At 47.1% G+C, this 71,845-nt stretch overlaps 1 long non-coding RNA gene and 1 pseudogene across 2 annotated transcripts; both read right to left on the reverse strand.

Annotated features, from left to right (window-relative positions):
- Positions 1–1,423: 1,423 nt before the first annotated feature.
- LOC146334092 (3',5'-cyclic-AMP phosphodiesterase 4C-like) lies at positions 1,424–44,294 on the reverse strand (annotated as a pseudogene). The gene is made up of 12 exons (XR_014786397.1): positions 44,241–44,294; positions 43,260–43,386; positions 42,789–42,945; positions 42,373–42,457; positions 37,208–37,504; positions 34,954–35,057; positions 32,736–32,900; positions 31,170–31,269; positions 22,762–22,916; positions 15,321–15,443; positions 9,319–9,501; positions 1,424–7,258 (listed from the first exon to the last, which is right to left on the reverse strand). The product of XR_014786397.1 is annotated as a 3',5'-cyclic-AMP phosphodiesterase 4C-like (transcript).
- A 1,179-nt stretch (positions 44,295–45,473) lies between these two features.
- LOC146334093 (uncharacterized) lies at positions 45,474–52,024 on the reverse strand. Its single transcript, XR_014786408.1, has 2 exons — positions 51,424–52,024; positions 45,474–47,644 (listed from the first exon to the last, which is right to left on the reverse strand). It is a non-coding gene; the product is annotated as an uncharacterized LOC146334093 (long non-coding RNA).
- Positions 52,025–71,845: the final 19,821 nt, after the last annotated feature.

Below are 71,845 nucleotides of genomic sequence, written 5' to 3' on the forward strand. Positions count from 1 at the left end.
TAGACGGTGTTGCACCTTCATCCCTAACAACACTGCCCCAGATGGCACGGTAACAAGGGCTTTGCAGGGCCTCACCGCCTTGTCTGAAGAATTAGCCAAGAATTCAAGGATTAACAACCCCGTGACTGCCTGGTTAGAGAAATGGTTTGAAAAATGGAAACACCTAGCAGCCTCAATCCTTATTTCTCTTGTAGTGATGATAAGAGTTATAGTGTTATTTGGTTGTTGCATTATCCCCTGTGTTAAAAGCTTATCCCAGCGATTGATAAAAACCGCTGTCAAAACAGATGCTCTTGCTTTATTGTACCAATAAAGAGGCTCCGTTTTAAACGCTTTAAGACATGAATAAAGACTTAAAGGAGGGAATTGTTAGAAAAAGAGACTCCGTAACTGTTGGCGTCTCAAGTTACATAAAAGCCCGAGTGGCGAAAAATGTAGGCAGAGCAAAAAGAAAATCATACTGACGTGCTCATGACTAACAGTTTGGTAAGCTGATACTGTTTATTGGCTATTGACTTAGTGAGCCGATGTACTAACTGTTTCATTGGTTACTAGTAAGAACAATAGAAGCAATATGGTATAAAAGGCTTTTGCACACGTGTCTCGAGGTCCAGACTGCTCTGCACCCGTTTTGCAAAACGTTCAATAAAATAGTGTTGGATCCACTGCTGCCTGCCTGGCATCCTTTCCTTCTAAACCGAAAGCAAGGACTATTTTTATCTAACAAGGGTGACAAGTGGCCTACCCCTGCAAGTGTTAGAAAAGGGGAAGTCATAAGTGGCTGGCGAGACAGTCACATAAGCATAATCAAAAATAAACATGTTGACACAGTCGTGCTCTAATGAGTCAGCTAACGGCTCAGTCAGTTGACATGTCTTGTGGCTAACGGAAAATTGTAAACGGGGGGGGGATAAAAGACTTGTGCATGCTTAGCTCGGGGTCCAGACTGCTCTGCACCCGTTTTGCAAAACGACTAATAAAATACTGTTGGATCCACTGCTGCCTGCCTGGCATCCTTTCTTTCAACCGAAAGCAAGAACTTTTATCTAACACAAGTAACAGCACTGACTGGGGTAGAAGATAGCAGGACGTGCCCAGAGAAAATGAACCATACCTCCCACAATAGCGTGGAAAGTCCATTGCAATTCTGCTTGTAGCTTAGCTTACATCAGAAGAGCAAATGATTTATTAGCACTAGGAGCGGCCATCTGGAAGCCCCTTTAGGCTGTTTTTGGCCACTTGATGGCAAGCGAACATCAGTATTAAGCGTCTGAGGGACTAACTAAAAATGTGTAATGGGATTTCCAAAACTAAAGTTTGACTGGATATTAAAAAGGAGAGGGGAAAGGAAAGGACGGGGGCAAGTCAAAACCCCCTAAGCCCAGTTGTGAGGCAGGCAGGTTGTGGTGCTGGTGAGGGGTGAGGAGCCAGAAATGGATCCATTGCAACTACCATAAGGGCAAAGGCACTTTGCATATTCTCAGATGCACTTCAGAGACGAGTTCTAGCACTAAACCACCCCAACTCTCAGCTGATGTGCAAATCCATTTGCTGGTTGACTCTCCCAGTCTTCACCTCTCACGTCCTGTCCTCTTCCTCCAACGATATATTCTCTGCTTAACGGAAAACAGAGCAGAAAACGGTGTTCATTTTAATTTCCGTACAGGGCTGTGAAGGCCACTAGGCCTAAATAGAGGTCCAGTAGCGATTCCCATCCAACCCGACTCTGTGCATAGATGCGGTATAGACTTTGTTAAATCTTATTTACTTTAGCCTTTTTTCTGTCCAGAAAACAAATCTGTTAAGGAGGAAAAGGAGGAATAGCTGCCTGATATCCCTTTCCATTGGTAGCACTAAGAGTGTTCCCTCTGTCTGGCCGATAACCACACATCAGCCCAATGCATGGTCCTTGAAGGCTGATGGTGTGGCCATCTTTAGGATAACGGTACGGCTGTGTTTACAGGCTTTTCCTGCACAATGACCAATGAGAACTAGGAACTTGAGAGTTGAGCATCCCACTCTATCGGTCGGACATGTTAAAATTCCCAGTGCCCCAATGGAACTCCACAACGTCTCTTGTGCAAGGAACAAATGGGCCCTGTTGTGGAAGAGGAGATGTTGCAGGCGGATCACGCCCAGCCATGGTAATAGGAGACCCCTACGCAGGCTTTGTGAAACGAGGCAAACGTGTAGGTATAATCGAGGGTGTTGCAGGACAAGCAAGAGACAGCAGTGAACAGACATGAGAAATAGGCTGTACACATTGGAATTAAATATACATTATTTGGTAGCTGGGCTTGTCAGTGATGGATCAGCTGGGAGGAAAGGAAGGATAGGTTTGCGGGAAATGCATTGCTGTTGTTGTGTTCCTGAGCCCCAGTCAGTCCCCCAGGAATCATCCAGAAAATTTCCTATGCTGGAGTCTTGCGAGTTCATCCTTGCTCCATGCATAAAATAATATTTATCTGGTGATCCGAGGGTATTCTTTCAGCATGGGTGGGCGTTGAGCCCCCAAATCACTTCGCAATGAAACGCTGCTGGAAGCTTGTGATTTTTCTCTTCGCACAGATGCAGTGTTGTGCATCGCTGTTTGTCGCAGCACAATTCCCAGGTCCTGCAAGCAGCAATTCTATGACTTTGACCCATCCTATGTTTTCCTAACCCTGTTTCCCAGTACAAATTGGCCCATGACCCATCTCCCTTGCTGACCCTTCGGCCTGCCACTCTCTCTGAGCATGTCCAAAAATGTCTTCCCCAAATCTACCTTTCCTGTATTCCTGTCTGAAGCCATCTCCACCCCATTCAATCACGTCCAGCTGGGTCTCCTTGCCTCTTTCCCCCTGTTTTCGTCCTCCCACCCTCTCAGTTGCTCTGTAATTGTAAGCTCCTCAGGGCAGGGCATCGATTTCAAGTCCTAGAGCTTTATAACATGATTTATAAATTTAAAAAAACAACATTTTTTTTTAAACATTGAATGACATTGCACAGAAGAAAATGTGTGGATGGGGAAATGATTAATATTGCAAGGAAAACACGAACACCAGAACAACGAACAACAGTTCCTTCCCTGTAATTATGATGGCACTTATGCCACAAAGAAGTGGGAACTCAACCCCACCTGTACCTCTGCCAACTCAAAGTGCAGTGTAATAAATGCAGCATTTCTGAGCGCTGTTCACAGTAATACCAGTTTCTACCAGAAAACATGGGTGAGCAGAGCAGTTGTGAGGGTTATTACACTTCAAACTCTAATAATTAATAATAACAATAACAATAATAATAATGCTGCCACAAAGGTTCCTTTAGAAAAGATAATCCCAAATACCATAAAGGTGGCAGCCTTGCCGACAGTGCCATGGGACACCCCCTTTCTTCAGCGGTACATGCAACAGGGCACCTCTGTTCGATTTCAACAAATGGAGTCCTCTCGCTTGCACAGTTCTCCAATCCAACCAGCAATCCTTGGTACCCCATTCACTACTATAGTGTCTTCTACTTGCAGCGGCTGGGGGTTCCCCAGTTGCAGGCAACTTGATCTCTTTCTGATGCTCTGCAGAACTGGGTTATTAAGAGTCGTCCCAAGTGCAGATGCACAAAATTCACCCCGCCCCCTTCCAGTCAGCAGCTCAAGTCTTCTAGGAAGAACCGTACAGGGACAGGGCCCCTCCCTGGTTACAGGTCTCCTCTGGGGTAGCAGGATCCTGTAAAGCAGAAGGATGTACAACATAAAAGGGACTGAGTCAGCTTCTGGCTCGACTGGAGCCAGGAGTATCATAGATGCCATCTTTTAGCAGCAAAATCTCCATTTGTTTGCAGGAACGATGGGATAGGAAGAGTGGAACGATGGGATAGGCAGAGTGGAAATCCAGGAGCAGAAAGCACTGAGAGAACAGAATAAAGGAGTGAGATACCAAAAAGGAAAGGAGGAAGTGGAGAACCTGAAAAATAGCACAGCCTAGCCCTGACCCACACTAATCACCCCTCTACCTGCCCCATATATACCAGCTCAGATCCTAAGATCATCCTCCGAGGCCGTTCTCTGGGTGCCCCCACCGAACAAGGGAAGGTGGCTGGCTACTAAGGAGAGGGCCTTTTCGGTGGTGGCACTCCGGTTGTGGAATGAGCTTCCCAGAGGGGCTCGTGGCACCTACATTGTGGTCTTTCTGGCACCAAGTATCCTCCCAAACTTTTTAGTCCTTCATTTTTGTTTTTAACTGTATTACTGTGTTTTTAGATCTTTTCCCTGCTGTTGGCTTTGACTATGGGTTTTACGTTGGTTTTCCTCCATTTAAAACTTGGAAAGGTTTTATAATTTATTTTGTTGCATTTGGGTTTTTACTGTTTGTGAACCACCTAGAAAGGCTGGCTGTTGGGCAGTATAGAAATGTGGTCAATAAATAAACAAATGCTCCATATTTGAAAGCCAGCTTGCTAATAGCAAAACATTTCCGTTTAGAAAACTAAGACTAAAACACCATTTAAAAACATAACAAAAAACGGGCCATTTGAAGAGGAAAACATTCACCTTTTCAAAATATATATATCCCCAAATTAAAAATACACATCAGTCCAGAGTCTTATGTGTAGCTGATATGCACACAGTTACTATGTGAATAGCTTTCCCCATTCCCTTCAGTGGAAAGGAGCAATTTGGGAACCCCAAAGAGACCCCCCCCCCCCAAGAGACACTGAAACAGGACAATTCTTTCATGGACTCGAAGAAAGATCACAAGACAAATCTGTCAAAGTTTCAGAAGGGCCAAATTAGCTCATTGAGGTTTTTCTCCCCAGATAACAATTATATTGCTTGAGAAGTATCAAAACTCTCCAATGGAAACAATCTTGTCAGCACAGTTACGTGTCAGTTACTAAAACTAATTTACATTAGAGGTGTGTGGGGGGGAGTTAGATAAATATTACAAAAATATTAATCCATCATTTTGGCATCAAGAACGTTTTTCCTCCCAGATCTTTTAAAAGAATAACTAGCATCATCTCTCCCAAAGCCTGAAAATATTTATATCTTTACAGCCTTTTGAAAAAAAGAAAGCAAAGAAACCCACTGCTTGGGGGGTGGGGGCTGAAAAAAAAATGAAACACATATCACAAAAACAAACCGGATTTTTTCCTTACTGGAAAATGTAAAAAAAAATAATGTGTGTTTTCATTTCTAAATGAGAAAGATGAATGAGCCTTTAAGGGAAAAAATGGGAAAGATGGCAGATTTTTTTATTATTATTATTATTATTATTATTATTATTATTATTATTATTATTGCTTTCTATAAATATTTCCATGGGGAGAGAAAAGATAGGAAAGCGATTAGCCTGAAGAGGGTTATTTTCAGTGCAGCTATGGCCACCAGACATCTGGTAGCAAATCAAGACAAAGCCCTACGAGGAGAGACTGAAAGAACTGGGCATGTTTAGCCTTGAGAAGAGAAGACTGAGGGGAGATAGGATAGCGCTCTTCAAGTGCTTGAAAGGTTGTCACAGAGAGGAAGGCCAGGATCTCTTCTCCATCATCCCAGAGTGCAGGACACGGAAGAACGGGCTCAAGTGACAGGAAGCCAGATTCCGGCTGAACATCAGGAGAAACTTCCTGCCTGTCAGAGCAATACGACAATGGAACCAATTACCAAGGGAGACGGTGGGCTCTCCCACACTGGAGGCCTTCAAGATGAGGCTGGACAGCCATCTGTCAGGGATGCTTTAACTCAAATTCCTGCACTGAGCAGGGGGTTGGACTCGAAAGTCTTATAGGCCCCTTCCAACCCTACTATTCTATGATGCTAAGGTGGGGTGAAATTCATATCCCAAAACAATGTCTGGAGAGACAGTAATGGGAGCTGCTGGCGATGTACAACCAGAGGCAGTCTCCTAGGGTGAACTTCTTCTCTGTAGGGGAGCCAATGGGATGCTAGGGTTACTCTTCCTCTGCACAGGTCCCTGTCTTGCAGAAGAGTGTTGTTTGAAGCTTCCGTCTCCTACCGAGTCAAAGAATTGGTCTATCAAGCCCAGAATGGTCTATTTTGACCAGCAAACACTATTCAAGAGCTCACTGAGCCCTTCCCCCAAACTGAGCCAGTGTATTCAGAGAAAGTTCAGACCACTTGAGTCAGTCTAGTAGTCCATAGTCCATCCAGCCCTGTATTCTTCTTCTCTGACTTCCAGTGGCTCCCTAGGTTCTTGAGTGGAAAAAGACCCTCTCCCAACCCTGATGAGTTAAGATCCTTATCGAAAGGGAAAATGTCAGGGATCAAACCTGGGACCTTCCGCATGCAGAACGTGCTCTCTACCGCTGAGCTACTGGCCTTCTCTTCCCATGGGCTGTTGGAAATCAAGAAGCAGGCCCCATGTCCAAACTGAAGCCAAACTAGAAGATGGGGACGTTGACAGGTCCAGTGCAGAGGGGAGTGGGTGTGGGGAAGCAGGACACATTTCTCTTCTTGACCAATCTCAGTACTGCCTAAATACCTTGAGTCCTGGAAAGAAGGTGTGAGGGGTCCAGCACCTAGGCAAATGTCGCCGTTCAAACTTGGTGTCCCTTGCAGATTTCCTGGTGGGGGGAGGAAAAATCCACAGTTGTGCTCCCTTGCAACGGTGCGTAGAATCAGAGGCTACCCTTGGCGACAAGACATTTGGGGGGGGCTACCAGACATCTCCCCCTCTCCCACCCTGCCAGAATGGAGCGACAACAGTGTCTCACCCTTACTACGTCCCAAGGGGCAGAAAGGTGATGTTCCCTTCTTTGTCGAGACACAGCTCTGCCTCAGCCCTGCTCCCCCTCCTCACTAGTTCGGTGGGAGACAACACTGACTGCTGTGGCTCCTCAAGAGCGTCCTTTGGTTATCGAAGTTCAACACCTCCTTCTGCTTGACCAGGGCATTCCTGGGGGGACTGCCTGGTTTGTCCATGGGGGAGGCCAAGGGTTCATTTGCCAATTCAGAGTCATCAGTGGTCCCCAAAGTTTTGGATTCGCTATTCTCCTCCTCCAGGGGACTCTCCATCTCCTGCTCGGTCTCCGATTCTTCTCCATCTTCCTCCTCCAGGGTGAGCTGGAACTGGAACTTATCAGGGACTGTACCCTGCATCTCAGATCCTGGCTCATCCGGGGGTGGCAAGGGGCTGTGGGGAATCATGCTCTGGTACCATTCCCAGTTGTCTTCAAGAGTATCCAGGATTTCCTCAGTGTCTGGATGGACTAAATCATCCCAGGTTTCCCAGAGTGGATGGGTGATGTAGTCAATGAATCCCACCTGCCGGAAGACAGAAAATGGGGGGGGGGGTAATACACAGTACTGCAAGCATACTGCAATCTGTGCTGTAAGTCTGTGCTGAGTGCCCCCTGCCCAACCAGTCCAAATACACCTCGAAAAACACACCTTTTCTACAGGAAAAATGGCATTTCTACAAGCAGGCCAAATCGTTCAAGCTTGAATAAACATGGTGGTTCTCTTGCATAATGATTCTGCCATTAGGTCTTGTAGCATTTTGTGAACTCCCTGCCACCACAGTGGTATTGCAAAGCAAACACACAATGTGTAATGCCCTTAGTGGCTGTGTGTTCTCCCAACATGCAACTCCAGCACCTGAGTGCTTAAAAATAAAATAAAATGGGGGGGAAAAGAACCTCCCCATACCATTTTGGGAATCTTCATGTCATGCTCCCTCTTCAGGTCTCCTCTTTGGATGAAGAACCAGAGCCCCCCAAGCCAAATGTAGTGGAGGGGCTGCCTACGTTGAAGGACATTGACATGGATCAGGGGGATCTGGGCTCTCGGGGGAGACAGCCATCAACCCTATCACTCAATACATAGTCCTCTCTCAGACGCAAAGAGGCAGAAACCAAGTGGCTACCCAGACCTAGGGAGTGTAAGCACCTAAAGTTCCATGCTTGGCCAGCTGCCAGATGCAGAAGTGCCCGCCTGAGGAATAAAGACTCCCCGTGAGTAAAGGTTTACTTGTGAGTAAATTTTCTTGGCACAGAGTCCAGGCATCTGCCTTGTAGTTCCCTGAAATCCTAGTTCATAGGCAGGTCACTTGTGGCCATCCAGACAGTTTGCATTACAACTCCCATCATCCCTCATCATTAGCTATGGCTGATAGGCATTATAGGCCAAAACCTCTGGAGGGCCACAAGTTGCCCACCCCTGACCTCACTGTTACCTGGAATTCCTTATGTTTGGACTTTGGACTGGCCTCGTTTTTGGTACTGATCCTGACTAATTCCCTGGAGCTCTGGCCCCATGCCACTGGAAGCAGGACACTTTCCGGAAAAAAATAATAAATCCTTGCCTGTAGTGCTTATCCTTGTAACGTTTGACTTCGTTTCTCTTGGTTTAAAAACGCTAAGCACCGTTGATTCATGGTGCACCCTGAACAGAATCCAATGGGGCACTTACACCCTCACCAATTCTCTTATACCCCTCCAATTCCGTGGTGCAAGCCACCGCAACACTTGCACAACGGCGATTTAGCCTTGCCAGTGCAACCCGAAACAAGTGGAAATGCTTGTTCCTGGAAGGAGGCAGGTTGGTGGAGCTCCACAAGGGAGCTCCTTGTATTGGCCCCAGGAGCCTAGCCAAGTCATTTGCAGTGCTAGAGGGGCCTAGAGATCCATAATGCTTGCTTAAGTTCATTATTGGTGCAATTCCCATGCTAGTAAGCCTCTGAGCATGTGCAGATGAGTCAAAAGGCCGATAACAGCCTTCTTGAAGCATTCCTTGCTAATGAGGAGAAGTCTTATCACTGATTAGCCTGAGAAGCAGAGTTTGTTTACCTTAAAGCTACAGGCAGCTGTGCTGAGAACCAAGCGCTGTTAGTTTATGTGGGGAATGAACGCTAGGGGTGCTTGCTAGTGTTGCGCTGCCTCGTTGCCAACATGTAGAGTATAAGACCCATTGTACCCAACGGCTCTGGGTTCAGAGAAGCTGTCTGATCTACCCACTGGGTACGCCGGTGGCTGGAAGTTACCCAATAAAGTACTTCTTGTAAGTAAACCTTTGAGTCTGATTTATCTCTATCTTGGCACCTCTAAATTAAGAGTTTGAAGCCTATGGCCGGGGCAATACAGTCCGCCAACCTGCATCCTTCCAGATATGAGTGGAAATGCTTGTTTGGGGCTTTCTCCTAGGAAGCGCTAAATCTCCCTCGCATAAGCGGTGGGTCCCGCTTGCGTGATGGAATTGGCAGGACCACTGCTTGCGGAAAGGGATCGGCAGAAGTGGAAGCGCCCTGTTGGATTCTGCCTGCTGTCATTTAAAGGGCTGTCATCCCCACCCTGTCAACCAAGCCCAGAGTCGACGGGCATACTCACCTGGGACTTCTCTATGGAGGCATTGTGCTTGTCACACATGGGGCTGATCTCCATGCCTTTCTCCCACTCCCAGTCTCCCTAGTGGAAGAATTCCACCATGATTCGGTCAGTCCACTGGCGGTACAACTCCAGCGGCTTGGTTGGGTTGCTCAGGTTGGCACAGTGCACGATGTTTTGTAAGACCTGTGAGGGGCAAGAACAACAGCAACATCACTACCAGGTGGTCCAAACCGTTGCAGATCCCCCGTCTCAGTACCCCATGGAATGCAGGCACCTACTGGACAGTACCCAGGACATGGAACAAACTCCACCCCCTTCCGCCCACACCGGGCACCATCTCTGGACTACGTTCAAATGCTTCTCAACATTGATTTATAAGGATATTTTGCCATTTAATGAGTGATGTAATTTCACCAGCGATGTCACGTAATTTGTATACTGGATGCTTTATATTAAGAACTTTGTGGTACTACTGCAATGTTGATACTTCTATAATAGTAACAGAAGATGTAGGCCTGTCAGTCTGTGCCATAGTTCCACAATCATGAAACCTAGACACCTGAAACTTGGCATACATGCTAAGGGGACCCTAGGACTGTGCATCTTCAGGGTTATGTGGTTTTTTAAATGTGTGCATTAGGTTTCATTAATTTAAACATGTTTGGGTACTTGAAGCCTGCAGTATCATCTTCAGTCACTAGGTGGAAGACTTCCCGAACTGTACAGTCAATACACTTTGAAGCCAGGGTCGATTAGCAGGCTGAGGGAAAGAGTTATATACCTGCCCTCTCACCCCTACTGTGGGGCAGCTCCCTTCAGGAGAATGGAGTGGGCAACCCCCTCCCTCAGGGGGCTATAAGGGTACACCATGGCAGCAGCGATGGCTAGGGGTGCCAATGGGCCTGGCAAATGGAGCAGGGCAAGCACAATATGTCCGCCTCTGACAACTGCATAAGTTTGCGTGGAGGCTTCACTGTATCAAACAATGGGCTATTCCAAATGAACAAAAGTTTATTTATGCATCTCAGCAATGTCCAGCTATCTTCTTTCTTTTGTTCTTTTGTTCTTTCACTTCACTGTGAAATTGATTAGACCAGAAATTGGGCCAGAAATTGGGCCAGAAATTGACTAGACCATAGAATCATAGAATAGTAGGGGCCTATAAGACCATCGCCCCTTCATGGATCACTGCCTTGTTGTGGCGAAGGGGCTTGCGTAACTCAGTGAAGCCATAAGCTATGTCGTGCAGGGCCACCCAAGACGGACAGGTCATGGCGGAGAGTTCTGACAAAACGTGGTCCACTGGAGAAGAAAATGGCAACCCACTCCAGTATTCTTGCCAAGAAAACCCCATGGAACGTATCACAAGGCTAAAAGAGATGACGCCGGAAGATGAGCCCCTCAGGTCGGAAGGTGTCCAATATACTACTGGGGAAGAGCAGGGGGTATTTCCAAGTAGCGCCAGAAAGAGTGAAGTGGCTGGGCCAAAGCCGAAAGGACACTCAGTTGTGGAAGTGTCTGGTGGTGTCAGAAAGTCCGATGCTGTAAAGAACAATATTGTTTAGGAACCTGGAATGTCAGATCAATGAATCAAGGTAAGCTGGAGGTGGTCAAACATGAGATGGCAAGACTGAACATCGACATCTTGGGAATCAGCGAACTAAAAGCATGGGCGACTTTAATTCAGTGACCATTATATCTACTACTGTGGGCAAGAATCCCTTAGAGGAAATGGAGTAGCACTCATAGTCAACAAAAGGGTGGGAAAAGCAGTACTGGGGTACAATCTCAAAAATGATAGAATGATCTCAGTACGAATCCAAGGCAAACCATTCAACATCACAGTAATTCAAGTCTATGCCCCAACCACTGAGGCCGAAGAAGCTGAGGTTGATGGGTTCTATGAAGACCTACAACACCTTCTAGAACTAACACCAAAAAAAGATGTCCTCTTCATCAAAGGGGATTGGAATGCTAAAGTGGGAAGTCAAGAAATCACCGGGATAACAGGCAAGCATGGCCTTGGTGTACAAAATGAAGCAGGACAAAGGCTAATAGAGTTTTGCCAAGAGAACACGCTGATCATAGCAAACACTCTTTTCCAACAGCACAAGAGGCGACTCTACACATGGACATCACCAGATGGTCAATATCGAAATCAGATTGATTATGTCCTTTGCAGCCAAAGATGGAGAAGCTCCATACAGTCAGTCAAAACAAGACCTGGAGCTGACTGTGGCTCAGATCATGAGCTTCTTATCGCAAAATTTTGGCTGAAATTGAAGAACGTTGGGAAAACCACTAAACCATTCACCTATGACCTAAATCATATCCCTGATGAATATACAGTGGAGGTGAGGAATAGATTTCAGGGATTAGACCTGATAGACAGAGTGCCTGAGGAACTATGGACGGAGGTCCGTAACATTGTTCAGGAGGCAGCAACGAAATCCATCCCAAAGAAAAAGAAATGCAAGAAAGCCAAGTGGCTGTCTGATGAGGCTTTACAAGTAGCTGAGGAAAGAAGGGAAGCGAAAAGCAAGGGAGAAAAGGGAAGATATACCCAACTGAATGCAGAGTTCCAGAGAATAGCAAGGAGAGACAAGAAGGCCTTCTTAAATTAACAATGCAAAGAAATCGAGGAAAACAACAGAATGGGAAAGACTAGAGATCTCTTCAAGAAAAGCGGAGATCTCAAGGGAACGTTTTGTGCAAAGACGGGCATGATAAAGGACAAAGAAGGCAGGGACCAAACAGAAGCAGATGAGATTAAGAAGAGGTGGAAAGAATACACAGAAGAACTATACAGGAAAGATCTGAATGTCCCTGATAGCCATGATAGTGCGGTCACTCAACTTGAGCCGGACATCCTAGAGAGTGAAGTCAAGTGGGCCTTAGGAAGCATTACTAACAACAAAGCTAGCGGAGATGACAGTATTCCAGCTGAGCTCTTTAAGATCCTAAAAGATGATGCTGTTGAAGTGCTGCACTCAATATGCCAACAAATTTGGAACACTCAACAGTGGCCACAAGACTGGAAAAGGTCAGTTTACATTCCAATTCCAAAGAAGGGCAATGCCAAAGAGTGTTCAAACTACGGTACAATTGTGCTCATTTCACATGCCAGCAAGGTGATGCTCAAAATCCTACAAGCTAGGCTTCAGCAGTATGCGAACCAAGAACTACCAGAAGTACAAGCTGGGTTTCAAAGAGGCAGAGGAACTAGAGATCAAATTGCCAACTTTCGCTGGATCATGGAGAAAGCAAGAGAATTCCAGAAAAGCGTCTATTTCTGCTTCATTGACTACACTAAAGCCTTTGATTGTGTGGATCACAACAAACTCTGGCCAATTCTGAAAGAGATGGGAGTACCAGACCACCTTACCTGTCTCCTGAGAAACCTGTACGAGGGCCAAGAAGCAACAGTAAGAACCAGACACGGAACAACTGATTGGTTCCAAATTGGGAAAGGAGTACGACAAGGCTGCATATTGTCGCCCTGCTTATTTAACTTATATGCAGAGTACATCATGAGAAACGCCGGGTTGGATGAATCACAGGTCGGAATTAAGATTGCCGGGAGAATTATCAACAACCTCAGATACGCAGACGATACCACCCTAATGGCAGAAAGCGAAGAGGATCTCAAGAGCCTCTTGTTGAGGGTGAAAGTGGAGAGTGCAAAAGCTGGTTTGAAACTCAACATTAAAAAAACTAAGATCATGGCATCTGGCCCCATCACTTCCTGGCATAGAGAAGGGGAAGAAATGGAAGCAGTGACAGATTTTATTTTCTTGGGCTTCAAGATCACCACAGACGGTGACTGTAGCCATGAAATTAAAAGACGCTTGCTCCTCGGGAGGAAAGCTATGGCAAACCTAGACAGCATAGTGAGAAGCAGAGACATCACCTTGCCGACAAAGGTCCGTATAATCAAAGCTATGGTTTTCCCAGTAGCGACATATGGCTGTGAGAGCTGGAGTATAAGGAAGGCTGAGCGCCGAAGAATCGATGCTTTCAAACTGTGGTGCTGGAGAAGACTCTTACGAGTCCCCTGGACAGCAAAGAGGTCAAATCAGTCCATCCTAAAGGAAATCAACCCTGAGTGCTCATTGGAAGGACAGATACTGAAGCTGAAGCTCAAATATTTTGGCCACCTAATGCGAAGAGAAAACTCCCTGGAAAAGACCCTGATGCTGGGAAAGATTGAAGGCAAAAGGAGAAGGGGACGGCAGAGGATGAGATGGCGAGATAGCATCACCGATGCAATGAATATGGACTTGAGCACGCTCCGGGAGAGAGCGCAGGACAGGAAGGCCTGGTGTGCTATGGTCCATGGGGTCATGAAGAGTTGGACACAACTGAACGACTGAACAACAACAATAAGACCATCGAGTCCAACCCCCTGCTCAATGCAGGAATCCAAGTCAGAGCATCCCTGACAGATGGCTGTCCAGCAGCCTCATCTTGAATGCCTCCAGTGTGGGAGAGACAAAAATTGTCTGAAAGAATCAGCCTACAGACTCTCCCCAGTCTGACACAACTGTATATCAACCAGCTGTACAAAGCATCAAACTGGGAAACATTCATTTTTCCCGGAGACGGAATATTTGGATGCCCAAAGAGTTATCGGCTTTTATATTCAACCTGTTCTGCATAATGCTGTGTGCAAAGGGCCTCTTGAAATTCTCCACCTTACTTGCGGGCAGAGAAATTTAGGAGACAATTTTACCAAATTTCTCCCGGGGGAGGAGAAACTCTCCACAGCTTCTCCCAGTTAGGGCTCCCCATTGGCAGGGCTTGTAGCACAGCTTCTTTCTTTTTTCCTAAGGGTTTTGGGGGTCTTCGTGCCGCAACAGCATCAACTGTCTTGGCAGGCCAGCCCTCAGTTTGCCTCCACTGCAATGCAGGTGGGGACAGTGTGGTGTCCAGCTCCAGGGATGAGGCGGAGTTGGTGCTCTGCCAAAATCTGTCCTCCAATTTCCTGTAAGTTAGTTTTCTCTCCCCATGAAAGAGGTGTCACAGAATCATAGAATAGTAGGGTTGGAAGGGGCCTATAAGGCCATCGAGTCCAACCCCCTGCTCAATGCAGGAATCCAGGTCAGAGCATCCCTGACAGGTGGCTGTCCAGCCTCGTCTTGAAGGCCTCCAGTGTGGGAGAGCCCACCGCCTTCCCAGGGAATTGGTTCCATTGTCGTATTGCTCTGACAGTCAGGAAGCTTTTCCTGATCTTCAGCCGGAATCCAGCTTCCTGTCACTTGAGCCCATTATTCCATGTCCTGCACTCTGGGATGATTGAGAAGAGATCCTGGTCTTCTTCTCTGTGACAACCTTTCAAGTACTTGAAGAGCGCTATCCTGTCTCCCCTCAGTCTTCTCTTCTCAAGGCTAAACAGGCCCAGTTCTTTCAGTCTCTCCCCATAGGGCTTTGTTTTCAGTCCCCTGATCATCTTTGTTGCCTTCCTCTGAACCCTCTCCAGTTTGTCTGCATCCTTCTTAAAATGTGGTGCCCAGAACTGGACACAGTACTCCAGATGAGGCCTAACCAGTGCTGAGTACATGGGAACTAGTACTTCCCAGGATTTGGAAGCTATGCTTCTGTGAATGCAGCCCAAAATAGCATTTGCCTTTTTTGCAGTCACATCACATTGTTGGCTCATATTCAGCTCATGATCTACCAGAAATTGACCAGGCCAGAAATTGACTAGGTCTAGCACTGGGCCCTGGAGAAACCTATGCAGGGATGATCTCTTACACTGTGTCTTGCATCTCCTCTGTTAACCCATCTAGGAGTGTCCCTCAAAGCTCACAGTGATAAGCAACCAACCACGAGGCCCCACTGCAAACAGAACGGAATGTCGTCCATTCCGTTTGGACCACATCACTTTGCTCCCAGTGCTAGATTTTGTCCAACAGTGAATATTTTCCCCCTTCTGAGCCTGGATTTCAGCTCTGCTACAGGAGGCCCCCTTCTCAATTCATCCCCTCCCTCCAAAGTCTCACCTGGATGTGGTCAGAGTAGTTATCTAGAAGCAAGACCCCCAGGCTTGTCACCTTCTTGGTCTCTACCATCATCTTCAGATCTGCCAGGAGTTTCATGTGTTTGGACGTGTCTGTAGCTAGGACCTGTTGGATCCCACAAAAAAGATGGGTTTTTTACTTGTTTTCAACAGTATAAAACAACAACAACAGGAAGAGAGAAGAGACAAGAGGCAGATTGGGGAAGTAAGTTATCAGTTTCCTAACAGACAGAGCTAGAAAAATGGATGAATAATGTATTCCGATAACCTTATTGATTAATCATTAGATTACTTGGTGATCGCCTTGAGCACAGAAATGGTCACTGGATCATCAGAGTCTTGTCTGAAATCCAGATGTGGGTTAGAATGGTGTTGCACAAAATGCTAGTGTCGCCCCCTGGAGGCTAGTCCAATTTGCCCCAAAGAGGAGAGTCAACTGCAGGCTGGGTCCAACTCGATTTTATTGTTTGCAAACAGTTCGACAAAGGAGCTCACGCTCAAAGCAGAGTCGACCCTGGGCGACCCTCGCGCTACAGTTTTATCACTTAGCTTGCATTCCTCAGCCAGCGTGTTACTTTTGATTGGTTGCCAGCGGTTTGCTTGGCAACCTTATCTTAGGGTTACTGTCTGCTCATTCCAGGCATGCGCAGCTCTTACAGTACTATGTGCTGCTTAAGACACATACAATGGCTTTTAGGTTACATTTTTACTACAATTCCCCCCTCAAAAGGCTTTTCTCAAATTTATACTCTCTTTGGTCCCGCGGTGGACTATGCACTTAAAGGCGCAAACTATTATCGCTGTGGCATTGACGGTTTTCTCTAAACAGCAAGTGAGGCCTGGGACGCCCTTGTTCTAGCTACTAGAATGTTGACAACAAAAACACTTTTTTTTGAACTTTTGGAACTCAGTTTTGTTCCGTTCATCAGGAACCCTTGAAACGAGAGCACCCTCTTTCTGTAGAGCTACTTGAGTCCTTTCAGGGGTTCATTATTCCAACGGTGACCTTCAGGTGGGTCAGCTTCCGGTGTGACCCTCTCTGGTACAGGTGATGCCTTTATTCAGTGTGATGAATCCACTTTTCTTTGGCGACTTTCATAGCAATGGGAGTGGTAAGTAGGATCTGAAACAGACCCTTCTGCTTCTTGGTAGGTGGTTCATCTTTCTAGGACTGGATTAGCACCCAATCGCTGGGATTGAGATTATGCACTGGAGCATCTAAAGGCCAGGATTGGTGCGGTGTCGCAAACCTGTGAAAACAAAACAGACTGCAAAGCAGTAACATAACTTTGAATCTTAAAACTTTTACTTTTAAATTCACATTTAAGCTATCAGCCATAGGTAATATCCGAGGTGGGCACTTATGGAACGTTTAAAAGGTGTCAATTTAATACTTCCTTTGGGGGCGCACCATACTCGAGTCAAGGTGATTGGCAAGGCCTGTGGCCTTTCAACTTAATCTTTAAACAAATTTTAATGAGCATTGTCTTTAAGGTGTGGTTTATTTTTTCAACTTGACTTGTAGATTGAGGTTTCCAAGGGGGGTGTAGCTTCTAGTTAGTTTGTTATGCCTGGGCCACTACTTGCGTCACTTGTCTAACAAAATGGGCCCCCCGATTTGATTCACTCTCTTTAGGTAACAAGAGCTTAGGGATTACTTTTTAACAGGATCTTGGCTACTGTCTGAGCGGTGCAGTCAATTGCTTTTATCATTACTAGCAGGTACCGATAGCCATGAGTCTGGGGCAACTCTGAAAAGTCAATTTGAAATCTCTGAAAAGGATAGTAAGCGCATGGGCGACTTCTCATTTGAGCTGGGGGCTCAAGCATCTTTGCATCATTTTTGAGGCACAAAGGGCAGTCAGCCACTGTTCTCAGGTCTTGGTCTAACCTGAAGGAGGTGCTATCTGCCTCGGGCGCACTCAAGATCAGGGTGCTAAAGGGGGATGATCCCTTTATTAGCTAACCATAATTTTTGAACTTCTCAATGAGCGGCTTCAAGCCTGCACAGGTGGCTTTTTTCAGAGGATACTGCCTCACGCACACAGGGCTCTCCCTTTTTAAAGAAGATTTTAACTGGTGTTATGCATTTGCTCGGGCAGGGGTTCTGTCTGCCCACACACATGGATCAACATTCTCTAAAATCTCAGTCCCTTTGGCCGCTGACACAATCTTGATTGCTTGAAGGGCCATTCGATAATTTGAGCCCTGCATTGCTGGCAGCTGTACTACAATCTGATTATCACGGAAGAAGATTTTAGCTTGCAGTTTTGTTAACAAGTCCCGCCCCAAGAGGGCAACCAGGTATGCAGATGAAACTACAAAGGCATGTTCCAGTATGTTATTTCCAGTCTTCGTGAGGAGGGGCTTACACAGGGGCAATTTAGTTTGTTTTTTTTTCCCTTTAATTTCTTCTATAGTTACATGCTTTCCACTTTCTCTTGCTGGGGGGCTTCACAGGGATCATAGAAAATGTGGCTCCAGTATCTACTAGGGCTTTACAGTCCTCGCCACCAACCCTTACTTTTACCTTGGGATTCTCCGGAGCGTTTGTTCGTAGGGTGGTGGCCCTTCAGCTAGACTCCCCCCCACTGGAGGACCCTGCCAGCATTTGGCAGCCTTCAGGGTGAGTCTCTTTTCTCTTTTCTTTCAGCTCTGGACAATCTTTCTTCCAATGTCTCTTCTCTCGGCAATACGCACATTTATTGAGCCCCGGTCGGCCCTTTCCTTTTCTGCCCCCCCCGCCCCCCCTCTGGTCGCTTCTGTGCTCTCAAGCTGCTGTTTATATCTCCGCCCATGGTGGCTGCCAGCATTGCCTTTTCCTTTTTCCAGGAATGGCACTTTTTTATGTGCTCTCATGTGCACCATAGCTCTAAAAACTTCATGATCTGGGGTCTGATAAGGCTAAAGCAGGCGGTGACATTAAGGCTTGCTTCAATTTAAGAAAAGCCTTTTTTATTTTAATTGTCCACTTCTAGTGGGTAATATTTTTGTTAAAGCTTCATACGGGGGCTTCGCCCCTTTTTATGGCTACTATAGCCTCCCTCTTGTAACAGGCACACTTATCTTTTGGCTTGCCTGTTCTGCAGATCATGTTTCAAATTCTCTGTGCCATGCACCAGTTTTAACTCTTTGTTTTCTCTGCAAGTTAGGCTGTTTGCCATTGCTTCGACAGAGACTCGCTTGCTTAGATCTTCAACGACACACATTTGGGATAAGCTTTCTTTCTTTTTTAAGCCTTTTTGTCTGCTACTTTCTTCTGCCTTCTTTTATACCTTTTTCATATCATTAAAATCTAACACCATGACTGGAAAACATTTGTTTTGTATAGTAGGGCATGGTGGAGCAGATCTACCCATTATACTGCTCCTCTGACTGCATGGTCAGGGCCCATCAAAATCAAGGGAAGGGCGTTCTCATATGTGGAAAGAGTTCCAAGCCACCATTTTTGCATCGGCAACTCCACACTGCATGAGTTTTGGCAGAGTGTCAGGTTTGCCTCTGAGCAAATGGAACGTCAGAACAGTTCAGATTTTGAGAAAGAGCTGGAACACATGGGGCAGGAACTTTCTTAGGCTTCAGAAACACAGCTGGGCTTAGAAGTATCACGGGAGAGTGGGGGACTCTCTCTCTCTCTCCTCTTAAGTTAAGAGAATTTGCTGCCCCCCTTTTTAAAGGGAAACTAACTTTCATAGTTTCTCTTTGAACTTTTTGAAGGCTGTTTCCTTTGTAGTCTATGAATCTCTAGAAATTTGTATCTGTATGCTTCATTAGGGTAAATGAAATCAAAGCCTTGGAAATCATAGAATCATAGAATAGTAGGGTTGGAAGGGGCTTGCAAGGCCATCCGGTCCAACCCCTTGCCCAGTGCAGGAATCTAAATCAGAGCATCCCTGACAGATGGCTGTCCAGCCTCGTCTTGAATGCCTCCAGGATGGGAGAGCCCACCACCTCCCCAGGTAATTGGTTCCATTGTCGTATTGCTCTAACAGTTAGGACGTTTCTCCTGACGTTCAGCCGGAATCCAGCTTCCTGTCACTTGAGCCCATTATTCCGTGTCCTGCACTCTGGGATGATTGAGAAGAGATCCTGGCCTTCCTCTCTGGGACAACCTTTTAAGTACTTGAAGAGTGCTATCAGATCTCCTCTCAGTCTTCTCTTCTCAAGGCTAAATATACCCAGTTCTTTCAGTCAAATGCAGCTTTTTATCTGAGTGTTGAAATCACAAATCAAACTGTACACTGAGCTGATCACAAACAAACACACACTCTACAACAACGGGAGTTTAAGGCTATGACAAGCCTCACAGTACTTTTTATGGCAAGTCTTTAACTGTCTAAAGTTCCAGTCCATGTGCAGAGTGCCTCTAACAAAGAAGGCTTTGGGCCATAAAGAAGGGATGTTCTTAACAAAAGCTCTGTGTCTCTTCATCAGTTCGAATGGGGAAGGTGTAACCTTACACCTCTTCTAGATTCCTCCACAGGTAAGAACAGAGCAGTGCTGCTCAGCTTTCCAGCTGTGATGCTTTTCTTGTTTTTTTTTGCAAATCTCACTCTTTTGTCAGGTCCTCACAGACACCTCCAGCCTCTCTGCTTGCTAAGGCTAAACCAGCCGCGGCGAAGGGGGGTTAGGCAAGTCCCCCTTTGCTCTGCTCTGAGCAGGCTGACAGAGAGAAGCTCACACAGACCCTGATATTTTAAGAACTTGCTCTGTCTTTGTTTCTTGATTTTGCCACAGTCTTTAAGTCGTCAAACAAATCTCTTTCTTCAGAAGTTGCAACCTTTTTAACTGCTTTTGCTTCTTCTAACTAACTTGGATACGGTGGCAGACAAACTGTCTCTGGAGGGCCCCCTCCCTCCCTCCCCCAACAACCTCTCCTCCCAACCTAACAGACCGAATCAGACCGGGGGGAGCTCAGGGCACCTTGGGCAGGGTCTCCCAGTCTTCAAGCTCCTTCCGTGGGGCTTGAATCGGGGGGAACAGGGGCCTTGGGCTTCACCTCGGAGCGTACCATCATGACTTTACAATATTGAACTTTATATTCAACCTTTTCTCGCCTTCAGTGGATTTTGGTTGGCACTCATCCAAATACTGATAACCTCACCTTCCCTGAGGCAAATTTATCTCTTACTACTTGATTCAGACACCACCCGGGGTCTCTTGCCCCTGCGGTCCTTTGCCAGTAACACATTTGCACATTTACACTTCTGTAACTAAGGGGGATTCTTTCCGCACCAATTCAACCAACCATCAATATAGGCGAATTGATCCCATTGCCCATTATTCACCACATTTTTATATACAGCATTTACAAGTTTTACACCAAAGGATCCTATGTCTGGCCAACTAATTCCAAATGCTGGCCATTCCAATTGACAGAGTGTAACCAGCTTGCCTTTCGACATCTTAGTACACGGAGTCTGACAAACCTCAGACGCTTGACTTTGCTAAAGTTCTTTAGCATGCATCCCAAGGGAGTGGCAGAGCCCTCTAAACGGGAGCTACCCGGCCCCATTGTGCCTACCTCTATTTGAAACCATACACGGAGCCTGACAAACCTCAGACGTTTACACAGAGTCTGACAAACCTCAGACGCTCCGAAGGCAACTCAAACAGAAAGACAGAAGGGAAATCAAGTACTTACTCTGCCCAGCACCCTAGTGCCGTCTCTTCAGAACCATTCAGCCTGGTTGACTCAATCAATGGAGTCCACGCCTTTAACCTCCTGGGTGTCCCGACCCCCGTTCTCTGGTGCCGTGGCAGACCTCAAAGGCGGTCCGGCGCGCCCCACAGTCACCTTCGCCGGTTCTGTCGTTTGACCCCAGGGTGGTCCAAGGGACTCCTGACTGCTCGCCAGATTGTTGCACAAAATGCTAGTGTCGCCCCCTGGAGGCTGGTCCAATTTGCCCCAAAGAGGAGAGTCAACTTCAGGCTGGGTCCAACTCACTTTTATTGTTTGCAAACAGTTCGACAAAGGAGCTCACGCTCAAAGCAGAGTCGACCCTGGGCAACCTCCGCGCTACAGTTTTATCACTTAGCTTGCATTCCTCAGCCAGCGTGTTACTTTTGATTGGTTGCCAGCGGTTTGCTTGGCAACCTTATCTTAGGGTTACTGTCTGCTCATTCCAGGCATGCGCAGCTCTTACAGTACTATGTGCTGCTTAAGACACATACAATGGCTTTTAGGTTACATTTTTACTACAATGGGATTTAATTTAAATCAGAGGTGAAGGAACTTGGGTTTGGGTGTCAAATGCAGTCCCATGGAACCTAACGGCTCTTGCTGGTGGGCCAAAGAATACGTCAGGGGTGTAAAGCCTCAAGCTCAGGGCCCAAATCTAGCCATTCTCAGGTCCCCATCCAGCCTTTGGGGGTTTCCCGGAAGGCCACTCCCATTCCTCTGGCCCCAACCCCTTTCCCCTGACTGTTGGGGGGTTTCCTGGCTTTTGTGTAGATTTTTCCCCATTCTAAACAGTTGCATCTCCTAAAGCTTAGTGACTGGCAGTAAGAGCTTTAAGCTAGAACAGGCTGGTGTTTTTAGTATGTTGGCTCCACCCCTTTTGGCGTTTGGTCACACCCTCCACTGGAGTGTGGCCACTGAGAGCTTCTCCAAAATGTGGCCCGCAGGCTGAAAGGGGTTCAACACCCCTGATTTAAATGCAAGACAGTGTTCCCCAACTTAGTGCCTCCAGTAAGAAGTAATGTTGGACTGCAACTCCCATCATTCCCAGCCACCATGATCAGAGCGGTGGTCCAACACATCTAAAGGGTTGAAGCCCCCAGTGAAAACCTCCCCCCTCCCCGTTCCATCATAAGAATATCAGAAGAGCCCTGATGGATCAGACCAAGGGTCCATCTAGCCCAGCATTCTGTTCACACAACAGCCAACCAGCTGCCCACGAGAAACCCACAAGCAGGACACAAGTGCAACAGCACCCTCATGCCCATGTTCCCCAGCAACTGGTGTACAAAGGCTCACTGTCTCTGGTACCAGAGGTAGCATGTAGCCATCAGGATTAGTAGCCATTCATAGCCTTTTCCTCCAGGAATTTGTCCAACCCCCTTTAAAGCCATCCAAACTGGTGGCCATCACTACATCCTGAGGTAGAGAGTTCCATAGTTTGACTATGCTGAAGAAGGACTTCTTTTGATCTGTCCGGAATCTCCCACCAATCAGCTTCATAGGATGACTCCATTGGGTTCTAGTAATATGGGAGAGGGAGAAAAATGCCTCCACATTCTCCACACCAGGCATAATTTTGCAGACCTCTCTCATGTCTCCCCTGGCCCTCCTTTTTTCCAAGCTAAACCATCCCAGCTGTTGTCACCTTCTTTCCTAGGGGAGATGATCCAGCCCCTGTACCATTTGGGTTGCCCTTTCCTGCCCTTTTTCCAGGTCTACAATCATGTGCTGATCTCCTCACCAAGTCAATCACCATCTTGCAGAGCATTTGACGTTGCTTCTTGGAGAGGTTCTGGAAGATATCGCAGTTTTCCTCTTGCAAGAGCTTAAATCCCACTGCCAAGTGGTGATTCTCCAGCACCGATGTGTCGTTGTACATCAGAGCCAGTTCTGAGTCTGGAAATCAAAGAGAAGTTTGGCGGGGGGGTGGAGGGAGGAAAGGAAGGAGACAAGAAGCGTGGCAGTGGGTTCAACAGGTCAGCGTTGCTTGCTGCCCAGAGCAGAGGAGGCCACATTCAATCCCTGAGAAGCTCCAAGGGGCCGCATTGCAGGGGTGACTGGAGCTGAAGGGAAACCAGACAGGACCAACATGGCCACAAATAACAAAAATAAAAGCATATTACAGCTTAAAGCATTTACTTCCCATAATTTAGCTTAGGAGAGGCATTTCAACCTTTTCGAATGGGGGGAAAAACTGCACAAAAGCCCAGAGACCACAAAATGATAGCTAGTTGGGGGAAAGGGGCATGGCAGGGGGATGATGGGAATTGTAGTCCAACACATCTGTTGGGGGGGCTGCCTTAAGAGACCCTGAACACGGAGATTCACTTTGTAAGTTGAACACATGGGTGTTCAACTTACAAAGAGAACAATGCTGCCATCAGAGGTTGGTGACTGGGGAGAAGACATTTTTTATTGGTGGTGCCTTGTTTATGGACCTCTCTCCCCAGAGAGGCTCAAGGGACTAAGTGGTATCTTTCTGGCGCCAGGCAAAGATTATTGGGGTTTTTTTGAGTTTGTTCTTCCAGTTTTAATTTAACTTTAAAGGAGGAACCTGGGAACTACAGACCAGTCAGTCTGACATCAATCTCTGGGAAAATTCTGGAGCAGATCATAAAGCAATCCATCTGGAAGCACCTTGACAACAATGCCGTGATTACTCGAAGCCAACATGGATTTGTCAAAAACAAGTCCTGCCAGACAAATCTGATCTCATTTTTTGATCAAGTAACCTCCCTTGTGGACCGTGGGAATGCTGTCGACATCATATACCTCGACTTCAGCAAAGCTTTCGACAAAGTGCCCCATGATCTCCTGATGAGCAAACTAGCTCAAGGTGGGCTAGATGAAACAATGGTCCGGTGGATCCACAGTTGGCCACAGAATCGGACTCAAAGAGTGCTTATCAATGGGACCTTCTCAAACTGGGGAGAGGGAACAAGTGGGGTACCGCAGGGCTCAGTCCTGGGCCCAGTGCTCTTCAACATTTTTATGAATGACTTGGAGGAGGAGGTGCAGGGAATGCTGATCAAATTTGCAGATGACACAAAATTGGGAGGGATAGCTAATACTTTGGAAGACAGAAACAAAATTCAAAGTGATCTGGATAGACTGGAGTGCTGGGCAGAAAACAACAGAATGACATTTAATAGGGATAAATGCCAAGTTCTGCACCTAGGAAAAAGAAACCAAATGCACAGTTACAAGATGGGGGATACGTGGCTCAACCACACTACAAGCGAGAAGGATCTTGGAATTGTTGTCGATCACAAGCTGAATATGAGCCAACAATGTGATGTGGCTGCAAAAAAGGCAAATGCTATTTGGGGCTGCATTCATAGAAGCATCGCTTCCAAATCCCGGGAAGTACTAGTTCCCCTCTACTCAGCACTGGTTAGGCCTCATCTGGAGTACTGTGTCCAGTTCTGGGCACCACACTTGAAGAAGGATGCAGACAAACTGGAGAGGGTTCAGAGGAGGGCAACAAAGATGATCAGGGGACTGAAAACAAAGCCCTATGGGGAGAGACTGAAAGAACTGGGCCTGTTTAGCCTTGAGAAGAGAAGACTGAGGGGAGATAGGATAGCGCTCTTCAAGTACTTGAAAGGTTGTCACAGAGAAGAAGGCCAGGATCTCTTCTTGATCATCCCAGAGTGCAGGACACGGAATAATGGGCTCAAGTTACAGGAAGCCAGATTCCGGCTGAACATCAGGAAAAACTTCCTGACTGTAAGAGCAATACGACAATGGAACCCATGACCTGGGGAGGCGGTGGGCTCTCCCACACTGGAGGCCTTCAAGATGAGGCTGGACAGACATCTGTCAGGGATGCTCTGATTTGGATTCCTGCACTGAGCAGGGGGTTGGACTCGATGGCCTTGTAGGCCCCTTCCAGCCCTACTATTCTATGATTCTATGATTCAGTGTCTTAACCTATCTGACTGCTGCTTTATTGCTGGTTTTATCATGATGGATTGATTGTGCCTCATTCTATTGATCCTGTTTGTATTTTACTGCTCACCACTCTGGGAGCTCTTTGGCTGACGGGTGGTCCCAAAATATACAAAATAACTAAATGAAAGTAGACCACGCAGGAATTAGGTCAGCTCTTTAGCCCAGCCAAGCTCTCTTTCTGTAGCCGTCTCCCTGCAAAACCACAACACTCCCTCTTTGGTCCTTATTTCCACCCTCCACTGGTGGACATGGCAAGGGGGCAGATCTCAGCATCTTGAGGTGGGTGTGTAGTAAAAATGTAACCTAAAAGCCATTGTATGTGTCTTAAGCAGCACATAGTACTGTAAGAGCTGCGCATGCCTGGAATGAGCAGACAGTAACCCTCAGATAAGGTTGCTAAGCAAACCGCTGGCAACCCATCAAAAGTAACACGCTGGCTGAGGAATGCAAGCTAAGTGATAAAACTGTAGCGCGGAGGTTGCCCAGGGTCGACTCTGCTTTTGAGCGTGAGCTCCTTTGTCGAACTGTTTGCAAACAATAAAATCGAGTTGGACCCAGCCTGAAGTTGACTCTCCTCTTTGGGGCAAATTGGACCAGCCTCCAGGGGGCGAAACTAGCATTTTGTGCAACAAACTGGCGAGCATTCAGGAGTCCCTTGGACCACCCTGGGGTCAAACGACAGAACCGGCGAAGGTGCCTGTGGGGCGCGCCGGACCGCCTTTGAGGTCTGCCACGGCTCCAGAGAACGGGGGTCGGGACACCCAGGAGGTTAAAGGCGTGGACTCCATTGATTGAGTCAACCAGGCTGAACGGGTCTGAAGAGACGGCACTAGGGTGCTGGGCGGAGTAATTACTTGATTTCCCTTCTGTCTTTCTGTTTGAGTTGCCTTCGGAGCGTCGGAGGTTTGTCAGGCTCCGTGTGTGGTTTCAAATAGAGGTAGGCACAATGGGGGCGGGTAGCTCCCGTTTAGAAAGCTCTGCCACTCCCTTGGGATGCATGCTAAAGAACTTTAGCAAAGTCAAGCGCCTGAGGTTTGTCAGACTCCGTGTACTAAGATGTCGAAAGGCAAGCTGGTTACACTCTGTCAATTGGACTGGCCAGCATTTGGAATTAGTTGGCCAGACATAGGATCCTTTGGTGTAAATCTTGTAAATGCTGTATATAAAAATGTGGTGAATAATGGGCAATGGGATCAATTCGCCTGTATTGATGGGTGGTTGAATTGGTGCGGAAAGAATCCCCCTTAGTTACAGAAGTGTAAATGTGCAAATGTGTTACTGGCAAAGGACCGCAGGGGCAAGAGACCCCGGGTGGTGTCTGAATCAAGTAGTAAGAGATAAATTTGCCTCAGGGAAGGTGAGGTTATCAGCATTTGGATGAGTGCCAACCAAAATCCACTGAAGGTGAGAAAAGGTTGAATATAAAGTTCAGTATTGTAAAGTCATGATGGTATGCTCCGAGGTGAAGCCCAAGGCCCCTGTTCCCCCCGATTCAAGCCCCACGGAAGGAGCTTGAAGACTGGGAGACCCTGCCCAAGGTGCCCTGAGCTCCCCCCGGTCTGATTCGGCCTGTTAGGTTGGGAGGAGAGGTTGTTGGGGGAGGGAGGGGGCCCTCCAGAGACAGTTTGTCTGCCACCGTATCCACGTTTGTTAGAAGAAGCAAAAGCAGTTGAAAAAGTTGCAACTTCTGAAGAAAGAGATTTGTTTGATGACTTAAAGACTGTGGCAAAATCAAGAAACAAAGACAGAGCAAGTTCTTAAAATATCAGGGTCTGTGTGAGCTTCTCTCTGTCAGCCTGCTCAGAGCAGAGCCAAGGGGGACTTGCCTAACCCCCCTTCGCCGCGGCTGGTTTAGCCTTAGCAAGCAGAGAGGCTGGAGGTGTCTGTGAGGACCTGACAAAAGAGTGAGATTTGCAAAAAAAAACAAGAAAAGCATCACAGCTGGAAAGCTGAGCAGCACTGCTCTGTTCTTACCTGTGGAGGAATCTAGAAGAGGTGTAAGGTTACACCTTCCTCATTCGAACTGATGAAGAGACACAGAGCTTTTGTTAAAACGCATCCCTTCTTTATGGCCCAAAGCCTTCTTTGTTAGAGGCACTCTGCACATGGACTGGAACTTTGGCCAGTTAAAGACTTGCCGTAAAAAGTACTGTGAGGCTTGTCATAGCCTTAAACTCCCGTTGTTGTAGATTGTGTGTTTGTTTGTGATCAGCTCAGTGTACAGTTTGATTTGTGATTTCAACACTCAGATAAAAAGCTGCATTTGACTGAAAGAACTGGGTATATTTAGGCTTGAGAAGAGAAGACTGAGAGGAGATCTGATAGCACTCTTCAAGTACTTAAAAGGTTGTCCCAGAGAGGAAGGCCAGGATCTCTTCTCGATCATCCCATACTGCAGGACACGGAATAATGGGCTCAAGTGACAGGAAGCTGGATTCCGGCTGAACGTCAGGAGAAACGTCCTAACTGTTAGAGCAATACGACAATGGAACCAATTACCTGGGGAGGTGGTGGGCTCTCCCACCCTGGAGGCATTCAAGACGAGGCTGGACAGCCATCTGTCAGGGATGCTCTGATTTAGATTCCTGCACTGGGCAAGGGGTTGGACCGGATGGCCTTGCAAGCCCCTTTCAACCCTACTATTCTATGATTCTATGATTTCCAAGGCTTTGATTTCATTTACCCTAATGAAGCATACAGATACAAATTTCTAGAGATTCACAGACTACAAAGGAAACAGCCTTCAAAAAGTTCAAAGAGAAACTACGAAAGTTAGTTTCCCTTTAAAAAGGGGGGCAGCAAATTCTCTTAACTTAAGAGGTGAGAGAGAGAGAGTCCCCCACTCTCCCGTGATACTTCTAAGCCCAGCTGGGTTTCTGAAGCCTGAGAAAGTTCCTGCCCCATGTGTTCCAGCTCTTTCTCAAAATCTGAACTGTTCTGACGTTCCATTTGCTCAGAGGCAAACCTGACACTCTGCCAAAACTCATGCAGTGTGGAGTTGCCGATGCAAAAATGGTGGCTTGGAACTCTTTCCACATATGAGAACGCCCTTCCCTTGATTTTGATGGGCCCTGACCATGCAGTCAGAGGAGCAGTATAATGGGTAGATCTGCTCCACCATGCCCTACTATACAAAACAAATGTTTTCCAGTCATGGTGTTAGATTTTAATGATATGAAAAAGGTATAAAAGAAGGCAGAAGAAAGTAGCAGACAAAAAGGCTTAAAAAAGAAAGAAAGCTTATCCCAAATGTGTGTCGTTGAAGATCTAAGCAAGCGAGTCTCTGTCGAAGCAATGGCAAACAGCCTAACTTGCAGAGAAAACAAAGAGTTAAAACTGGTGCATGGCACAGAGAATTTGAAACATGATCTGCAGAACAGGCAAGCCAAAAGATAAGTGTGCCTGTTACAAGAGGGAGGCTATAGTAGCCATAAAAAGGGGCGAAGCCCCCGTATGAAGCTTTAACAAAAATATTACCCACTAGAAGTGGACAATTAAAATAAAAAAGGCTTTTCTTAAATTGAAGCAAGCCTTAATGTCACCGCCTGCTTTAGCCTTATCAGACCCCAGATCATGAAGTTTTTAGAGCTATGGTGCACATGAGAGCACATAAAAAAGTGCCATTCCTGGAAAAAGGAAAAGGCAATGCTGGCAGCCACCATGGGCGGAGATATAAACCGCGGCTTGAGAGCACAGAAGCGACCGGGGGGGGGGGGGGCAGAAAGGGAAAGGGCCGACCGGGGCTCAATAAATGTGTGTATTGCCGAGAGAAGAGACATTGGAAGAAAGATTGTCCAGAGCTGAAAGAAAAGAGAAAAGAGACTCACCCTGAAGGCTGCCAAATGCTGGCAGGGTCCTCCAGTGGGGGGGAGTCTAGCTGAAGGGCCACCACCCTACGAACAAACGCTCGGGAGAATCCCAAGGTAAAAGTAAGGGTTGGTGGCGAGGACTGTAAAGCCCTAGTAGATACTGGAGCCACATTTTCTATGATCCCTGTGAAGCCCCCCGGCCAGAGAAAGTGGAAAGCATGTAACTATAGAAGAAATTAAAGGGGAAAAAAAACAAACTAAATTGCCCCTGTGTAAGCCCCTCCTCACGAAGACTGGAAATAACATACTGGAACATGCCTTTGTAGTTTCATCTGCATACCTGGTTGCCCTCATGGAGCGGGACTTGTTAACAAAACTGCAAGCTAAAATCTTCTTCCGTGATAATCAGATTGTAGTACAGCTGCCAGCAATGCAGGGCTCAAATTATCGAATGGCCCTTCAAGCAATCAAGATTGTGTCAGCGGCCAAAGGGACTGAGATTTTAGAGAATGTTGATCCATGGGTGTGGGCAGACAGAACCCCTGCCCGAGCAAATGCATGACACCAGTTAAAATCTTCTTTAAAAAGGGAGAGCCCTGTGTGCGTGAGGCAGTATCCTCTGAAAAAAGCCACCCGTGCAGGCTTGAAGCCGCTCATTGAGAAGTTCAAAAATTATGGTTAGTTAATAAAGGGATCATCCCCCTTTAGCACCCCGATCTTGAGTGCGCCCGAGGCAGATAGCACCTCCTTCAGGTTGGACCAAGACCTGAGAACAGTGGCTGACTGCCCTTTGTGCCTCAAAAATGATGCAAGGATGTTTGAGCCCCCAGCTCAAATGAGAAGTCGCCCATGCGCTTACTATCCTTTTCAGAGATTTCAAATTGACTTTTCAGAGTTGCCCCAGACTCATGGCTATCGGTACCTGCTAGTAATGATAAAAGCAATTGACTGCACCGCTCAGACAGGAGCCAAGATCCTGTTAAAAAGTAATCCCTAAGCTCTTGTTACCTAAAGAGAGTGAATCAAATCGGGGGCCCCATTTTGTTGGACAAGTGACGCAAGTAGTGGCCCAGGCATAACAAACTAACTAGAAGCTACACCCCCCTTGGAAACCTCAATCTACAAGTCAAGTTGAGAAGATGAACCGCACCTTAAAGACAATGCTCATTAAAATTTGTTGAAAGATTAAGTTGAAAGGCCACAGGCCTTGCCAATCACCTTGACTCGAGTACGGTGCGCCCCCAAGGGAAGTATTAAATTGACACCCTTTAAACGTTCCATAAGCGCCCACCTCGGATATTACCTATGGCTGATAGCTTAAATGTGAATTTAAAAGTAAAAGTTTTAAGATTCAAGGTTATGTTACTGCTTTGCAGTCTGTTTTGTTTTCACAGGTTTGCGACACCGCACCAATCCTGGCCTTTAGATGCTCCAGTGCATAATCTCAATCCCAGCGATTGGGTGCTAATCCAGTCCTAGAAAGATGAACCACCTACCAAGAAGCAGAAGGGTCTGTTTCAGATCCTACTTACCACTCCCATTGCTATGAAAGTCGCCAAAGAAAAGAAGTGGATTCATCACACTGAATAAAGGCATCACCCGCACCAGAGAGGGTCACACCGGAAGCTGACCCACCTGAAGGTCACCGTTGGAATAATGAACCCCTGAAAGGACTCAAGTAGCTCTGCAGAAAGAGGGCGCTCTCGTCTCAAGGGTTCCTGATGAACGGAACAAAACTGAGTTCCAAAAGTTCAAAAAAAAAGTGTTTTTGTTGTCAACATTCTAGTAGCTAGAACAAGGGCGTCCCAGGCCTCACTTGCTGTTTAGAGAAAACCATCAATGCCACAGCGATAATAGTTTGCGCCTTTAAGTGCGTAGTCCACCGCGGGACCAAAGAGAGTATAAATTTGAGAAAAGCCTTTTGAGGGGGGAATTGTAGTAAAAATGTAACCTAAAAGCCATTGTATGTGTCTTAAGCAGCACGTAGTACTGTAAGAGCTGCGCATGCCTGGAATGAGCAGACAGTAACCCTAAGATAAGGTTGCCAAGCAAACCACTGGCAACCAATCAAAAGTAACACGCTGGCTGAGGAATGCAAGCTAAGTGATAAAACTGTAGTGCCGGGGTTGCCCAGGGTCGACTCTGCTTTGAGCGTGAGCTCCTTTGTCGAACTGTTTGCAAACAATAAAATCGAGTTGGACCCAGCCTGAAGTTGACTCTCCTCTTTGGGGCAAATTGGACTAGCCTCCAGGGGGCGAAACTAGCATTTTGTGCAACAGGTGTGAGGCAGTGAGGGAGGAACAGGTGAAACCAAATTAAAGGACTAAAAGCAGCAATAGCGGTCTCCCTAAGAACAGCTGGAATGAGGCTAACGCAGCTCACGCACTGGTGTTGATGAGGAACTGGTTGGACACCCCAGGGTGGCCTACATCATGGATGGCAGCTGCAAAGATGGCGGCCAAGATCTCCAGGTCAGCAAAGACAGCCTCTGGGGGGAGACGGAAGAGCAAGAAAGGGGAGAGATGAGTGCTGGAGGAGGAGGAAAGCATCCTTGGAAGAGTCCTTGCTTTCTGTCCAGAGGTTCACCTGGATAGAATCATAGAATAGTAGGGTTAGAAGGGGCCTATAAGACCATCGAGTCCAACCCCCTGCTCAGTGCAGGAATCCGTGTCAGAGCATCCCTGACAGGTGGCTGTCCAGCTTCATCTTGAAGGCCTCCAGGGTGGGAGAGCCCACCACTTCCCTAGGTAACGGGTTCCATTGTCGTATTGCTCTGACAGCCAGGAAGTTTCTCCTGATGTTCAGCTGGAATCTGGCTTCCTGTCACTTGAGCCCATTCTTCCGTGTCCTGCACTCTGGGATGATCGAGAAGAGATCCTGGTCTTCCTCTCTGTGACAACCTTTCAGGATAGTAGTGTAGTGACACCAGGACTTTTTTATTAGCAGGGATGATGGGAATTTTTGCCACCCCCCTCAGACTTCTCCATTCTCCCTGAGTTTAGCTGCAGACTCCTCACAGTCACTGGGGGGAAATGAATTTTCCCAGCAATGTCATTCCCTCTTGTGATGCGAAGCATTTTGTGGTGGCTCAGTACCAACAGGCAATTGAGACCCCTTCACTTTACAAAAGAGCCAATGAAAACTCCTAGAACGGGTTTGTTTGGATCAACAGAGATGCCTGCAGTCTTTTTTGTAGATTCAATTTGATTTTATATTTTCATGCCACTTTTCTACATCAACGGTACTCAAAGTGGCTCGCTAAATCAAAGCAGTAAAGCATTTACTGTAAAGCATTTCCCACTCTGTGGAACTCCCTCCCTAGGGAACTCCGTCATGCCCCCTCTTTAATGAGCTTCCGTCGTGCATTAAAAACGTGGTTGTTCAGGCAGGCATTTGGGGTGGGTTAGGGTATTTTTTTTAAAAAAAATTTATGGTAAAATTTTATTGTTTTAAATTGTTTATGGTGGGTTGTACATCACCCAGAGTGGCTGGGTGACCAGTCAGATGGGCGATTAATAAATTTAATAAATAAAAATAAATAATAAAAATTTGGGAAAAAAGCAAACGGTTACAAAACAGATCGATAAACAGTTCAAATATCAAACCATTTAATACATGGAAGAGATATCCAAAATTACAATGGAAGAAACAGTGAGCAGAAGCAAAATTAGCAGGTCAGAAAACAAAGAAACAATGAAAGATCATCCATGCTACTAGAGCTGGTCTTGCTGCACTCCAAGGAGCAAGAGTAGCCGGGCTTTATACAGTTGAGGCGGGGTGGAGCGTTCCCACCAATTTTGGACTCTCCTTGCAGGATGCTTATGGGGACAGATGGTCATGATGAGCGTCTGCACTTCCAGATTGACTTCTATACCACTGCGCCCAGATGACAAGCTAGGAAGAACCTCTCTCCTCTCACCCACACACCCCATGCCCAGGAACCCCTCTTCACCTCCAGGGCTGGCATGGAGAGCAGGACGTGCATGGACTGCGCGACATCGGCTGTGTGGACGTTGTTATGGTAAGCCACATCGGCATGGTAATGGTCCTCCAGCATCATCATGAATGTGATGAAGGTGTCGGCTGGGTTGTGGAAAGATTTCAGCAAGTCCCTTTCCTGCAAAGTGGGGATTACAGAAGATGTCGTTTCTGATTCACCTGTTTTTTTGTTTTTATTTATTTATTTGTGATATTTATATTCTGCTAAATATAATAAAATCCCTAAGCGGTTCACATATACATATTGAAATCACATTTAAAATACAATCTTAAAAACACAGCATTAAAAACTATTCCAATTACGATAAAAGCAGTGCAAAGAGGGGTAAGACGTGAGCATGATTAATTTAATTACAAAAATGTGTTGTGTTTGTAGCAGGTGAGTTGAACATCTTTCAGCCTGATGTCCTGGATATTTAGGAAACAGCTGACTTTGTTTTACTGGACTTGCTGAGAAGACCACTGGGGAAATGCTAGCCCACCTCTCTTAAAACAATATGAGATGTCTTATTATGAAATGCAAATGGAAAATGTTTAATGATAAATAATTAAGCATTTGTAAATGTAAATAAATAGGAAGTAGTAACTGTATTAAAGGGAAGACACAGGTTCACAAACAGGTTTGTAATTAATTCTGGGTAACTAGCATAAAAATAACGGTCAAGTTGACCTGGATAGTATCCAAAGAGAACATGCAGAGTTCAAGCCCTCTCAGTTGGGCCAAAAAGTTATTTGAGTAATACTAATGAACAGGTGTGAGACAGTATTTTCCAGATCAAAGGTGTGCTTAATGTTTTGCTTACCAATTAATCAGCAAAATATATTGTGTAAAGTATACTCATCAAAAAGCTTGATATACAGTTGTTGAGAAAAATAAGTTTAAGTTTAAGTTTAATTAAGTTTAAGTTAAGTTTAATTAAGCTTAAGTTTAAATTATTTTGCATAAAGTATGCACATCAAAAAGCTTGATATACAGACGTTGAAAACAATAAGCTTAAGTTTAAGTTAAGTTTAATTAAGTTTAAGTTAAGTTTAATTAAGCTTAAGATTAATTAGCAAATTTTGAGTACAGACTTATCTTCTCAAAAGTATAATTCAATATGGATTGTATCTAGCCTGAAAGGTGTACATGTAAGCCTTTTTTGTATGATCTCATTTTTTAGGAATGTTTAATAACAATGAGATAATTAAGATTGTGAGCCCTAATTTATGGGACAGTAGATAATATTAACTATTAAGTCATTTCTACACACACAAAAGGTATAAATACGTGTTGATTTTAGAATGCGGGAGTTCCTTATTAGAAGTTCACCAGGCCTGTGTACCTGTCAGCTGAATTCAGTAAGTTCCCCTATTCAGTATTGAATGGGGAACTTGGTACTTAAAATAAGATCTCTCCTTTTTAAGCTATTAAGGCTAGAAGTCTAAGAACAAGAAATGTTTATTTCCCGTCAAGCTATTAAGATCCAAGGATCTTTAGCCATGTTCTGTTTAACAACAAAACGTGTCTTGATATGCACAATATAGTCTAATGTGATGCTACAAGTATATTTCTAATAAAAATGAAAAACGGATCAAAAATAATTTTCCTTTACTAATTCTTGTTCGCACAAAACCAAAAATGAGCCCACTTAGAACCATTTTTGGTGCACGCTTTGTTTGGAGTGTATTGATCAGCTATGGGTTGTTAACCGGCAGTTGAACTCTTCCTAAATACTGGAACTATAGACTGAAAACACTCGACAAAAACCCAAATCCATAACACCGGGGGCCGAATTCAGTTTTGGAGAAGGTCTTGGGGGCCCCAAAACCCTAGCTTAAATTTTAACTTAAAGCTCTTGCTGCAGGTCACTTGAGCTTTTAGGGGGGCATTTCAGCTTTTTAGAATGGGGGAAAACTACACAAAAGCTGGGAAAGGGCATGGCTCTCTGGGGAACCGCAGAAGGCTGGACTGGGACGACAGAGCAGAGATACCATCAGGAGCAGCTGTTTATTTATTTACTGCCTTTATATAGAGCCCAATAGCCACACAGCCCTCTGGGCGGTTCGCAAAAGTTAAAACGCAGCCATACAACATGATAAAATATGAAACCTTTCAAAGCTGAAAGCATCTCAGTAACAACAACATCTTTTCCAAGATGGTAATTCCTGTGACAAAGAGGTCGCCTCACCTGGAAGATGCTGTACGTAACATGAGGACCATCAGCGGGCGGTGGCCAGAGTGCTCCGCAATCTTGAACATGTCTAGACCCCACTTGTTCATGTCTTCTAGTTCCTAGATGGTCAGGAGAGGGGAAAAGGCCATCTTGGACACTGCAGAGTATGCAACAGGTAACCTGCCGCCCCCCACCGCAAACAGGAATGTCTGCCTGGCAAAACTAAAACAACTTTTAAACATTTATATTTACTGAAGTTTTCATCAAGAAGATAACCACGGAAAAGAAGATGGAGTGAGGGAGACAGAGGCAGGCAAGTTGAACATCAGGGTCTGCTCCAGTTGGACTTCCCCCTCCCCCAGATTTGACAGCAAGCAGGGCCATTTCATCAACCCTGCTGGGAGCCTGCTTATTTTTTTCCTCTTCCCTCCCCATACCCCTTTCCTTGTGCATGATAATCTTTTTGTAATTTGTAACCCTGCAGGCACGGACTATCTAGTTTACTGACTGAGTGTAAGAACTTTTCTACACAAGGCATTTATTGTGTGCTTGTCATTTCCTACTCGTGGCTGTTTACGGGTTCATTAGATGACCTCATGACCTTCCAGTTTCGCTTCTGTTTTTAAAGAGCACTTAAAAAGCAGGGGAAAGGCAGGATTATTTATGAAAACGAAAGAAAACACTTTTTCCACTTGTGTATTTGTACTATTCCACTATACCACAGTGCCACCTAGAGGTTGTCTAGCAGAAAAGCAGGGAAGGAAACGCTTTTTGTGTAGTGCTCAGATCTTAATTCTGTGGTAAAACCCAAAGTAGATACAGCAGATTAACAGCGTTGTGTAGAAAATTCCTAAGCTGCTCTGGGAGCTTTTTTTGGCTAAGGAGTGGGATAAAAATACTCTAAATAAATAAATAAAATGAAAAGGAGCAACCACACAATAAATATAGAAGGGCATCTCAACAGCTCAATGCTTGGGCTGCATCATTAGTTAGAACTGATCTGCAAAACATTCAGCACAGTAGAGAAATGTGATTCACCGAAGAAGAGGCAGAACCAGGGCTTCTTCTCAGGGGCCAACTCTGGCTTGTCGGGAGAGAGACAAGCCAGAGTTCCAGGTTCGAATGGCACACCAAATGACCCAGGGACAGAGCGAAAGAAGACACTTTTTCCACTCGTGTATTTGCGCTATTCCTCTATACCACCGTGCCACCTAGAGGTGATGTAGCAGAAAAGCAGGAAAGTAAACACTCTGTGTAGTGCTCAGAACAACTCAGCGCCCCTGCAGAAGTAGGGTTTAAATTGGGGGGGGGCAACTTGTGACCCTCCAGATGTTTTGGCCTATAACTCCCATCCAACTGAGCCAGCACAGCCAATGGGAGTTATAGGCCAAAACATCTGGAGGGCCAAAAGTTGAGTGCCCTATTGCTGTTGTTGTTTAAAGAAAACACCTGGGTCATCATTGCATGTGAATTAGTCCAAAGTTGAGGGTGGTAGGGACCAGTCCGTGCCCACCAGAAATCTTATTTAGTTGCCCTTCTGGCTACTTGTCTTTTCCTTTTGCCTTAGTTTCCCTCTGGGTTCCTGCCTTTCCTTTCCTCCAGATCTTTCTATTTTTCTCTCTCATCAGCTTCTCTCAAGATGCCTCCAGCTTTCTCCCCCACCTTCTTGTTCTTCTTTCCTTCTCTGTTCCCCACCAGTTTCTTTCTGCCCTCCTCCAGTTTCCCCCTGGGTTCCTGTCTCCCACACTTTTTTTATTCTCTGCCTCAGTTTCTCACAAGGTGTTTCTCTGTCTCTCTCTCCCCCCACCACCTCTCTCCCTTCCTTCCTTGCATCCAATGATCAATCAAAAATCTCCAAGACATTTTACAGCAGATTAGAAGCCTATAGGTAACAAAATGCAAAGCAATTAAGACAGCCTGCAATCAGCGGTGCTCATAATAAGCGGCACAATTACATTCCGTTAAAAGGTTTGGCGAAGAAAACAGCTTTTGCCTGGGACCCAAAAGGAAGCAAAATATTTGGGGAGAGCATCTCACCATCAAGGAGCCAGAAATGAAAGTACCTTTTCCACCACCTCCAACAGCCCCCAGCCTACTCTCCAGACCTTCAAAGATGCACCTCTCCTCCTGTTCCAAACAGGGTCCCAGCTTTTACTACAGCTCATCTTTGCAGTTTGAGGGCTAAAAACAGCAAAAGCTCACTGCTGCATTTGACACACCCTGGATCAGAGTAGCTTTCTCCTCCCCAGAGCCTGGTGCACGTCCTCGCCTTGGCCAGCAAGCCCTCCTGGTCTGTCTTGACCCCAAAGCGAGGAATGGCCGCGCAGCTGAAGCTGGAGCTATGCAACAGCTTCTTCACGCCACTGATCTGCGACATCGGGCGCTTCTTTTTCTCCTTGTCTTTCTCTTTGGGAATGGAGGTCGGGATCTCCACCTCATCCTGCTTGTCTGAGGGGCAAGGGGCGGAGAAAGACACCGACAATGCGACAAACCCTATTTCGGGGAATCCCACAGTGACAGACCTTCCTCTACAAAACACAGACCACCCCCTTTCCCTTTTGAAAACCTTGGAAGAAGGAACAGACAGTAATTAGGGCTGGCGCCAAGCGTTGGCATGGCAGGGCAGCTGCTGAGGGCCCATACCCCAACAGGGGTCCACTGACAACAGTACCCTGGAGTTGCTCCTCCTCTTCCCCACTGCAACCTGCTTGTTCACCTGCCTCTTGATCTGGCCTGGACAATGGTGGCGGTGAGGAGGAGGAGGAGCAGGAGATGCCGTGGCCTTCTTCCTCCCTGGCTTTCTGCCTGTCCAGCAAGCAAGTGATGGGAGCAAGAGCAGCTCGTGAGAAGGTAAACACCCAGCTGGGACCTGGCTCCAAAAAAAGTACCGGGTCAACAACCCGGTGAGACCCTTCAGGACTGCACCCCTGAAACTCACTGAGGGAGGGGTCCCATGGAGGTTGGCCTTGTGCAAGGGCCCTCCAAAACCTGGAGCCATCACTGATGGTGACCCAAACATTACGATTAATGGGACTGACACAGCACCATTGCCTTATTCTTAACAGGGCACCATCAGCATGCACAGGGCTTGATAAAGCCCAAGAGCCCAGGTCTCTGCCCCATGGGGCCAGCAATCTAAAATTCCATGCAGGGACCGTGAACAGAGGAAGAAGATGGAGGAAGGATGATCAATGGATGAACCCCCACTCAAAGCACATGCTTTGCACCCCACACAAAGCGCACGGCACATAGTTAAACTATGGAACTCGCTACCACAGGATGTAGCGATGGCCACTAATTTGGATGGCTTTACAGGGGGGTTGGACAAATTCCTGGAGGAAAAGGCTATCAATGGCAACTAGTTCTGATGGCTATGTGCTACCTCCAGCATCAGAGGCAGGGAGACTATGTACACCAGTTTCTGGGGGACATGGATGGGAGGGTGCTGCTGCACTCATGTCCTGGTGGGTTCCTGGTCAACAGCTGGTTGGCTGCTGTGTGAACAGAATGCTGGACTGGATGGACCTTGGTCTGATCCAGCAAGGCTCTTCTTATGTTCCAAGGCTCTTCCAAATCATGTGAAGTACTAGTTCCCCTCTACTCAGCACTAGTTAGGCCTTATCCTGAGTACTGCGTCCAGTTCTGGGCCCTGCAATTTAAGAAGGATGCAGACAAGCTGGAGAGGGTTCAGAGGAGGGCAACGAAGATGATCAGGGGACTGGAAACAAAGCCCTATGAGGAGAGATGGAAAGAACTGGGCATGCTCAGCCCTGAGAAGAGAAGACTGAGGGGAGATAGGATAGCGCTCTTCAAGTACTTGAAAGGTTGTCACAGAGAGGAAGGCCAGGATCTCTTCTTGATCATCCCAGAGTGCAGGACACGGAATAATGGGCTCAAGTTACAGGAAGCCAGATTCCGGCTGAACATCAGGAGAAACTTCCTGACTGTTAGAGCAATGCGACAATGGAACCCATTACCTCGGGAGGTGGTGGGCTCTGCCACAGTGGAGGCGTTCAAGATGAAGCTGGACAGCCACCTGTCAGGATGCTTTGGCTCAGATTCCTGCATTGAGCAGGGGGTTGGACTTGATGGTCTTATAGGCCCCTTCCAACCCTACTGTTCTATGATTCTATGTTCTTATCTTATGTATAGATGGCGGCTGTCAGGAGCACCCTAGCTGCCTCTTGCAGTCCCCTCCAATAGCTAACTCAGGACACAGACGACGAGGATTCTTTCCGAGGCTTTATTCTTTTATTACTTTATGACTCTCTCAGATACTAATCACTAGCGATACTAATCACTAGCCTAAGCTAGTGATACTAATGATACTAATGATACTAGTGATACTAATCACTAGCTAGTAATCACTAGCGATACTAATCACTAGCCTAAGCTCCAGGTAAGGCAGTTGGTCCCTGTTTGAAGGGGAACCATGGGAAGACCCTGAACTTATGGGCTAGGGAGAGATCCTCCCTCTTTCCCTTGGGTCCTCGGGACGCGACCGTTGTTTGCGCACCAAACGAGTGGAGCGCCTCCTTTCCGCGCCCTCTATCTGGCGTTGCTCCCTGCGTCGCATCACGCATCCAGCAAACCCCCCTCCTGTGCTCTCTCGCTGCCAGGGTCACTCTCTCTCCCAGGAATGCTGCCAGGAGGAATCTCTGCCAGCTCCTGTGCTTGTGAGAGATGAGCGAGCTCCTCTCCCACGGATTGCTGTTCTTCCTCAGAATCAGAACTGCTCTGGGGCTCTATGGGCTCCATTTCCACCCTGACAGCGGCTGACAGGATTGGTTCACACACTCCTTCTCCCCAGTTGAAGCCAGGGTCCCAGCTTCCTGTCCTTAGACTTGCCGTCGACTGGCAGGCTCCCCTCTCCCAACACCGCCCCCGAAAACGGAGCACAGATCGTGTGGCCTGGAGCCATACATGCGACACCAAGGAGTTAAATGTGCTGGAAAAGGCCCAGTGTGGAAGCGCCTGCCCCTGCACACGTCTCCTGATGTTCTGAGGGAGCCCCTGCCCCAATATTGTGGAGACACATGTTAGATAAAAAAAAGTCCTTGCTTTCGGTTTAGAAGGAAAGGATGCCAGGCAGGCAGCAGCTGTAAAAGCAGCTGGAGTTAAACCCTGGATACATTGGACACGAGTCAAGAGAGCGAGAGGAGGGGAGTGGACTGTGAACAGAAATCCTGAAAATCCTTTGAAAATCATTCTGAAAAAGCAGTAAGAAAACTCAGGCTAGACCCTACTGTGGGCACACCGGGAGACTGTCCACCCTGCATACGGTCAGACCTGCAACTGGAGAATTGAAGAAGGGGACTAGACCCTACTGCAGCTAGCCAGGTGAATAGCTGCCCAGCGTACGGTCAGATCCCAAAGAAGATCAAATATGCATGTTGTAGTGTTAGTGGTGTTGTATTATAGTTCCTTAATAAGGTGCAAAAAAGGGGGGTCTGCCCCTGAAGGAGGAAGTCTGTCCCAGCAATTCGCTGATAATTACTGGCTTCACTTAGCTAACATCACTGGAGTAAAGCATTTTTGTTTACCAAGAGATATACCTGCAAACAGGCTTATTAGCTCTTGCCTAATACCTGTCTGTAAGCATCCTGAAAGAATTCAAAACGAGACTATATTAAGCAATTTTAATATAAACTTCTTATTCCCAAAATTCTGACTGGGGCATAGTTGCGAAAATCTTACCCCCTACAGAGTTCACTCTACGTACTCCCATCGTAGCTAAAACAAATGCCACTTGTGCACGAATGATTAATTGTCAAAAATCTTCTGGGAAATGTAAAGCTATCCCTGCCCCCCCCTTCCACTGTAATGAAATTCAAAACATATCTTGTAATTATGCACATATACTTCTGCCTCATAGATGGTTTTAAACCTGTGGTTCCCGTACCTGGTCATTCATTCCAGCCAACTTGTCTGATAACCACCCATGTTGCCTTGGGTGCCAATTCTTCTGTTGCCTGGTGCCAATTCTTCCCCCGTGGCCAGAGAAAATCCATCGATGGCTGCCTAGAGCACTCCAACTAACTGAAAATTGTAATAGCCACCTACAGCTATACTCTGACTCAGAAAAATTGGCACTGGCAGTATCGTTAGTTGGAGTTCCAGGTCTAGCCTTGGCTGATGGTCTGAAAATCAACCGGTTAGCTTGCAGCTTGGCCAAGAGCATAAATGCCACCTCACAAGCATTGTCATTATTAAATAAAGAGTTGTGTGATTTAAGAGGTGCTGTTTTAGAAAACAGAGCTGGTATAGATTACCTCTTCCTTCTTCATCATCTGGGTTGTGAGACGCACCAAAAGCTTTGCTGTTTTAATTTGACTAATAATAGTAATGCTGTAGATTAACAGATCAATAATCTGCATGCATAATATAGTAGCTAACATAACAATGGGACAAAACAATTGGCTAGATTGGTTAACCCCTTGGCTTCCAGATCTTAGCTGGTTTAAGGCATTGTTCATCCTAATTCTACCAGTGTTGTTCATAGAGATACTGTTATGCCTTTGCATTCCTTGGCTTATGCTCTGTTTAACCAATCTGTTTACTGCCTCGGCCACAAAAACAGCTGCCCGCTACGCTCTAATAGCTCAACAAGATATTGAGTAAGAGGGTTGCTATAAGAGTCCTGTGTTATGCTTCGCAAACCAGAATGTCTATTTGCGTAATGAAATGCTATAATTGTAATGAAATTATGCATTTAAGGGGGGAATGTAGCAGCCATATCGGGGGTCAGACTAAGTAGCCTCATGCAGTCTCATGCTTCATGTTCTTGCTGAGCTCTTTCTCCCTTGAATATATTGTTGTAAGCTGACGAGACACAGGAATTTCTTTTCTTGTCAACAAAGGCTAAAGTCATAGTGATATGTGTATCATGTTCTCTGCTGTTCTCTGCTTATCATGGCTACCCTATAACCCAGTTCTTGTATTATAAACAATGGTGCTAGGAGAAGAAATGTTGAGGACTGCAACCCCACACGGGAGGGAGAGGAGGAGCCATTTCCTATGTGTCACAATGTCTATAAAAACAATCTGCTGATGTAAATCGGGGCTTTTGGCTCTTTGGAAATGATTCCAGCCTTAAGCCCGCGCGTTAAATAAAGAAACTCTTTTTCCTTCACTCCGTGGTCTCGCTGACTCTGAGTTCTGCAACATAAAGAGGGACCCCCTCAGAATCAAACACGTGTGACTCCAAGTTTTCCCTTGTAAAAACAAAATCTGACGTTGTACACAACACAGGAGCTTTGGGCGCCCTCCGGACGTATCGGACTGCAATTCCCATCATCCCCAGCAGGGCTGGCAAGGATGGGAGATGCTGTCCAACCCATTTGGGGGGGCACCCAGTCGGCGAAGGCTGTGAGGAAGGTTTGTAAAACTGGGCGTGGTGTGGGCAGGGCAGAGAGAAAGAGAAGTAATTCTCACCCGGTCGTAGCACTTGAACTCAGAGCCTCCCAGCGAAATGGGTGGGTAGCCAATGCAGCACCGGCTAAAAAAGTCCCTTCCTGGCCTAATGTGGAATTATGAATGGATTAGATTGCAAGTCCCAGCAGCCCCCAGCCAGCAGAGCCCATGGTGAGGGGTGATGGCAATTGTAGTCCATCTGGAGGGTGCCCGGTTGCCTGCCCCTGATTTGATGGGTTGCTGTCCCATGAGGTGAGGCGATTGCTACTGGCTGAGATAGCCTTTTGAAAGGGTGGGGACAATTCTCAGGGGACGAGAAGAAGTATATGGATGGCCATTAGCCATAATAGCTCCGTCAAACCTCCATCCACAGAGGCAGTCTGTTGGGAGGAACAGCTGGAGAGGGATATTGCCTTCGTGCCCTGCTTATGGGCTACCCATAGGGCAGGGGTACAGAACCCATGGGCCTAATGTGGCCCGCCAGGCTCCAGAATCCGGCCCATGGAGCCTCCTGGGGTTCCTCTGGGAGGAGGGACTTGGAAGCCAAGCCCCCCAGAGAAACCCCAAGAGGATCCATGGGCTGGATTCTGTACCCTGTGGAGCCATGTGCCAGAGACACAAAGCCCGACCAGCTCCGACAAAGGCTGGATTAATTGGCAGCCACCGACCACTGTAGAGCACAGCACGAGTTGTGGTGTAGCTTGCTTGGAGATTTCTTCCGACATAGGATGGAAGCCAAGCCCTGCCCCCCTCCAAGGAAATCCTCCCATCCCGGAGGAATCCCCAGTAGGATCTCTGATCAGAGATAACAGAGGGGATTCTCCTGTGCACCACTCCCCTTCCCAGCTGGCCTAGTGGCATCTGACTGAGCACTAAGGGAACTGGGAAGTTGGACTTGGTGGACACACCTTGACCATATCTCCAAGTCCTGACCATCTCCTCCCTGACTTTCACCTGCTCCAGCACATTCTCCGGCCCCAAAGAGAACCGTACCTGTGCAAAGGGGGTAACAATCAAATCAAGTCTTCTCCATGCCTGCAAGAGGAGAGGTAAAACACATCAGAGATACAAAGCCCAACCAGCTCAGACAAAGAGTCCGGGCTGGATTAATAGGCTGTAGAGCTCAGCTGAATGGGCATAGCTGTGCTGTGGTGTAGCTTGCTTGGGGGTTTCTCCCAACATAGGGTGGCATATCCTCTGACATTTCCCAAGTGAAAATAGGGTCATGCTTAGATCACTCCAATTCCTACAGTCAGGGATCAAACCTGGCTGAGTTTAGGCTGGATTAATCAGCCCGGGGAATAGCCCCAGCTGAACTGAACTGGCACAGCTGCGATGTGGCATAGCTTGCTCAAGGGTTTCTCCCAACATAGGGTGGCATATCCTCTGACATTTCCCAGGCGAAAATAGGGACTGCACATGACATGGTGCCTAAGTGGCCATGTGCACACATATATATTTTATGTGCATGCGCACCAGAGCCAAAAATCATCCACCACCACTATTCACTCAGAGATTTCACTTCAAGAGGCTTCGGGGAGGGAGCGAAACCCTGAGGAATTGCTCACCAGCCATGCAAACTTTTTAAGAAAGCACCCCCTTCCCCCAAAAGACAAACATGGGGACAAAGTGGTTAGTACTTGGATGGGAGACCGCCTGGGAATCAGGCTTCCTGCATTAAGCAGGGGGTTGGACTCAATGGTCTCGTGGGCCACTTCCAACCCTATGACTCTATGATTCTATGAAATCTAGATGGGCCCAGGTAAAATGGGACAGCTGGAGTATACGGTGTGGTCTGGAGATTGAGAAGAGAATGAGTTATTCCAGCTCAGCAATGGCCTTTGGCCACAGGACCTCTCAGCCTCACAGCAATAATACCACTGGCCTACCTTACAAGACTGTTGTGATGCTGGAGACGGACAATCATTTTCAAGACAGTCCATAGTGGTTCAAGAAAGGGCTCACTTCCTATCGAAACACACTAGGTAAATGCTCAGGGTTACATTCAGTTCTTCTCAGCTTAGAACCTGATCTGATTGGTCTCCTTATCTCAAGTGATAAGAGCAGCAGTCAGGCATTAAAACTAAAAAGCCTGCAACCCCTAAATTTGGCTGGTGAGTTCAAGTCAATGTGCAATGTTGCCCTGGTTTTCCATCTCTGCTCTTCTTGTTCTCACAGACCCTTCACTCAAGTTCCTTTTCTGAATTCATTGCCCCTCTGCAATCTTTGTCTCTGGTCTCCCTATATCTTGGAACTTCCTTCCCAGTCCTCAGCCTGCCCCCACCCCAAAAAAGCCTTAAAGTCCCAGGATGCCTGTACGAGCTTTAATCCCCAGCCAGACTGACAATGACACTCACAGAATCTGGACTGCCAACATCCTAACAGTGTTATCCCCTGAGCACTATGGAATGCTCACTAACATTCCCAGCTGCCAAGCTAATGAATCCTGGCGGCTTCACCGCAATAACCAAAAGACAACATAGGAAATAGAGGATTTCAAAGGTGGAAGGGAGAAGGTTGTAAAATAGAAGATTTCTGTGTAACAGAGAACTTCAAAAGTGGAAGTGTTAGATAAAAATAGTCCTTGCTTTCGGTTTAGAAGGAAAGGATGCCAGGCAGGCAGCAGTGGATCCAACACTATTTTATTGAAACGTTTTGCAAAACGGGTGCAGAGCAGTCTGGACCCCGAGACACGTGTGCAAAAGCCTTTTATACCATATTGCTTCTATTGTTCTTACCAGTAACCAATGAAACCGTTAGTACATCGGCTCACCAAGTCAATAGCCAATAAACAGTCAGTATCAGCTTACCAAACTGTTAGTCATGAGCACGTCAGTATGATTTTCTTTTTGCTCTGCCTACATTTTTTCGCCACTCAGGCTTTTATGTAACTTGAGACACCAACAGTTACGGAGTCTCTTTTTCTAACAATTCCCCCCTTTAAGTCTTTATTCATGTCTTAAAGCGTTTAAAACGGAGCCTCTTTATTGGTACAATAAAGCAAGAGCATCTGTTTTGACAGAGCGGTTTTTATCAATCGCTGGGATAAGCCTCTAACACAGGAGATAATGCAACAACCAAATAATACTAGAACTCTTACTACCACTACAAGCGAGATAAGGATTGAGGCTGCTAGGTGTTTCCATTTTCTAAACCACTTTTTTTTTTTTTTAACCAGGCGGTCACGGGGTTGTTAATCCCCGAATTCTCGGCTAATTCTTCAGACAAGGCGTTGAGGCCCTGCAAAGCCCTTGTTACCGTGCCATTTGGGGCAGTGTTGTTAGGGATGAAGGTGCAACACCGTCCACTTAGCATGACACAAACCCCCCTTTTTCCGCTAACATCATATCAAGAACACGCCGATTTTCCTAGGCCATTTAGCTAGTGGCATCTAGTTGCTCAGCCAATCCCTTTATAGCATCACGGGTATAGTTTATTGAGAGTCTGGCACTTTTTTCTTTCCCCATGCGTTAGGGTGCTGGAACAAACGGATCACACAGGTGAGGAGGGAAGGAGTGTCCCACCCCAGAGGAAAAGGCAGCACCTTTGCTACCGATCTTCCTGTGGCACAAACAAAACAGTCAGACTTATTTAAGGACTTGGCTGTATACTTTATCCACTCTAACCACACATTATCAGTTTCCTCTGTTATTGGGATTCCTAACCTGGTTCTCTAGGGACGCCTCTCTTTCTCGGGGATCTGTACCAGAAGTGGTTTGAGGGCTGTAGGTGTGACATTTCGGGGTTTTATCTTAAAGCTGTCAAGCCCAAGTCCTTGAGGTATCACCATCCATGTTAATATTTATTTAACTAACATTACCAACACCACCCACAATACTTGCTTCATATTACAAGTTTTTTGTAATTCGATCCCGAGCTTTTCCCAGATGTTGTGACTTGTATATTACAGGTGATTGTGGCTCCTGGATGGTTTCTTCGCCTGTGTCCCTGGCAGCTTCCGGAGGGGTGCCAGGGAGCAAAGGACCGTTGCCCGTGTCCTTCTGTTCTTTCCAGGTGACAGAAGGAAGCAAGGGTCTCCTAAATGGCTTTATCCGGCTGCAATGTGTCCATTTGCTAGAACCCACAAGCTTTACACACGAGTGGCTGGTTGGTCCCACCAAATAAGGCCCCTCCCACCCTTCCTTTAAAGCTTTTTTTTTTACTCCACTTTTTCAGCAACACCTCGTCTCCCGATTGGAAGAGATGGGTAGGTGCATCTAACGGCAATCTCTGGAACGGAACGGAATAAGCTCGTAGCTGTGAAAGAACAGACTGTAGAGAAGTCAACTGATCCCTTAGCATCTGATCACCCACCTCCCACTTGACTTCCTCCCTCCTTCCGCAGTGTACCCGAGGCGGGAACCCAAACATCAGTTCGAAGGGGGACAATTTTATGTCTTTTCTTGGCATCCTTCGAAGCTTCGTTAAAGCTATTGGTAGAGCCTCAACCCAAGTGAGCTTCACCCCTCGTTGGAGTTTGGTTAAAGTCTCCTTGAGGCTCTGATTGATTCTTTTAACTTGTCTACTTGCCTGGGGCCTCCAGGGGCAATGTAAATGCCACTCTACTCCTAGAGCCTGTGCCAGTCCCCGTGTAATAACTGAGGTGAAGTGTGAGCCCTGATCGGACTCTATAACTTCGGGCAGGGAGAACCGGGGCACCACCTCCTGTAACAATTTAGCAACAACAGTTTTAGCTTGGCAGTTCCTACATGGAAACGCCTCTACCCACCCTGTCATTTGACACACTATTACAAGCAAATACCTGTAACCCCTACATGGTGGCATCTCAGCAAAATCAATCTGCACCCTCTGGAAAGGATAGTAGGCCCATGGTCGCCCTCCTTTTGGAGGAGGGGGTGCCCTGGGAGGGTTGGTTTTCTGGCAGACTTTACAGGTTGCGGCCAGTCGGTGGGCACATACAGTTATGCCAGGGGAGACAAACAGCCTCTTGCAATAGTCAATCATGGCTGATGCTCCAGGGTGTCCAAGAGAATGGTGAACTTGTTTTAGAACAACCCTCTGCAGGGTCTGTGGAAGAAGCAGTCTTCCATCTGTCATCTGGATCCATCTGTCGTCGCAGGGACTTATTCCGTGTTCTTGTGCCATCTGTAACTCAGCAGGGGAGTATGTGGGGCGCTCTTTTCTTTTGGGTAGAATGAGGAATGTTCCTTGGATTCCCTCTCTGGCTGCTCTTTTTGCGGCCTCATCTGCCTTCTGGTTTCCCTGTCTTCATTTTTCCTCTTTTTCTTTTCCCATGGGCTCGGACGTGGACAACAGCCACTTGTGAGGGTAGCTGGAGGGCATCCAGAAGATCCACTATTAGGCTGCCATTAGCCACTGGAGATCCGTTTGCTGTAAGGAATCCCCTCTCTTTCCACAGTTGCCCATGAGCATGCACAACGGCGAAGGCATTTTTGCTATCGGTATACTCGCTTCCTTTTGCCTGCCTGCAGGGCTCTTGTTAAGGCTACCAACTTAGCGGATTGGGCGGAGAAATGAGGAGGCAACCTTTCCTCGTGCACATTCTCGTCTAGAGTAACGACGGCCGCTCCTGTGTAGCTAGGGGTGCACGAAAGTCTCTTACCTGTCCTCGAAGCTTTTTGCGGTTGGGGGGAGGCGCTTCGCTGCTCCCCCCGCGAAGTTCAGGCTGGGGGGGGGAGGCTTCCCGCCTCGCCCGGCCGAAATTCAGGCCGGGGAGGAGGCGCCTCGCCTCACCCAGCCGCGAACTAAAAAGTTAAAAAACAAAACAAAAACGCCCCCGTGATAGGCTACGTGACGATTAACGTAGCCTATCATGGCTAGATCTGCAAAGTCAGCCATGATAGGCTACGTAAATCGTCACGTAGCCTATCACGGGTGACTTAAAAAAAAAAAAAAGCGCGTACGCAAATGGCGGCCCCCATAGGGAGCCGCCATTCACGTTCCTTATTTGGTCGCTGCAGTCTACGTAAATCTTTACATAGACTACGGTGAAAATAAGGGCAACGCAAATAGCGTTGCCCTTATTTTCGCCGTAGTCTACGTAATCTTTAAGTAGACTACAGCGACCAAATAAGGAACGTGAATGGCGGCTCCCTATGGGGGCCGCCATTATCCATACGCGCTTTTTTTTTTTTTTAAGTCACCCGTGATAGGCTACGTGACGATTTACGTAGCCTATCACGGCTGACTTTGCAAATCTAGCCATGATAGGCTACATTAATCGTCACGTAGCCTATCACGGGGACTTTTTTTTTTTTCTTTTATTGGAATGGCGGCGGCGGCAGCCGGTCAAAAGACCGGCTGCCGCTCCCGCCCCGGACGAAGACCCGCCGAACCGCCGGCCGAACCTGCCACCGGGAGGGACATTCGCCAAAGGTAAGTCCCGTCCCGGGGGGGGGGGGTGCGGGGGGCGGGGGGGTGCGGAGAATTTCTCCCCGAAACTTGTTCGGGGGGCCGAACACGTTGGCGCTCGGCCCCCCGAAGTTTCGGGGAGAAATTCTCCGCCAACCCTATGTGTAGCGCCTTCCATCTAGCATATAGCTAGATCCATCTACAAACAGATCTCTGGCTCCCTCTATTGGTTCATCCTCAAGGTCCGGTCGGCCTTTGGTGTCTAGGTCTAATACTTCAAGGCAGTCATGATCTGGGAGTCCCGATCCGTTTGTGCCCAGTAATGTTGGCAGTAGTGTAGTGATATTAAAGCTAGAGCAAGCCTTAAAAGTGAGGTTTTCGTTTGTTAGTAAACCTATTTCATATCGGGAATGCCGGGCCGGGTTGAGAAATTTGCTTCCTCCTCCTGATACCAAAATTTGTGGTACCCCATGCAGCACCCAAACTTCAGTGAGTCCTCCCATCGTCATTTTCTCGGCCTCGGTACAGATCAGAGCTGTTGCCGCCACTGCTCTCAGGCAACTTGGCCATCCTCGTGCTACGACATCTAGGACCTTGGAGTAATATCCCACTGGTCTCCAAGAGGGCCCTTTTCGCTGGCAAAGCACTCCCGAAGCTATGCCCTTATTTTCATGCACATAAAGTCTAAATGGCCGGCTGGGATTTGGTATGGCCAGGGCGGGTGGTGACACAAGAGCAGCTTTAAGACTGAGGAAAGACTTGTTTATTTCCTTAGTCCATTTCTATTTATCCAGTCTATCTTTCTGCAGCGCCTCATACAGCGGCCGCGCTGTCTCCCCATAGTTTGCTATTCATAGTCGGCAGAATCCAGTCAACCCCAGAGGTCCTCGGTGGCCTCTGGGGTGGATTTTTCTGCAACCTTTAAAAGGGCCATTTACTACTCTGCTGTTTAGGGAGCCGTATCTCCATCCTTCCGTCAGGAGTAAAAGCAATCTCAATTTGGAGTTTAGTCAATGAGTCCCTCCCTAGCAATGCCACCGGACAGGAGGGGGTACAGACAAATGCATGTTCTAGGTGTGTTTTCCCAACCTTGGTGAACAGGGGACGAGAGAGGGGCACTTGGGTTGCCCTTCCCTCAACCCCCATTATGGTGGTGAACCCCCCACCTCCCGTTGGGGGCTCACTGAGGGGGAGGACGGACGGGGCGGCCCCTGTGTCTACAAGGGCTTTGTAGGAGCGGCCCCCAACCTTTATTTTGACCATGGGGTCCCGTCTTGCCTCAGAGACGGCTAAGAGGGGGCCGGGCCCCGGTCTGTCCTAATTTCTTTCTTGTTTATACAGAACTCTCTCTGCTCCTCCCCTCTACTTTCTTTCTCTTTCTGTTTTAGGGCTTTACAATCTCACTTTCAGTGTCCAATCTTTTTACAGAAGGCACTGATCTTTTCCTAAGGGAGGCCCTTTTCTGTTTCTCTTTCCACCCTTCTTAACCCCTCCTTGCTCTGGCCTGAGAACGGCAGCAAGGAGTTTTGCTTGCCTCTTGTCTTTCATAAACTTTTTGAACTACCTCTAGTAAAACACTTAGGTCAGCCGCCAATCCTTTCTCAACTTTCTGCAACTTCTTTCTGATGTCTTGGCAACTATTTCTCACGAACTGAGTCGTGAGAATCCTTAAATTATTTGGGTCATTCAAGTCAACATCAGTATACTTGGTGAAGGCTTCCCTTAGCCTTCGGAGGAACACGGCAGGAGGCTCGTTTTTGTCTTGTTTTAAAGTCAGAACTTTTTGCAAATTGGGGGCCCTCCGCGCGGCTTGTCTCATGCCTGCTAAAATGAGCCGAAAATACGGCATGCCTCTGCCTTTGTGCAGCGGTGGCTAGTCTCCGATCAGGCTGTCTTAAAGGCAACACTGCTGCTATCTGATCTTCGGTCACGAGGGGGAGCTCCTCCCTAAGCTTGGCGCGCGCCGCCAAGAATAATCGGTTTCTGACTAAGGAAACAAGTGTTTAATAACATCTGTGTGTCGTCCCAGGTAGGATTGTGTGTGAGCCTCACATTTTCTATTAAGGACAACAATGGACTGGGGTCCTCCTCAAAGGAGGGGTTAAATTGTTTCCAATTATACAAGTCAGATGTCGTGAATGGGACATAAACAAACAACGTCTCTTGAGGATATTGGGCGGTAGAGTCGGGGACCTCTCTAATAGGGAAGGTCAATTTTTTCTTAATTATCACAGGGAGGGCCAAGGATATACATTTAATTACCCATGGGGCGGGCCTGCCGCCGAGGGGCACACAAGTTGCCCACGAATCAATATAAGGGAACTGGTCCCAACTTCCCCTCTGTGCTACTGTTGTTCGCACATCAGATACCAAGGTTGGGTCAAACGACCCCTCAGGTGGCCATTTGGGTTCTAATATTGGCCATTCCCGGGTGCAAAAAAAGATAAGACGATCCTTTGTCATCTTAGTTCTATAATCTTGCTTAAAACGTGACCAATTGCGCAAACAACACTCCAAGGGCGTATGGGACTTCTTCGCAGACTTAGTTTGGGACCCGCCCATGACGGTGGGAATTTCAATCAGCAATTCTTGCGCTTCGCCCTCCTCTGACCCAGCCTGTCTCCAGGGTAGGGAAATGCAGATCGGGGCTCCCCACTTGCTTCGCCCGAAGGCGTCTCACACAATCACAAACACACCACCGTCCCGCGTTTATCCCCTAATGTAAGCTGTTTCACTTACCCCAAAAGCCTCTTCTGTCCCGCCCGCAGCTGCGTCCAGCTGCTTATTGATCCACTGCCGGTGCCTAAAAGGAGTGATCACGTCTCCCTCTTCCTCTGGCATTGGTCCCCGAGCGCCTCCGCCGCCACTGTCGTGAGGAGAAGGCAGTGTAAAACAACCGCCTGTGGCCACTTCTCCTCCGTGGCCCCTCGGCTCAGCGCGAAGGGGACGCGCCCCGAAGCAGGATCCGAGTCACGGCACCAAATTGTTAGATAAAAATAGTCCTTGCTTTCGGTTTAGAAGGAAAGGATGCCAGGCAGGCAGCAGTGGATCCAACACTATTTTATTGAAACGTTTTGCAAAACGGGTGCAGAGCAGTCTGGACCTCGAGACACGTGTGCAAAAGCCTTTTATACCATATTGCTTCTATTGTTCTTACCAGTAACCAATGAAACAGTTAGTACATCGGCTCACCAAGTCAATAGCCAATAAACAGTCAGTATCAGCTTACCAAACTGTTAGTCATGAGCACGTCAGTATGATTTTCTTTTTGCTCTGCCTACATTTTTTCGCCACTCAGGCTTTTATGTAACTTGAGACACCAACAGTTACGGAGTCTCTTTTTCTAACAAGAGGGAGAGGATTGAGGATTTCTGTGCAATGGAGGATTTCAAGGGTGGAAGGGAGAAGTTGTACAATAGAGGATTTCTGTGCAATAGAGCATTTCAAAGGTGGAAGGAAGAGGGTTGTGGAATAGAAGATTGCTGTGCAACAGAGGATTTCAAAAGTGGAAGGGATAGGATTGAGGATTTCTGTGCAATGGAGGATTTTAAAGGTGGAGTGGAAGGGAGAGGTTGTACAATAGAGGATTTCTGTACAATAGAGGATTTCAAAGGTAGAAGGGAGAGGATTGTAGGCCGTTGGGGGTCTTTGCCTCCAGGTATCCCACTTTTGTCCATTAGCAAGAGACAGTAACAGGAAGCCATGTTGTCCCTGAACCCCACCTGCCCTGCCCAAAACTATTGCCCACTCTCCATGCTTACATGTCACTGGCCACAGACAAATTCCGGGACATGGCTTTGGGCGAGAAGTCATAGTCACTGTCGGAGCGGTAGAGGAAGGACTCGCAGCGTTGGCTATGTGGGGTGGTGCCTTGAAGGACGAGCCCCAGACCCAGGTTGGCCTGCGGGTCCAGCGGGCTCCGGCCTGGAGAAAAGCCATTCCCAGTGTCGAAGCTGCAGAGAGAGGAAGGGCGGAGGGGGGGGGCAGAACTTCATGTAAAAGAACACCCTGGCATCAATCAGTGACTGAATGCCTGATTTGTTTGTTTTATTTCTATACCACCCAATAGCCATATAGTTGTTTATCCCTGGTCAACCCACTGCCTGGTATTTATTATTAGTATTATTAGTATTATTATTATTATATTTATTTATATCCTGCCTTTTTCCCAATACTGGGACTCAGTAACGTTTTACAACGTTAAAACTTATACAATTAAAACCTATAAATAGAAATATAGATACAAGTGTGTTGCACAAAATGCTAGTGTCGCCCCCTGGAGGCTAGTCCAATTTGCCCCAAAGAGGAGAGTCAACTTCAGGCTGGGTCCAACTCGATTTTATTGTTTGCAAACAGTTTGACAAAGGAGCTCACGCTCAAAGCAGAGTCGACCCTGGGCAACCCCGGCACTACAGTTTTATCACTTAGCTTGCATTCCTCAGCCAGCGTGTTACTTTTGATTGGTTGCCAGCGGTTTGCTTAGCAACCTTATCTTAGGGTTACTGTCTGCTCATTCCAGGCATGCGCAGCTCTTACAGTACTACGTGCTGCTTAAGACACATACAATGGCTTTTAGGTTACATTTTTACTACACTTCCCCCCTCAAAAGGCTTTTCTCAAATTTATACTCTCTTTGGTCCAGCGGTGGACTGCGCACTTAAAGGCGCAAACTATTATCGCTGTGGCATTGACGGTTTTCTCTAAACAGCAAGTGAGGCCTGGGACGCCTTTGTTCTAGCTACTAGAATGTTGACAAGAAAAACACATTTTTTTTGAACTTTTGGAACTCAGTTTTGTTCCGTTCATCAGGAACCCTTGAAAGGAGAGCACCCTCTTTCTGTAGAGCTACTTGAGTCCTTTCAGGGGTTCATTATTCCAACGGTGCCCTTCAGGTGGGTCAGCTTCCGGTGTGACCCTCTCTGGTGCAGGTGATGCCTTTATTCAGTGTGATGAATCCACTTCTTCCCTTTGGTGACTTTTATAGCAATGGGAGTGGTAAGTAGGAACTGAAACAGACCCTTCCGCTTCTTGGTAGGTGGTTCATCTTTCTAGGACTGGATTAGCACCCAATCGCTGGGATTGAGATTATGCACTGGAGTGTCTAAAGTCCAGGATTGGTGCGGTGTCACAAACCTGTGAAAACAAAACAGACTGCAAGGCAGTAACATAACCTTGAATCTTAAAACTTTTACTTCTAAATTCATATTTAAGCTATCAGCCATAGTTAATATCCAAGGTGGGCGCTTATGGAACGTTTAAAGGGTGTCAATTTAATACTTCCCTTGGGGGCGCACTGTACTTGGGTCAAGGTGATTGGCAAGGCCTGTGGCCTTTCAACTTAATCTTTAAACAAATTCTAGTGAGCATTGTCTTTAAGGTGCGGTTCATCTTCTCAACTTGACTTGTGGATTGAGGTTTCCAAGGGGGGGTGTAGCTTCTAGTTAGTTTGTTATGCCTGGGCCACTACTTGCGTCACTTGTCCAACAAAATGGGGCCCCTGATTTGATTCACTCTCTTTAGGTAACAAGAGCTTAGGGATTACTTTTTAACAGGATCTTGGCTACTGTCTGAGCGGTGCAGTCAATTGCTTTTATCATTACTAGCAGGTACTGATAGCCATGAGTCTGGGGCAACTCTGAAAAGTCAATTTGAAATCTCTGAAAAGGATAGTAAGCGCATGGGTGACTTCTCATTTGAGCTGGGGGCTCAAACATCTTTGCATCATTTTTGAGGCACAAAGGGCAGTTAGCCACTGTTCTCAGGTCTTGGTCCAACCTGGAGGAGGTGCTATCTGCTTCGGGTGCACCCAAAATCGGGATGTTAAAGGGGGATGATCCCTTTATTAGCTAACCATAATTTTTGAACTTCTCAATGAGCGGTTTCAAGCCTGCACGGGTGGCTTTCTTCAGAGGATACTGCCTCACGCACACAGGGCTCTCCCTTTTTAAAGAAGATTTTAACTGGTGTTATGCATTTGCTCGGGCAGGGGTTCTGTCTGCCCACACACATGGATCAACATTCTCTAAAATCTCAGTCCCTTTGGCCTCTGACACAATCTTGATTGCTTGAAGGGCCATTTGATAATTTGAGCCCTGCATTGCTGGCAGCTGTACTACAATCTGATTATCACGGAGGAAGATTTTAGCTTGCAGTTTTGTTAACAAGTCCCGCCCCAAGAGGGCAACCAGGTATGCAGATGAAACTACAAAGGCATGTTCCAGTATGTTATTTCCAGTCTTTGTGAGGAGGGGCTTACACAGGGGCAATTTAGTTCCCCCCCCCCCTTTAATTCCTTTTATAGTTACATGCTTTCCACTTTCTCTCGCCGGGGGGGCTTCATAGGGATCATAGAAAATGTGGCTCCGGTATCTACTAGGGCCTCACAGTCCTTGCCACCAACCCTTACTTTTACCTTGGGATTCTCCACAGCATTTGTTCGTAGGGTGGTGGCCCTTCAGCTAGACTCCCGCCCAGCCCCGGAGGACCTGCTCATGTTTGGCAGCCTTCAGGGTGAGTCTCTTTTCTCTTTCAACTTTGGAAAATCTTTCTTCCAGTGTCTCTTCTCTTGACAATACGCACATTTATCGAGCCCCGGTCGGCCCTTTCCTCCCCCCCCCCCCGGTCGCTTCTGTGCTCTCAAGCCGGGGTTTATATGTCCTCCCATGGTGGCTGCCAGCATTGCCTTTTCCATTTTTCAGGAATGGCAGTCTTTTTATGTGCTCTCATGTGCACCATAGCTCTAAAAACTTCATGATCTGGGGTCTGATAAGGCTAAAGCAGGCGGTGATATTAAGGCTCGCTTCAGTTTAAGAAAAGCCTTTTTTATTTTAATTGTCCACTTCTAGTGGGTAATATTTTTGTTAAAGCTTCATACGGGGGCTTCGCCCCTTTTTATGGCTACTATAGCCTCCCTCTTGTAACAGGCACACTTATCTTTTGGCTTGCCTGTTCTGCAGATCATGTTTCAAATTCTCTGTGCCATGCACCAGTTTTAACTCTTTGTCTTCTCTGCAAGTTAGGCTGTTTGCCATTGCTTCGACAGAGACTCACTTGCTTAGATCTCCTTACTAATCTCAACGACACACATTTGGGATAACCTCTCTTTCTTTTTTTTAGCCTTTTTGTCTGCTACTTTCTTCTGCCTTCTTTTATACCTTTTTCATATCATTAAAATCTAACACCATGACTGGAAAACATTTGTTTTGTATTGTAGGGCATGGTGGAGCAGATCTAACAATTATACTGCTCCTCTGACTGCATGGTCAGGGCCCATCAAGATCAAGGGAAGGGCGTTCTCATATGTGGAAAGAGTTCCAAGCCACCATTTTTGCATCGGCAACTCCACACTGCATGAGTTTTGGCAGAGTGTCAGGTTTGCCTCTGAGCAAATGGAACGTCAGAACAGTTCAGATTTTGAGAAAGAGCTGGAACACATGGGGCAGGAACTTTCTTAGGCTTCAGAAACCCAGCTGGGCTTAGAAGTATCACGGGAGAGTGGGGGACTCTCTCTCTCTCACCTCTTAAGTTAAGAGAATTTGCGGCCCCCCTTTTAAAGGGAAACTAACTTTCGTAGTTTCTCTTTGAACTTTTTGAAGGCTGTTTCCTTTGTAGTCTGTGAATCTCTAGCAATTTGCATATGTGTGCTTCATTAGGGTAAATGAAATCAAAGCTTTGGAAATCATAGCATCATAGAATAGTAGGGTTGGAAGGGGCTTACAAGGCCATCGAGTCCAACCCCTTGCCCAGTGCAGGAATCCAAATCAGAGCATCCCTGGCAGATGGCTGCCCAGCCTCGTCTTGAATGCCTCCAGGGTGGGAGAGCCCACCACCTCCCCAGGTAATGGGTTCCATTGTCGTATTGCTCTAACAGTTAGGACGTTTCTCCTGATGTTCAGCCGGAATCCAGCTTCCTGTCACTTGAGCCTATTATTCCGTGTCCTGCACTCTGGGATGATTGAGAGGAAATCCTGGCCTTCCTCTCTGGGACAACCTTTTAAGTACTTGAAGAGTGCTATCAGATCTCCTCTCAGTCTTCTCTTCTCAAGGCTAAATATACCCAGTTCTTTCAGTCAAATGCAGCTTTTTATCTGAGTGTTGAAATCACAAATCAAACTGTACACTGAGCTGATCACAAACAAACACACAATCTACAACAACGGGAGTTTAAGGCTATGACAAGCCTCACAGTACTTTTTACTGCAAATCTTTAACTGTCCAACTTGTCTTGGTTGGATTAACTGTCTAACTTGCTAAGGCTAAACCAGCCGCGGCGAAGGGGGGTTAGGCAAGTCCCCCTTGGCTCTGCTCTGAGCAGGCTGACAGAGAGAAGCTCACACAGACCCTGATATTTTAAGAACTTGCTCTGTCTTTGTTTCTTGATTTTGCCACAGTCTTTAAGTCGTCAAACAAATCTCTTTCTTCAGAAGTTGCAACTTTTTCAACTGCTTTTGCTTCTTCTAACAAACGTGGATACGGTGGCAGACAAACTGTCTCTGGAGGGCCCCCTCCCTCCCCCCAACAACCTCTCCTCCCAACCTAACAGGCCGAATCAGACCGGGGGGAGCTCAGGGCACCTTGGGCAGGGTCTCCCAGTCTTCAAGCTCCTTCCGTGGGGCTTGAATCGGGGGGAACAGGGGCCTTGGGCTTCACCTCGGAGCATACCATCATGACTTTACAATATTGAACTTTATATTCAACCTTTTCTCGCCTTCAGTGGATTTTGGTTGGCACTCATCCAAATGCTGATAATCTCACCTTCCCTGAGGCAAATTTATCTCTCACTACTTGATTCAGACACCACCCGGGGTCTCTTGCCCCTGCGGTCCTTTGCCAGTAACACATTTGCACATTTACACTTCTGTAACTAAGGGGGATTCTTTCCGCACCAATTCAACCAACCATCAATATAGGCGAATTGATCCCATTGCCCATTATTCACCACATTTTTATATACGGCATTTACAAGATTTACACCAAAGGATCCTATGTCTGGCCAACTAATTCCAAATGCTGGCCAGTCCAATTGACAGAGTGTAACCAGCTTGCCTTTCGACATCTTAGTACACGGAGTCTGACAAACCTCAGACGCTCCGAAGGCAACTCAAACAGAAAGACAGAAGGGAAATCAAGTACTTACTCCACCCAGCACCCTAGTGCCGTCTCTTCAGACCCATTCAGCCTGGTTGACTCAATCAATGGAGTCCACGCCTTTAACCTCCTGGGTGTCCCGACCCCCGTTCTCTGGTGCCGTGGCAGACCTCAAAGGCGGTCCGGCGCACCCCACAAGCACCTTTGCCAGTTCTGTCGTTTGACCCCAGGGTGGTCCAAGGGACTCCTGACCGCTCGCCAAATTGTTGCACAAAACGCTAGTGTCGCCCCCTGGAGGCTAGTCCAATTTGCCCCAAAGAGGAGAGTCAACTTCAGGCTGGGTCCAACTCGATTTTATTGTTTGCAAACAGTTTGACAAAGGAGCTCACGCTCAAAGCAGAGTCGACCCTGGGCAACCCCGGCACTACAGTTTTATCACTTAGCTTGCATTCCTCAGCCAGCGTGTTACTCTTGATGGGTTGCCAGCGGTTTGCTTAGCAACCTTATCTTAGGGTTACTGTCCGCCCATTCCAGGCATGCGCAGCTCTTACAATACTACGTGCTGCTTAAGACACATACAATGGCTTTTAGGTTACATTTTTACTACAAGTGTACAAAACTTAAAAATATAATTAACTCATCAATATTAAAATTGTAAAAATATCAAAAGATTAAAAGACAACCACCACAACAAAAATAGTATCCATACGTCATATTTTCACAGGTCCAGACTAGTTATCCCCAAAGGCCTGCTGGAACAAAAAAGTTTTTACATGCCTATGAAAGCATATCAAGGAGGGTGCCACTCTCGCCTCCCTGGGAAGGGAGTTCCAGAGCCTTGGGGCAGCCCCCGAGAAGGCCCTCTCCCACGTTCCCCCCAGGCGAGCCTGTGAGGGTGGTGGGACTGCGAGAAGGTCCTCCCCGGATAATCTCAGGGCACGCCTAGGCTCATAGGGGAGAATACGGTCCTTCGGATAACCTGGACCCAAGCCGTATAGGGCTTTATAGGACATGACCAGCACTTTGAACTGTGCCCAGAAACAGACCGGGAGCCCATGAAGCTGTTCTAGCAGGGGAGTGTACTGGCCTGTAGCCAGCCCCAGTCAGCAGCCTGGCAGCCGCTCTTTGCACCAGCTGAAGTTTCTGAACACTCTTCAGAGGCAGCCCCACGCAGAGCGTGTTACAGTAATCCAAACGGGATGTAACTAAGGCCGGTGTCACTGTGGCCAAGTCAGCCATCTCAAGGAACGTCCTTATTTAGAGGAAGACTTTTTAAATATTTTCACGCCAATTCAAGGAATTTAGCTAACACAGCCCATAATAAAGCTATCCTTTAATTTAAATATATATTTTAAATCCCATGTGTGTGTGTATAGATAGACAGACAGACAGCATTTATGTATTTATATACGTATTTAATATACATTATATATACATATGTATGTATATGTATTTTCTGATATATATATATATTGTTGTTGTTCAGTCGTTCAGTCGTGTCCGACTCTTCGTGACCCCATGGACCATAGCACGCCAGGCCTTCCTGTCCTGCGCTCTCTCCCGGAGCGTGCTCAAGTTATATATATATATATATATATATATATATGAATGAAAATTTCTATATTGCGGTTTACAAACTTAAATACATGGTAAAATACAATAAAACTAATCATGAAAACAATAAAACAATGATAGAAACAATAAAATCTCATTAAATAACCAGAACTAGCTGAATATAACAAAACACACACCTATCTTTCCATTTAAAACATATATTTTAAATTCCAGGTTACACACACGTACACAGACATTACGCACATCTCTCTGTGTATTTGTACCCTTTAATGTTATTATTTTTAAAATTCCATACACAGAGAGAGAGAGACAGATGTGTACATATAACTGTATATATGCATATACACAGTGGAGGCTGAGGGCTTTGCTTTTGGTGGGGCTGTGAATCCATTCTGGGTTTCAGTCAGAACCAGCCAGAACTCTAAAGGAGCCATCCAAGGTGCTGAACCTATTTTGGGGATAGGGCTCAGCACCTCAGATAGCTGCTTCAGACTTCTGGCTGGCTCTGATTGAAATCCAGAATGGATTCACAGCCCCACCAAAAGCAAAGCCCCCAGCCTATACACAGCTACGTAACATGTTTTAACAGCACAGCTACTGATGAGCGTGGAAACCAAAACATTTAGATTAAAAAATATATTTTGAATACTCTGTTGTTAGTCTCATATAGACAGACAGACAGACAGACACTCATACCCACACACACACACAAACATACACAAACATACACACTACACAGAGATATCCTTTAATGTCGTTATTTTTAAAATTCTAGGGTGTGTCTGTCTATCTATCTATCTATCTATCTATCTATCTATCTATCTATCTAGCCGCAGTCCGACAAGGGTTAGGGAAGGGTTGGGTCACACTGTGAAAACTAAAGGCAGAGGTTAATTTCCAGACACTGACCATCCATGGCCACACATGGTCACTGACAATCCATGGAGGGTCACTGACCATTCATGTCACGACCATCCATGGTCACACTGTCCATCCACTGACCATCTAAGTCACACAGTGAGATCTAAGGGCAGAGGTGAGTTTCCAGACACCAGCCATCCATGTGTGAGAGGGAAAGCTTGGTTCTTCCCGCTGACTCATTACTTAGACGAAACAAATTACTTCCTAGACTTCCCTCTAGATTCTAGAATGCGACCCTTTCTGGGCATCTGCTTTTGGGAAATCGTCTCTTCCAATAAGCTGGCCACCTATTCCAAGCCTCATGCTCATTGTCAAACCCCTCCCCTCACCCCAAATCTATCGGCTGTCATCATTACATCTTGTGGTGGTGAGTTCCGCACATGAATTGTGCACTGTGGGATGGAGAACTCCCTTTGTTTGCCTGTCCTTAATGGACATCCATTCAATTTTACTCGATGACTCAGAGTTCTAGTAATCTTATGAGAGGAGAAAAATGTTCTCTCTCTCTCTCCACTTTCTCCATGCTCAACATCATGTGCTGCTAGTCCAACACATGTCAGTCAGCCCACAGTGGGGTTGCTCCAGGCTCTAGATCATTTTGGCTGCCCTGTTTTTGCATCTTTTCCAGCTCTACAAAGTCCTGAGTGGAAAGAGAAGCAACATAACCATTCTTCCATCAAAAAGAGGCAGAGAAGGCACAGGAACAGGACCCACCGACCGAAAACCAGACTTTCTCTCCCTTCCCTAGCACCCCAAGTCTCTAGCTGTGTCATCTCCTGCCTCTTGGTTCTGCTCCTATTTCCATGATGCCATGAGAAAAAAGTGCACCCACCCACCCCTGCCCCGGGACTAAAAGAAGGACGGCCCAGCAGGAGGCAGAGCGCCAAGAACCACTTATAGAAGAACCACGTATAGACATCAGGAAACAGGGAAGAAGCAGGGAACACACAGAGATCATCTAGTCCAACCCTCTCCCCTGCAATGAATTGGGATTCTTGAAACTGAAACTTCCCAAGTACGTGCAAGAGTTTAGCGAAGCCCAGCAGAGATGGGGCTGAGCTGAGAACCAAGAATACCACCCAACCTGCCTCTTGTTCACAGCTCGCCGCTGCCAGAAACGCACCAGGTAGAACGTGCCGATTTGCTCTCACGCTCACATCCACCATAAAGACCGGCATGCTTGAAAAATAGCCCTGTTCAAAGGATAGCGTGGGGGTTTGCTGCTGAAATTCAGCAGCCCAGTGGGTTGGGCTGGCTGGGGAATGCTGGGAGCTGTAGGCCTTTTTTCTCTTTACACATGCACAGGATCGTGCCCTTACGTACTTACTATACTTTTAAACTGCCCAATAACCAAAGTTCTGTAGGTGGTGTACAGTACATAAAAAACATAAAATACAAGCATAATTTTTTTTTTTAAAGAAAACCAGCACAGAATAAAACCAAGATGAAATCAGTCGCAAAGAATAAAACCATTCCAGCACATCAAACCATATTAAAAACTAACAGGGAATAAAATACTAAAAACACTTCAAACGCATTCTGAAAACACCTGGGAGAATAAAAAAGGTCTTCACCTGGCGCCGGAAAGGCCGTAACGTAGGTGGCAAGCCAGCCTCTCTAGGCAGAAGTGTTCCACAAATGAGGTGCCACCACTGAAAAGGCCCTCTTTCTCGTAACCCCCTGCCTTGCCTCATTTGGCCAGGGTGCCCGGAGGAGAACCCCTGAAGATTTTCTTAAGATCTGGACAGGTCGCTACGGGTGGAGCTCAGGCAACGAGATACTGTTGGTGTCAGGTTGGACTGCGAGAGGATCTCACAAAGGTTAAAAATCACCACTGGGGGTTTTGTACAGCCACTGGCAGTTTTTCCATGCAATTTAAGCCCCACCCTTTATGGGTGGGGCTTTGTGGGGCAGAATCTGGACCTGCACGATTGGCACAGACAGGCCAATCTGTCCCGGAGGAAGCGCCATCCTGGGAAGAAAATAATCACTAGCACCTACCTGATCTTCCCCGGGATGTAACCAATGCAGGAGTGTCTCCGGAGAGGGTACCGGCTACGTGGCAGCATCTTCTGGGAAAGGCAGTGGTCGGCCTGACCCATGAGTGATTTGCACAGCATATCCAGACCCTTCCATCCATACCCCCAACAGTCTTCCAGTGCTATGAGATGAATCTGACTCAGAAACAATGGGCACCCTTTCAGCTGTTCGCTCCAGATCACAACAGTGCTGAAGCCCGGCTGGGTCATATAATTGGCCGATTGTCCCTTGGGTACAAGCCCCGAACCGGGTAGTGGGCTGTCTTCGGGAGGGGAACGGTTGGGGGCGGGGGGGTTCCCTTGATTGAGACCACCCTGGAGAGGCAGCCCTAAGATTCTAGAGGGCTCTGGGGCTCTGGAGTCAGTGCCATGCAAACGTTCTCCCTCTTAAAAACAAAAACACCCTGCTCGTTGTTTTGCTTCTGGTTCATTTCCCCCAGCGGCACCCGAGGGACAAAGGGTTCATTGTGGACCAAAATCTTCCGGACAAACAATTCAGCCCCGGTCAATGACAGAGGGATGGTGCTTCCTCTTCTCAGTCCCTGCTGCACACTGAAAGGCCAGGCCCAGATCCTGTGTGGATGCTGGCAACTTCTAGTCCCGGCTACTGACCACCTTGAACTGTGAGCACCAACCGTTAGACTTGATTAGGCTGGTGAGCAGCGCACAAAGGAGGCGAAACACACTTAGACAGTGCTTGCACGAGCTCCCCCAGGGAAATCCCCTCACGCAGCCACCATGCCTCCAGGGAAATCCCCTTGTTAATGCCAATTTGCGATCAGAGATAACAATGGGATTCCCCCTCACGTGGAGAGGGATTGCCTTGTTATCTCTGACCACAGATTGGTGATAACAAGGAAATTCCTCTCCCCACCTCCTCCACAAGCCCCCAGTAGTGTCCAGGCTGGGGGGGGGGCTTGGGGAAAGGGGGGGCTTGGGGAAAGGGGGGGCTTGGGGAGGGGTCCCACAGAGGTACCCCAAACCTCTGCAGGCCAGATGAGGAACCTCCACGATACAGATTAGGCCAGGAGCTGGAGGTTCCCCCTGCTGCCTCAGATATGCCACAAGGAAACGTCAACCCCTTCTCTCAGATCCAGGATGCCACTTCATGTAAGATTTCATAAAGCCATTGCCCAGAAAGTCTTGGACCATTCCAGGCACGCCACGGCTTGATTACTTGCGAGTTGCAATCAGTCGGCAATGAGGAGAAAGCACTTCTGCAGACTCAGGCGAGCTGCAAATATTCTCCTCTGTTACCGCCTTGGACATGCCAGGACCGTTTTCGAAGGGGTGGCTCAGCCGGAGACAAGCGGGGCTGGGATCTGAGTTGGCTGTCAACACAGAGGTGCTGCACTCTGGTATGTTTCCAGCAGGACCCCTCTTCGTCAGAGCAGAAGAGCTGTTGCTGGATCTGACCAAAGGCTCATCTAGGCCAGCATTCTGTTTCCCCAGTGGTCAGATGTCTCCAGGGATGGCAGCTCCAGCCCTCTCCTGTGGTTGGGCCCCGCTGTCTAGTTTTCGGAGGGAGAACACCGCTCCGCATGGATGTGTCGTTTAGCTATCATAAGGATATAAGGAGAGCCTTGCTGCGTCAAATCAAAGCATATCGCTAGTCAGAGATAAGAGATTATTTAAAGACAGCTAACCTTTAAATCACCCGCAAAGAATCGAGCCGTTACAAAAGATTTGGGGCTGTGCATTTGGCAGGCGGAGAGCCAATGCACAGAGCTGAGGCGTGCATTTGGCAGGCATGAAAAGTCCTGCTTCCCTGTGACTAGACATGCAGAGGCTTGGTATTTGGGCTGCTACTTGAAAATGCTGCCGAGAGATTCAGCTCTGCTTACTAAGTAAACATGTGGAGTCCTATTTATCTTTATTTTATTTATTACATTTATATCCTGCCTTTTTTCCTCCTTAAGGAACCCAAGGCGGCATATGTAATCCTCCTCCTCTCCATGTTATCCTCACAACAACAACCCTGTGAGGTAGGTTGGGCTGAGAGTCTGTGAGTGGCCCAAAGTCACCCAGTGAGTTTCTGTGGCTGAGTGGGAACTCAAACCCGGATCTCCCGGCTCCCAGTCCAACATTCTAGCCACTACACCACACTGGCTCTTAGCCTGCTTACTTATGAGTAAATATGCAGAGGCTTGGTATTTGGGATGCTTTTAGAAATTCGACTGAGCTATTCAGTCCTGCTTACTTGTGAGTAAACATGCAGAGTCTTGTCTGCTTACTTATGAGCAGACATGCAGAGGCTTGGTATTTGGGATGCTTTTAGACAGTCGACTGAGCAATTCAGTCCTGCTTACTTGTGAGTAGACATGCAGACACCTTGTTCTGCTTACTTCTAAGTAGACTAAAAATAGATAATAATCACATTTGACCCCACCCACTATGCCACTGGCCCCACCTACATGGAATGTTTCCCCTCTCCCACTTTTCATAATTTGGCCCGTGGCTGAAAAGCATTCCCCACCCCTGATTTATTTCTGCCTGAGACAGAGTGGCAAATGGTATCCCCCCCACCAGCAACAAAGTGCCCAATACCCACATTATTTTGGCACCAGAGGCAGAAAATCTCACAGGCACCTCTGCAGTAGAAATACAATGATAACAAAATGAAATAACTGACAATTTGCTGTCCTTTCGTGACACCCACCAAAACAGCCGCCTCACTCTACCTCATGGTTGGCCTGGCCCTGCTTCAGAGCTGTGGTATGGAGTGGCTCCATTTATGGTTTGTCACCACTCCCTCTCCTCTACAAATTGGGAAACCTGTTGTGTTCGGAGGGAGGGTTGCCAGGCCATGGGCCACTGGGCCAAAAAGCACTTTTGCCTCACTTGCCAGGAGACAAGGAGCACAATCGCCATTCCCTTGGAAGAGCAAGCGTCACGGTTTCTTCTGTCACAGGCAGCTGACTGGCATGTTGCCCAAGTGTGAGAGAAGAGGTCATATTTTGAAGCCGGCAGTGAGTGTGGACATTGGGCAGCTTGACTGAGGGAAATTTTAACATGGCCTTTCCCAACCTGGTGCCCTCCAGATGTTTTGGACTTCCACTCCCACCAGCCCCAGCCAGCATGGCCAATGGTCAGGAATGCTGGGAGTTGTAGTCCAAAACTGCTGGAGGGCCCAAGTTGGGGAAGGCAGCTTTAACCAGACTGCCTCTCCCATCCAGCTTAGGATCAAATAAGTCCATCTTCTCCCTTGGGATGAGACGGTCCCTTCCTTGTCTCTCAGTGGCTTGGCCGGATCCAGGCATCAAACCACCCTTGCAATAGCAAGTGAGAAGCAGAGGGTTCCAACTATCATTCCACCTGCCCTGCTAAAAGAATTTTTTTCCCCTCTTCCCTCCCTGTCCCTTTTTCCTTGTGCGTCGTGTCTTTTTAGATTGTGAGCCAGCGGCGGCAGGGGGCAAGGTCCGTCACGTTGCATCGATTATATGCAAGCCCCTTTTACGTCCCATCATAAAAAGGGCGTAAGTCCCATCGTAAGTCCTATCAATGATACATAAGCGCAGCATAACGATTTGTCAAATAAATCCATAAAAGAAAATACATTAGAAAGCCTCAAAGAACGTGATTGCCCGTGACAGAGGAAAGTATCTCAAAACGTGCCAGGGAATTACACTCTGCAGCTGTCCACTTGATTTGGCTTCGGCCTTTTGTGCCACCATGTTGTCGCTGTTTGTGTTGCCTAAAACTGGTGGCTTTGTGGGGAGGGGGCAGCAGGAGGGTGGTGTTGCACAAAATGCTAGTTTCGCCCCCTGGAGGCTAGTCCAATTTGCCCCAAAGAGGAGAGTCAACTTCAGGCTGGGTCCAACTCGATTTTATTGTTTGCAAACAGTTCGACAAAGGAGCTCACGCTCAAAGCAGAGTCGACCCTGGGCAACCTCCGCGCTACAGTTTTATCACTTAGCTTGCATTCCTCAGCCAGCGTGTTACTTTTGATTGGTTGCCAGAGGTTTGCTTAGCAACCTTAGCTTAGGGTTACTGTCTGCTCATTCCAGGCATGCGCAGCTCTTACAGTACCATGTGCTGCTTAAGACACATACAATGGCTTTTAGGTTACATTTTTACTACAATTCCCCCCTCAAAAGGCTTTTCTCAAATTTATACTCTCTTTGGTCCAGCGGTGGACTGCGCACTTAAAGGCGCAAACTATTATCGCTGTGGCATTGACGGTTTTCTCTAAACAGCAAGTGAGGCCTGGGACGCCTTTGTTCTAGCTACTAGAATGCTGACAACAAAAACACTTTTTTTTTTAACTTTTGGAACTCAGTTTTGTTCCGTTCATCAGGAACCCTTGAGACGAGAGCGCCCTCTTTCTGCAGAGCTACTTGAGTCCTTTCAGGGGTTCATTATTCCAACGGTGCCCTTCAGGTGGGTCAGCTTCCGGTGTGACCCTCTCTGGTGCGGGTGATGCCTTTATTCAGTGTGATGAATCCACTTCTTTTCTTTGGCGACTTTCATAGCAATGGGAGTGGTAAGTAGGATCTGAAACAGACCCTTCTGCTTCTTGGTAGGTGGTTCATCTTTCTAGGACTGGATTAGCACCCAATCGCTGGGATTGAGATTATGCACTGGAGCATCTAAAGGCCAGGATTGGTGCGGTGTCGCAAACCTGTGAAAACAAAACAGACTGCAAAGCAGTAACATAACCTTGAATCTTAAAACTTTTACTTTTAAATTCACATTTAAGCTGTCAGCCATAGGAAATATCCGAGGTGGGCGCTTATGGAACGTTTAAAAGGTGTCAATTTAATACTTCCCTTGGGGGCGCACCATACTCGAGTCAAGGTGATTGGCAAGGCCTGTGGCCTTTCAACTTAATCTTTCAACAAATTCTAATGAGCATTGTCTTTAAGGTGCGGTTCATCTTCTCAACTTGACTTGTAGATTGAGGTTTCCAAGGGGGGTGTAGCTTCTAGTTAGTTTGTTATGCCTGGGCCACTACTTGCGTCACTTGTCCAACAAAATGGGGCCCCTGATTTGATTCACTCTCTTTAGGTAACAAGAGCTTAGGGATTACTTTTTAACAGGATCTTGGCTACTGTCTGAGCGGTGCAGTCAATTGCTTTTATCATTACTAGCAGGTACCGATAGCCATGAGTCTGGGGCAACTCTGAAAAGTCAATTTGAAATCTCTGAAAAGGATAGTAAGCGCATGGGCGACTTCTCATTTGAGCTGGGGGCTCAAACATCTTTGCATCATTTTTGAGGCACAAAGGGCAGTCAGCCACTGTTCTCAGGTCTTGGTCCAACCTGAAGGAGGTGCTATTTGCCTCGGGCGCACCTAAAATTGGGGTGTTAAAGGGGGACGATCCCTTTATTAGCTAACCATAATTTTTGAACTTTTCAATGAGTGGCTTCAAGCCTGCACAGGTGGCTTTTTTCAGAGGATACTGCCTCACGCACACAGGGCTCTCCCTTTTTAAAGAAGATTTTAACTGGTGTCATGCATTTGCTCGGGCAGGGGTTCTGTCTGCCCACACACATGGATCAACATTCTCTAAAATCTCAGTCTCTTTGGCCTCTGACACAATCTTGATTGCTTGAAGGGCCATTTGATAATTTGAGCCCTGCATTGCTGGCAGCTGTACTACAATCTGATTATCACGGAAGAAGATTTTAGCTTGCAGTTTTGTTAACAAGTCCCGCTCCATGAGGGCAACCAGGTATGCAGATGAATCTACAAAGGCATGTTCCAGTATATTATTTCCAGTCTTCGTGAGGAGGGGCTTACACAGGGATCATAGAAAATGTGGCTCCAGTATCTACTAGGGCTTTACAGTCCTCGCCACCAACCCTTACTTTTACCTTGGGATTCTCCCGAGCATTTGTTCGTAGGGTGGTGGCCCTTCAGCTAGACTCCCCCCCACTGGAGGACCCTGCCAGCATTTGGCAGCCTTCAGGGTGAGTCTCTTTTCTTTTTTCTTTCAGCTCTGGACAATCTTTCTTTTAATGTCTCTTCTCTCGGCAATACGCACATTTATTGAGCCCCGGTCGGCCCTTTCCTTTTCTGCCCCCCCCCCCCCCCTCTGGTCGCTTCTGTGCTCTCAAGCCGCTGTTTATATCTCCGCCCATGGTGGCTGCCAGCATTGCCTTTTCCTTTTTCCAGGAATGGCACTTTTTTATGTGCTCTCATGTGCACCATAGCTCTAAAAACTTCATGATCTGGGGTCTGATAAGGCTAAAGCAGGCGGTGATATTAAGGCTTGCTTCAATTTAAGAAAAGCCTTTTTTATTTTAATTGTCCACTTCTAGTGGGTAATATTTTTGTTAAAGCTTCATACGGGGGCTTCACCCCTTTTTATGGCTACTGTAGCCTCCCTCTTGTAACAGGCACACTTATCTTTTGGCTTGCCTGTTCTGCAAATCATGTTTTAAATTCTCTGTGCCATGCACCAGTTTTAACTCTTTGTTTTCTCTGCAAGTTAGGCTGTTTGCCATTGCTTCGACAGAGACTCGCTTGCTTAGATCTTCAACGACACAAATTTGGAATAAGCTTTCTTTCTTTTTTTTTTTAAGCCTTTTTGTCTGCTACTTTCTTCTGCCTTCTTTTATACCTTTTTCATATCATTAAAATCTAACACCATGACTGGAAAACATTTGTTTTGTATAGTAGGGCATGGTGGAGCAGATCTACCCATTATACTGCTCCTCTGACTGCATGGTCAGGGCCCATCAAAATCAAGGGAAGGGCGTTCTCATATGTGGAAAGAGTTCCAAGCCACCATTTTTGCATCGGCAACTCCACACTGCATGAGTTTTGGCAGAGTGTCAGGTTTGCCTCTGAGCAAATGGAACGTCAGAACAGTTCAGATTTTGAGAAAGAGCTGGAACACATGGGGCAGGAACTTTCTTAGGCTTCAGAAACACAGCTGGGCTTAGAAGTATCACGGGAGAGTGGGGGACTCTCTCTCTCTCACCTCTTAAGTTAAGAGAATTTGCTGCCCCCCTTTTTAAAGGGAAACTAACTTTCATAGTTTCTCTTTGAACTTTTTGAAGGCTGTTTCCTTTGTAGTCTATGAATCTCTAGAAATTTGTGTCTGTATGCTTCATTAGGGTAAATGAAATCAAAGCCTTGGAAATCATAGAATCATAGAATAGTAGGGTTGGAAGGGGCTTGCAAGGCCATCGAGTCCAACCCCTTGCTTACTGCAGGAATCCAAATCAGAGCATCCCTGACAGATGGCTGTCCAGCCTCGTCTTGAATGCCTCCAGGGTGGGAGAGCCCACCACCTCCCCAGGTAATTGGTTCCATTGTCGTATTGCTCTAACAGTTAGGACGTTTCTCCTGACGTTCAGCCGGAATCCAGCTTCCTGTCACTTGAGCCCATTATTCCGTGTCCTGCACTCTGGGATGATTGAGAAGAGATCCTGGCCTTCCTCTCTGGGACAACCTTTTAAGTACTTGAGGAGTGGTATCAGATCTCCCCTCAGTCTTCTCTTCTCAAGGCTAAATATACCCAGTTCTTTCAGTTAAATGCAGCTTTTTATCTGAGTGTTGAAATCACAAATCAAACTGTACACTGAGCTGATCACAAACAAACACCCAATCTACAACAACGGGAGTTTAAGGCTATGACAAGCCTCACAGTACTTTTTATGGCAAGTCTTTAACTGTCCAAAGTTCCAGTCCATGTGCAGAGTGCCTCTAACAAAGAAGGCTTTGGGCCATAAAGAAGGGATGCTTTTAACAAAAGCTCTGTGTCTCTTCATCACTTCGAATGGGGAAGGTGTAACCTTACACCTCTTCTAGATTCCTCCACAGGTAAGAACAGAGCAGTGCTGCTCAGCTTTCCAGCTGTGATGCTTTTTTTTTTTTTTTTTGCAAATCTCACTCTTTTGTCAGGTCCTCACAGACACCTTCCAGCCTCTCTGCTTGCTAAGGCTAAACCAGCCGCGGCGAAGGGGGGTTAGGCAAGTCCCCCTTGGCTGTGCTCTGAGCAGGCTGACAGAGAGAAGCTCACACAGACCCTGATATTTTAAGAACTTGCTCTGTCTTTGTTTCTTGATTTTGCCACAGTCTTTAAGTCGTCAAACAAATCTCTTTCTTCAGAAGTTGCAACTTTTTCAACTGCTTTTGCTTCTTCTAACAAACGTGGATACGGTGGCAGACAAACTGTCTCTGGCGGGCCCCCTCCCTCCCCCAACAACCTCTCCTCCCAACCTAACAGACCGAATCAGACCGGGGGGAGCTCAGGGCACCTTGGGCAGGGTCTCCCAGTCTTCAAGCTCCTTCCGTGGGGCTTGAATCAGGGAGAACAGGGGCCTTGGGCTTCACCTCGGAGCATACCATCATGACTTTACAATACTGAACTTTATATTCAACCTTTTCTCACCTTCAGTGGATTTTGGTTGGCACTCATCCAAATGCTGATAACCTCACCTTCCCTGAGGCAAATTTATCTCTTACTACTTGATTCAGACACCACCCGGGGTCTCTTGCCCCTGCGGTCCTTTGCCAGTAACACATTTGCACATTTACACTTCTGTAACTAAGGGGGATTCTTTCCGCACCAATTCAACCACCCATCAATATAGGCGAATTGATCCCATTGCCCATTATTCACCACATTTTTATATACAGCATTTACAAGATTTACACCAAAGGATCCTATGTCTGGCCAACTAATTCCAAATGCTGGCCAGTCCAATTGACAGTGTAACCAGCTTGCCTTTCGACATCTTAGTACACGGAGTCTGACAAACCTCAGACGCTTGACTTTGCTAAAGTTCTTTAGCATGCATCCCAAGGGAGTGGCAGAGCTTTCTAAACGGGAGCTACCCACCTCCATTGTGCCTACCTCTATTTGAAACCATACACGGAGCCTGACAAACCTCCGACACTTACACGGAGCCTGACAAACCTCAGACGTTTACACAGAGTCTGACAAACCTCAGACGCTCCGAAGGCAACTCAAACAGAAAGACAGAAGGGAAATCAAGTACTTACTCTGCCCAACACCCCAGTGCCGTCTCTTCAGACCCATTCAGCCTGGTTGACTCAATCAATGGAGTCCACGCCTTTAACCTCCTGGGTGTCCCGACCCCCGTTCTCTGGTGCCGTGGCAGACCTCAAAGGCGGTCCGGCGCGCCCCACAGGCACCTTCGCCGGTTCTGTCGTTTGACCCCAGGGTGGTCCAAGGGACTCCTGCCAGCTCGCCAGTTTGTTGCACAAAATGCTAGTTTCGCCCCCTGGAGGCTAGTCCAATTTGCCCCAAAGAGGAGAGTCAACTTCAGGCTGGGTCCAACTCGATTTTATTGTTTGCAAACAGTTCGACAAAGGAGCTCACGCTCAAAGCAGAGTCGACCCTGGGCGACCTCCGCGCTACAGTTTTATCACTTAGCTTGCATTCCTCAGGCATCCTGTCACTTTGATTGGTTGCCAGCGGTTTGCTTGGCAACCTTATCTTAGGGTTACTGTCTGCTCATTCCAGGCATGCGCAGCTCTTACAGTACTATGTGCTGCTTAAGACACATACAATGGCTTTTAGGTTACATTTTTACTACAGTGGGACCAGGGTACGCCTCCT

This window comes from Heloderma suspectum, chromosome W, assembly GCF_057233095.1.
Source record: "Heloderma suspectum isolate Gila_16-S chromosome W, 16-S_ref, whole genome shotgun sequence".
NCBI classification, from domain to species: Eukaryota; Metazoa; Chordata; class Lepidosauria; order Squamata; family Helodermatidae; genus Heloderma; species Heloderma suspectum.